The 71,213-nt window shown below is 44.8% G+C and overlaps 2 protein-coding genes across 3 annotated transcripts; one reads left to right on the top strand and one right to left on the bottom strand.

The window, feature by feature from the left end:
• Positions 1-2,788: 2,788 nt before the first annotated feature.
• Positions 2,789-17,331, top strand: COL9A2 (collagen type IX alpha 2 chain). Its single transcript, XM_065879873.1, has 32 exons — positions 2,789-2,860; positions 4,105-4,188; positions 5,387-5,422; positions 5,507-5,569; positions 6,675-6,728; positions 6,853-6,888; positions 6,981-7,004; positions 7,313-7,366; positions 7,719-7,772; positions 7,893-7,940; positions 8,199-8,255; positions 8,352-8,405; positions 8,744-8,797; positions 9,192-9,245; positions 9,343-9,396; positions 9,518-9,571; positions 10,710-10,763; positions 11,128-11,181; positions 11,392-11,445; positions 12,396-12,440; positions 12,817-12,870; positions 13,486-13,539; positions 13,823-13,876; positions 13,962-14,033; positions 14,305-14,340; positions 14,488-14,532; positions 14,609-14,641; positions 14,832-14,978; positions 15,260-15,314; positions 15,642-15,830; positions 16,609-16,686; positions 17,132-17,331. Exons 1-32 carry the CDS (start codon positions 2,789-2,791, stop codon positions 17,329-17,331), a joined length of 2,076 nt encoding a protein of 691 aa, XP_065735945.1.
• An 8,126-nt stretch (positions 17,332-25,457) lies between these two features.
• ZMPSTE24 (zinc metallopeptidase STE24) lies at positions 25,458-70,848 on the bottom strand. 2 transcript variants are annotated; one of them, XM_065888311.1, is made up of 11 exons: positions 70,726-70,848; positions 68,598-68,744; positions 61,358-61,444; positions 51,296-51,412; positions 50,767-50,919; positions 49,269-49,410; positions 44,181-44,363; positions 41,314-41,315; positions 30,805-30,909; positions 28,785-28,928; positions 25,458-26,061 (listed from the first exon to the last, which is right to left on the bottom strand). In XM_065888311.1, the coding sequence occupies exons 1-11, from the start codon at positions 70,846-70,848 to the stop codon at positions 25,837-25,839; spliced, it is 1,428 nt and encodes a 475-aa protein (XP_065744383.1). In that variant the 3' UTR covers positions 25,458-25,836. The 2 variants fall into 2 exon arrangements, with proteins under 2 accessions (XP_065744383.1, XP_065744373.1); XM_065888301.1 differs by lacking the exon at positions 41,314-41,315 and adding an exon at positions 42,408-42,409 and having other exon boundaries at positions 25,837-26,061.
• Between the last annotated feature and the right edge of the window lie 365 nt (positions 70,849-71,213).

Here is a 71,213-nt window from a genome sequence, read left to right as displayed (position 1 = left end):
TTAACAGCTATATGAGATTGGCTGGGACCTCTGATCCATGTCTTGTGTCTAAGATTTCTCCTGATCAGCTCCTGCTTTGAGCTTAAGCTTCCACTGGACTGGTTCAGTTTATAAGCCCGAGTGTGCTAGGTTGTACTTTCCAAAGATGGCTGCACCAATATATGTCCCGTCCTCCATGCTCTTCTTCTTCTTTTTTCTTTATTTTTTTGTGTGGGGGGGTTGTTTTGTTTTGTTTTTTTGGTTGTTGTTGGCTTAAACAACAGAAGTTTATTTTCTCACAATTCTGGAGGCTGGTAGTTCAAGATCAAGGTGCTGGCAGGGTTGGTTTCTCCTGAGACCTCTCTCCCTGTCTTACAGGTGGCTGCCTTGTCGCTGTGATTTCACACGGTCTTTCTTTTATGCATGTGCATTCCTCATGTCTCTGCTTCTTCCTACTGGTCTTGGAGGGTCTCCTGGGGAGGTGGGAGGTGGGAGGGGGGCCCTCTCTTGGGACATAAAAGCTGGTGGCGAACATACCTGGGAGTACTCGCCCGAAGGCTGACATCTTGTTTGGGCCCCCATGCTCTTCTTGAAATGTGACATTGACACTCATCCATCAAGAGTTGAGGGTCTCTGTTCCTTCCCCTTGAAACTGGGCAAACCTTTGTAATTGCCCGCACCAAAAGAATGTGGTGAAGTTGACACTGTGTGATTTCCGAGCCTGGGTCCTGGGAGGCAATTCTGCTTTAGTCTGGGGTTGTCCTGCTCTCACTGAGCTGCTGTGTAAGAAGTTCAGCTACCTAGAAGCTGCCATGTGGGAGATACTTGTGGCAAGCTCACAAAGGGATCAAGGAGAGAGCTGCCCAAGAAATTCCATTTGTTCCAGCCTATTGGAGGCTTCCCGGTACGGACACCAGACACATGAGAGAAGAAGCCTCCTGCTGGACCCCAACTCCAGTCACCATCTGACTGCAAACTTATAATAGACCTCAAGTCAGAACCAATCAGCAGAGCCATTCTTGAATTCCCAATCCGAGAAATGGTTGTTTGAAGCCACTCAGTTTTCAGATGGTTTGTCATGCTGCAAGAAACAATGAATACACTCGTGTGTCCAAAGGTGAAGCTCATCCCCTTTTCACAAACACACAAAAAAACAACACTTACTCCTCGGAGGCTTTCGTGTGTTTAGTCTACAAAGAGAGGAAGAAATAAACAACATAAAACCAACAACTTTGGACATCCCATTTCTTAGACGTCCTTTACAAATAGTTCCGCACACCCAGGCAGTGCCCATCAGCCCTCTCTCACCTCCTCCTCCTCTCATCTTACTTCCTACAAACTCCAAATCCTTCTTCACTCTGTTAGGCAGTGCAGTTAAGTTCTCTCAAGCCCCTTCTCCCAAACTCAGCTCCAGGAACCCCTTTCAAAGCCCAAGGCCCTTTGCCGACATACCCAATGGAGCTGAAATTTCCCAGGTTCCAGAGAGTGTTCTTCACTATTTTAGCTGACCTGCTTGTGGTTGTTTTCCCCACATTGGGTGCAGGACTGGTACACAGAGAGTCCTCAGTAAGTCATAATGAAAGCAGAAATGTATCAAGCACCTACTATGTGCGGCTTGCTAGGGTAAGGACATCATATGCATCGTGCCGTTCAGTCTTCACAGAAACCCTGTAAGATGGGGGCTATTATTACTTCTTTTTACAGATGAGCAAACTGAGACTTCATATGGTTTTAGGTCCCGTGGTCATACTCAGTGACAGTCAGATTCCAAAGCGCTCTACCAACATTGCTTAAGTGAATGAAAGGGAAGGTAAGAAACTCTGGAGAGAGGCTATACTTGACAGGTTGGTTTTGGAAACTCTGGTATATAAGGTGATGGTTGTTTCCATGATCATGGAGGAGATCACTTGGAGGGAGAGAGCTGGCCAATCCCACAGACTCTGGTGCTTAAGGGAGCTGCAGAGAAGAAAAAGCAATAGAAGAAGGGCTGGATGGTGGACAGCTGGACAGGGAAGACTTCAAGAATGGAATGGCCAAGGCAGACCCAGGTGCCAATAGCTTCATGACCGGAGGACTGAAGAGGGGTTAAGCCTCACCCGTGACCTCCAGCAGGGGCAGAAGCAGGGAGATGAGAGGAAGATGAGGAAGTTTAGAAGTGCTAGTGAAGCCAGAGGGAGGAGGCGGAGTGGGTATTCACAGGATGGCTGATCCAGGAAGGGTATGTTTTAATACGGAAGAGGCCTGATTGATTGTATGTGGAGAGGGACGAGGTGGGTGGGGAGGGGCAGAGCCTGCTCCAAGGTCTGCAGAACCTGAGGCACCCTGAGCCTGGGCCCTGGCGTAGAGCACCCAGGCCGGGGCTCGCAGGCAGAAGTGGCCGAAGAAATGGCTCAGGGGATGGGACGCCGACTGTGGGTCGGGGGAAGGGGCTGGGTCCTGGAGATCAGGCTAGACAGGGACCTGGGAAGGCCCTCTTCCTCCTCAGAGAGAAACGGAGGCTTGGTCCCCGTCCCGCACCCTGGCGGCTCTTTGGATTACCCGGCCGATGCCTCGGGGAAGCCCGAGGCGAGGATGGAGGGTGGGCGCTGGCGGCTAGACGGAGCGGGGCGGAGCTGGGCCGACGGCGCCGGCCTCCCTCCCCGGGTCCTCTCAGGTGACAGACCCCCGCGGGTCCCCCGCCCCGCCCCGCCGCATATTCAGGAGGCCGGACCCGCCCCGTCCGAGAGCAGCTAGCGCGGCCGCGCCGGAGCCTCAGCGGTCGGTGCGTGCGTGGAGCCGGCACCCATCCTCCTCGAGTCCGCCGCCCGCCATGGCCCCTGCGGCCGCCCGCCGCAGCCTCCTTGTTCTCCTGCAGGTGCTCGGGCTCGCCGTGGCGCAGATCGTAAGTCCCGCGCCGGGGTCCGGAGTGCGGGGTCTGGGTCCGGGGTTCAAGATCCCGCGGTGTAGTCAAGGGCTCCCTCTGCCTGACCTCCACCCTCTGCTGACACTCCCTAGCGCGAGGGGCAGCTTCAGACAGTCCCGCGGCGCACGTCCCCTTAGGAGGGGCACAAACGGGGGGCGTCTCGGCACAGTGAAAGGAGGTGGATGAGCCGGGGAGCCAGAGGGACCCTGTCCCGAGATGCTCGGCCCTGCCTGGGACGGGCAGCGTGCGGCGAGAGCTGGCGCCGGGTCCTGGCAGCCCGGAGAGCCCAGGTGGCGGGGGACACAATGGTGCCCATTCACGGGACTCCGGATTCTCCGCCCCCGCCGCCTCCCAGGGGGCGCCGGCTCCAGCCAGACGCCGCTCTCGCTGGCTGCTGCCTCTCTGCCGGGCTCGCGCGCTCGCGTCTCACTTTCGAGGGCTGGCTGGGGGGAGGGGGGCCTAACGGGACGCGGGCGCGGAGGGGCAGGCCCGGGCGCCAGCTTGGCACTTCTCGGCCTGGGGAGGGCGCGGGCACCTGGCAGGCGGGGGGCCCCCACCCGAGTCGGGGGTGGCCCCGTAAGAGAGCCACCTCAGGGAGGATGGAGGAGCGGTGCTGCGAGAGGGGTGCTCTGAGTTAGGAGGAGAGAACAGGCTTCCCTTCCCTGGGTTCCCTCACGCCCCGTCTCTCTGCGCCTCCCCAGCTGTCCCGTCGGACTTTATCCGCACCGGGGGGAGAGGAAGGGGTACCTACTCACCTTCAGTATCTGTTTTCACCTAAAAATAATGCGAGCAGCCGTCCATTGAGGACCAAGCATCTCTAGGCACCATCTTCCTTACCATCGGTTATTTATTTGAGCCATCAGCATCTCCATCTGTTCCCACCCACGACAGCGCAAGGGCAACATGGTACAGTGGAAGGAGGTGGGCAGACCTAGGACGGAATTCTGGCTCCACCGCTTACTTCCGGTGATCACGGACCCCTTCATCTTTCTGAGCCTGTTTCCTCAACTGCAAACTGGGGCTTGTTCGTTTCGGCCTCACAGTTCTAAGCATTCAAGAAGATAATATATGTAATGGTACACAGTATCTGGTACACAGTGGGTTCTCAATAAACGGGGAGCTCGCGGCTCCCTGAGGAGCTCCCTTTCCTTAGGGAGGGGCGCACTCCTGGATGCCCAGTTCCCTGCACTATCTGAGGGCTGCACCCCTGTATGTGTTTTCAGAGAGGTCCACCAGGAGAGCGGGGGCCCCCGGGGCCCCCGGGGCCACCGGGGCCACCGGGAGTGCCTGGATCCGACGGAATCGACGTGAGTCTCTAACCTGGGAAGGGAGGGAGAGAGGCGGCGGACAAAGAGGAACTTTGTGAGCCCTGGGAGCGGGGCGGTGAGGTTGACGCCTGGAGATGCAGTGCCCCCTGTTGCCAGTAGGCGGCGCCAGCCTGCACCACAAGGAGACCGTTTGTTCTACAAAAACCTCAAACCAGTCCCGAGAGGCAGAGCCCCTTATAGCCGCCGGCGGACAAGGAGCTGCTGTTCGGTCTGCCCGCCACAGCTCACAGCGATTCCTTATCCCTCGCCCCCTCCTCCCTTCTTTTCTCGGGTGGGAGACGCCCTCCCTCCTCTCCCTGCCCCCTGGCACGTCTGGATGCTTCTTCAGGGTAGCTTGGGAGCCTTGGCCAGACCGCTGACCAGCTAGGGCCAGACTCTGGTCTCTTCCCTTTGCATTTTTCTCCCCGATTTTAGCTGGTCTCATTCCCTGCTCTCCCTACCACAGTGAGGGTTAAATAGCTCATTCTGGATGCTCCCCCAGGAGGTCAGCCCCATGTTTACCCATCTCAACAGCCTTCTATTCAACCTGGTGCCCCACCCTCCAAACACAGGGTGAAGGGTCCCTGCCAGGCTCTCTGGCCGCCGCAGGCTCTGAAACGCCTGGAAGCCTCTCTGGGGCTGGATGTGATTCCACAGCCCATATCTGTCCTCCACCAAGGATCCTTTGTCATAGGGGAAGGAGGTCCTTCTTGCCCGGGTGACAGATTGAATCTGTCCCCTTGGTCCTTGCCCCTGCCCCATCTCGTTTTCCTGATCCTAACCCAGAAGGCCACCACTGCCCTCTTCACTTACCTCCCCTTCACGTTTTCCTAAAAACCCCACGTTTCTCCCCACACTTGCTCAAATCCAAGAGGCACCTGCTCTCCGAGGTAACTTGGAGCCAACAGCCCTGTTCGCAGGTCTCCTAACTGGCCCCTTACCAACACTGGCATGACTAGAACCCACTCGCTTGCTGTTATCACCCTCTCCAGACTGCCTGGGATTGGTGTCAATCCACCTATGGTTTTCTTGAGGGAAAGGGAGCTATTTTCCTAAAAAGCACAAGGCTTGAGAGGACCCAGGACAGAAGAGAGGAGAGTGAGGAGAGGAGCACGTGGGATGGGCCAGCCAGGGCTTGTGTGCCCATCTGGGGGAGCACGAGCTGTAGTGTGCTGTCTCAACAACTTGTATCTTGCAGGGTGACAAGGGGCCCCCTGGGAAAGCTGGCCCTCCGGTGAGTACTTTTTCCTCCTTGACCTCTGACCCTTCCAGGTCTTGCCCTCCTGTGTCTAATGTTTGCTCCACTTCTGTTTTCAAGGGACCTAAGGGAGAGCCTGGCAAAGCGGGGCCAGATGGGCCAGCCGGCAAGCCCGGGATTGATGTGAGTACCTACCTGAGCGTCAGGTAGAGCAGGTTAGGGTTCCACCCACTGACTTCCAGAACCCAATTCTGGCATCTTCCCTGACCTGCTATTCAGAGCAAGATGGAGACTCTACAGCTGTGAGCCCCCCTCACCTTCATATGAGATTGTGACCTCACACCCACCTCAGAAGCATTGAATCACAAGCAAATGGGGGTCCAGAGAGGGGTTCTGCTCATCGGCAGCAGCCAGAATTTAGTCTCACATTTCTGGCCCCCAAGTATCAAACTGAATACTCTGGGCAGAGCTGTCCTTATGCTCCCTCTCCCTTCCTCTCCTTTTCCCTTCCCCACTCCACCCGTCACAGCCCCAGGCACCACTCAGGAGAGGAACGGTATTTGGCTGATAGCACAGAGTTCCCGGGGACCCCAAGGTCACAGGCTCCTGGACACAGCCAGGGGCAATGGGAAGTCTTCTTGTTGGGGCATACATTTGAGTCAGTCACTGAAAGATGGGAGGAAGAGGAGGCCCCCATGAGTTGCCTTTGCCCTGCTGGTGCAAGAGGTGCCCATTAGGGCTGTGACCAGCCACCAGGGCCGTTCCAACTCGTCCACACCCTGCAACGATTACAAAATATATTGCCTTCCACATCGGTTTTCATAGCCACCCAGAGAAGCAAGCTTTAAAGGACCCTTTGTGGGGAGGGCTTTAAAGGACCCTTTGTGGGGAGGGGGACTTGTAAAAGGAGCCATGAACCAAGCATGATTATTAATCCATTTTGCAGATGAGAAAACTAAGGCTCAGAAAAAGTTGCCAAGGGCACACATCAAGAAAATGGCTAATCCAGACCTATGTCTATCTAGGTTTTCTAGACTCCTAGACTGGAGGCATGAGGTCTGGGCTGACAAATCTTTGGACGTTGGTTTCTCATCTTTCAAAAGACAATAATCGTCAAGGACTATGGTGGGAACTGGGGGAAGGGAAAGTGAGGTGTAGTCACCCTTAGGCCTTCATGGAGTGTGGTGAAAGGCAGCCTGGGCCCACCCAGGAGAGACCTCTGGACCCGCCCTGCCCCGCGGGTCAGGGAGCAGGTTCGCCCCTCACGGATGTACCTTCTCTTCGCCAGGGTCTAACTGGAGCCAAGGGGGAGCCTGGTCCCATGGGGATCCCTGGAGTCAAGGTAAGTAGCCTGCTGGGGGCCTCAGCACGGGCAATCTAGCGCCAGAGTTTGGGAGGGGCTTCGGCGGACAGGAGCAGGGACCCAGGAGACCCCAGCCTCTGAGCCTCTCCCATTGCTCTTGCAGGGCCAGCCTGGGCTCCCAGGTCCCCCCGGCCTGCCGGTGAGTATAACTGGCAAGGGCTTTAAAGGACCCTTTGTGGGGAGGGGGACTTGTAAAAGGAGCCATGAACCTAATCTTTTCTTCTGTTCCAGGGCCCTGGCTTCGCCGGACCTCCCGTAAGTCTGCAGGGATGGGGCAGAGTCCCTGGGACTCTCCGGGAAGGAGGGTACAGAGGGCTTCCAGGGGACCGACCAGCATGGGGAGGGGCCAGCGTTCTGTGATGGTGTTGGAAATGGGCAGACTTGTCAGAGAACTCTGGGCGTATCCACTGGCTCTGAGATTCTCTGGCCCTTAAAGCCCTAATCTGTCAGTTTCTCTGGTGTTGGTTGCAAAGTGAAAGTGGGGAAGAGGGCTCTGGGTCCCTCTGTGTCAGGACTGGGCTGACCCTCTGAGGCATCCCAGCCACTGATGTCTCTGTCCCTAGGGACCAGCCGGACCTGTTGGCCTCCCTGGTGAGATGGGACTCACGGGCCCCAAGGTGAGCCCCAGCTAGCCCTCTGCTCACCCTGCCTCCTGCCCTCTGCCTTCAAGCTAGCAAGCTGAGTATCTCCCCAGGATTTCCTGAGTCTGCCTCTGGCCACCAGGGAGCTCCTGCAGTTCTGGGGCAGAAACCCCTCCTGCTGAGCCCACCCTGTGGTAGGTCTTCCAGGGAGGCCAAGGGCTGGGGCCATCCCCCCGAAGATCAGGCCTTGATCTCCCCAAGAGCCCAGATCTCAGGAGGTGACCTGGAGGGCAGGGTGGACAGTGCAGTAGCAGGAACTGGAGGAGGGGGCAGGGGTGACCTAGGCAGGACTGGACAAGGGTATGATTTGGGCCCTTCTTGCTTCCAGGGGGATCCTGGACCAGAGGGACCAGCAGGGCCCCCAGGGCCCCCTGGGAAACCGGTAAGGGTCCTCAGACCTCCCACATGGCAGTGTGTGGCTGGGGAAGGACAAGAGTCCTTGGCGCAAGCCTGGGGTGGGGACAGTTTGCTTCAGGGTCCGTCTCCATACATCTTTTCTCAGGGCCGCCCAGGAACCATTCAGGGTCTGGAAGGCAGCGCGGACTTCCTGGTGAGAGGCCGCGGGGGTTGGGGGGGGGGCCTGGGGCGGGGCTAATCCGGGGAAGGGGCGGGTCATCTTGAGAGGGGCGGGCAAGGAGATAGGTTCCTTCAGGAGGTAGGGTCAGAGGGAGATGGGGAGGGGCTGCAGCTGAGAGGTGCAGCCAGGTGCGGTGGGAGGGGGGATCGGAGCTGGCAAGATGGGGAAGCACGGCCCAGTTGGCCTGGGGCTGGCCAGTGACCACAGAACCCTGCGGGATTTCCTTTACAGTGTCCAACCAACTGTCCAGCGGGCGTGAAAGGGCCCCCGGGGCTGCAGGGAGTGAAGGTGAGCTCCTGGCCCAAGTCTTGGGGGCCGGGGGGGGGGGTGGGGGGACGTGTGTGTGGGGGAGGGACCTACTCTGAGCTCTCTCCTTCCCTTCAGGGGCATCCTGGCAAGCGCGGGCATCTGGGAGATACCGGCCGCCAGGGGAAGCCGGTGAGTGTGAGGGCTGAGGGCCCCGGGAGGGTGTGTGTGGAGAGGGGCCTACAGGAGCCTGCCCCCCATCCTTCTCCCTTCCCCTTCCCCTGTGGGTCTCTGGGGATAAAGCCTTGAGCTGCGAGGCAAGAGGCCTAGATTCTAGGTCAATGTGTCCCTGGGCAAGTCCGTTCTCCTTGCTGTGCTTCCATTTCCCCATCCGTCCGTCACATGGGACCGTATGGTTTCTAGGAGGGCTTCCTGTCTGCTTTTGCTGGGAAGAGGATGGTGTCTTTGGTTGTCTGTATGTTTGTCTCTCGATCTGCCTGCCTATCTGACTGCTCTTTCCTGCCCCTTAGGGTCCCAAGGGAGATGTGGGTGCCTCTGGAGAGCAAGGCATCCCTGGACCACCGGTAAGGAACACTTTCCAAGGGCCCTCCTCACCTCTCCTGGGAGACCTTAGTGGAGTCATTCTCGTGCTCTGGGCTCTAACTTGTGAAAGAGACATCTGTGTCCAGCTGGTGTGTCTCTGGGTGGGGGGGGAGGGAGGCTGAGGCTGACTGTGAGAGGCTGGGGGACAGGAACAAAGGCTGTCAGCCCGAAGACTCACCTGAGGCCCAGGTTCTTCCACTGTCCCTTTTGAGTGACCCTGGCGAGTCTCTCCCATCTCCGAGCATCAGTGACCATCTGTGATAGGGACTCCGTGCCTGCCTCAGAGAGGCACTGAGAAAATTGGGTGGGGGTCAGGGAAGGCGTCACGAAGTGGGCCTTCTAGTTGCCATCGCTGTCATTCTTCTGTCTTGACAGGGTCCCCAGGGCGTCAGGGGCTACCCGGGCATGGCGGGACCCAAAGGAGAGACGGTGAGTGGGCCTGGGGTGTCCTGCAAGAGCTGCTGGAACCAGCCCCCTGGCCTCTGGGGTCCAGCCAGGACTGACCCGCGACTTCTGCTCTCCCCAGGGTCCTCAAGGGTACAAAGGCATGGTGGGCTCCATCGGCGCCGCCGGGTCACCAGTGAGTCTTCTCCTGCTTCCGCCCACACCCACCTCCTCCAGACACAGCTCCTAGGGCTGCGGAGGGCTGCGGCTCCCCCTGAGCCCACATAACTTGCATTTCTGTTTGTCCTTCTTGCCAGGGTGAGGAAGGTCCTCAGGGGCCACCAGGCCGAGCTGGGGAGAAGGGTGACGTGGTGAGTCCTCAGGCACCCCTGTCCAGTCACGGCCCCTGGGGAGAACTGGGTGGACTCAGCTCCACCCAAGGCTCACGTGTGTGCACAAACGTGTGTGTGTGTGTGCATACGTTATTCTGCGTGTCTGTGCGTGTGGGTGACCGATGTGAGGGAGGAACGTCTGTGCCCAGAGCCCAGCCAGCCCCAGAAGCCCCCTCCTCCAAGCCCAGCCTGTTGCTGACCAAATTCAGACTTTGGGAGAACCGTGTAATGCAGTCCCATGGTCACTGGGGCCAGACAATGAAATTCCAGGGAATCAGTCATGGGGCTAATGGGATTTGGTCCAGATCCCAGTTCTCTTAACTCTCTCTCTCTTTTTTTAAAGTAAAAGACTATCTCTTTTGAGCAGTTCTGAGTTTACAGAAAAATTGAGCAGAAAGTAAAGTTAGGGTTGTTTTTCTTTTTGTTAGTTTTTTTATTGTGCAAGTTTTTTAACAAAGGCAAAAGTAGGGAGAATACTATAGTGATCCCTTATGTACCTACCTCCCCAAATTAACCTTTCACCGCTCTCACTTCATCCATCCTCTTCTTCCTTTCTCTCCTTCACTTCATTGCTTTGCTCTGATATTTTCAAGCAAATTCTTAACATTACGTCATGTTACTCACTTCTGAATGTATCTCTTACAAATAAGGCTCTTTCCTCACAGAACCACGATATCATTATCCCTCCAACAAAATTATCAATTCTTCCTGAACATCAGCTAATCATGAGCTTGTAGTCAATTTTTCCCAGTGATCTCAAAAATGTCTTTTCAGGGTTCTTGTTCAAAGCAAGACCCAAACCAAGTCCACACATTGTCTTTACTTGTTGTGTTTCTTCACATCAGTGTCACTCAGGGCCTTGGTGGGTCTCAGGAGTGCTGGCTCCTCCCCTGTCCTGCTCCAGCCCAGCCTGCTTGGTGCTGACCTCTACTCCCTCCCACTAGGTCCAGGGCAAACTCATACAACTAGGCCCCTCTCCTCCAGCCCCTGCACAGCATGGCCTGTGCCACAGGGACCCTGGGACCCGGAGGCCACTGTTCTTAGCTGTTCCCTTCTCTGAACAGCCAGACAGAAGTTCAGCCTCCTGAAGCTGATCTGATCTCTGTCTACTTTGCAGGGCAGCCAAGGTATCCGAGGACTCCAGGGAATAACAGGCCCGAAGGGAGCAACCGTAAGTGGACAGAGGGCGGGGTCCAGGTAGCTCTCCAAGCCCCCAGAGGAGGAGGAGCCTGGGATTCTAGACTGAACTCTGTTGCCGGTGGGCTGTCACCTCGGGAAATGCCCTCTTTCTGCGCCTTAGTTTTTTCACCTGTAAATAGGGTGGTGATGTAGGAGAGGTCCTGGGACACTCATCACCCACACAAGGGAAGGACTGTGGTCCATTCCACGAAATCCCTTCCCACTTCCACTCTCCCACCCCCAATTGGCTAGTGGGGCTTCCCAAGGTGACCTGACCCACACAGGGACACGGGTAGGTGGCCTGACCCTAGGCATCTCCCCATTGTGAGTGTCCCTTCAACTTTCCTCCTGAGCAGGGCCCACCAGGCATTGACGGCAAGGACGGGACCCCAGGCACACCTGGCACGAAGGTAGGAGGGGGGATGGCTGGTGGGATTGGGGCAAGGGTCAGGGCCCTTTCCAGCTGAGGCTCTGAGTCCCATCACACTGAGCCTGGAGGCCTAGGAGCCTGGAATCCTCACACATGTCACGGACACATTCCTGGTTGCCTCGGGGCCTCAGTTTCCCTGCCTGCACTCGGGTGGGAGACTCATCTGTGTCTCTGGTTCTGTCTCTTGCAGGGCAGTGCAGGACAGGTGGGGCGGCCAGGAAACCCGGGCCACCAGGGCCTAGTGGTGAGTATGGGGCGGAGCCACGGGGGCTGCCACACAGCAAGTTGCTTATCCTCCTCCAGGAGGCCAGGCACTCTGTGGCCCACCTCCCCAAGGTGGCGTGAGTGACTGATGAGATGGAAGTCACACAGCCAGGGCTGTGCTCTAGTCCTTGTCCCCACCCAGCTCAGGCCTCCTCACCAAGTCTGGCCTGGCTTAGGCTTCGTCATTTGGACAGTTTCTCTGGCCTTCTCTTTGACCATTCCAACCGTCCATGTTGGCTAAGTGGAATCTGACCATTTCCCCGCTAAACACCTTCCGTGCTCCCCCTCCCCTGCTGCCTCCAGGAAAGTCACTCTGTCCAGTCACTCAGTAGAGTTACTGAGGTACAGTAAGTGGCAGGGAAAGTTACGAACAGGACAGCTACACTCCTCGTCGTCACAGCTCATCTTAGCATCTCAGGACCACCATAATCTGACCCCAGCCTATCCCTCTGCCTCGTCAGCCACTGCCCCTCTTCATCCTCTCCCTTCTCAACATGGCCTTGGCTTTTCTGCCTCCACACATTCAAGCCTTTACTGGTCCCTCTGCTTGGAATGCCCTTCCCATCTCTCTGTGCCTTCTCACCGTCAGGCCCACCTCCAGCCCACACCTTCTGGGAACCCCTGTCCCTCCCTGCCAGGGGTACTGAGGCCAAGGCCTGCTAACATGTCCACGTGCAGACTGCACGTGCGTTCCTGTGTGCACTCACATGTGGCCCTCTGCTCCCTATGGACCACAGGCACTTGTAGGCAGGCCCTTCTGTACCCACCTCCTCTCTCACCAGGGATTCGCGACAAGGCACAGTCAAGTTCACGGCTGGGCCTTCTGCTGTTCAGCTCCCATAAGGCAGGGGAGGAATCCGGGAGGCAAAGCAGTAGGTGCACAGGGCTCCCCCTGCCAGGGGAGAAACTGACATCAGCTTCCTTCTACAGGGTGTGCCCGGCCAGCCTGGGACAAAAGGAGGCCCTGGAGACAAGGTAAGAGGGCAGAGTCGGCTTCATCTGAGCAAGCGAGCCTGGGGGCAGGGACCAGGGACGCGGCTTAAAGACTGCAAGGCCCCGTCCTCAGCCCAAGCTCAGAGACTTGGCCCGGACATGAGTCTCTTGGGCCTAACCACCTCCCTCCTGTCACCTCCCTCCCACCCTCATCCTGGCTAGAGGAGACAGGATGGCATGGCTGCATATCTAGATGAGAAACAGGAAGATCAACGGAGTCCAGAGGACCTCACCAAGAACCCTCTCCTCTCCCCAGCTCATTTGGTTCCAGAGTCTTTTTAAGGTTCCCTGGGCTTCTCCAAGGCCAAGGGCCTGACTGGGCTACACAGACTGACCTCAGAGCTCTGTTTTCCTGCAGGGTGAGCCAGGCCGGCAAGGCTTCCCAGGAGTCTCTGGTTCCCCCGGGAAGGAGGTGAGTGTCCCCTCTTCTGACACAAGGCCTCTTGCTTTGCTCCCTTCCCCCGCTCCCCCAGGCCTGAGGACCCTGCACGCATTGTATGGGGCCTGAGTGAGACTGTGAGGTGGAGCCCTAGCCTAGGGGTGCCCTCGGTGCCAGTCGAGGCTCTGCCACTGACGCAGGGAAGCTCTCTTCTCTCTCTGGGCCCCGGTTTCCCTGTGTACGATGCAGAAAGGGTGGGAGCTGCTTCTGTCCTGGGGTAGGACCTCTCCAGGTGGCCCAGCTGACTGGGGCTGAGAATCCAGCAGGAAGTCATTCATTCATTCATTCCATAAACATTCACCAAATATCTGCAACCCGCTAGACGCTGAGATAGACAGTCTCCTACTCACATGGAGCTTACGGTTTCGTGGGAGAGACAGACATTAAATTAAATAAATGATCGCATGATGACTACAGCTGTATTGGGTCCTATGAAGGAAAAGTACAGGGACCAGAAGATGAGGAGGTGAAGGAAGTCTTCCTGATGAAGCAAATTAGCTGAGCCCCAAGGGTGGGTAGGGGCCGGCCAGGTGCGGAAAGGAGGGATCCTCCAGGCTATTGCTCACCTCTGATTTCTCTGTCCCCCAGGGAGAGCCAGGGCCTCGAGGAGAAATCGGTCCCCCGGGCATCATGGGGCAGAAGGTAAGCGCCTGGCACAGTGGCCCCTCCCTGGGGGCCTCTGCAGCAGCTGGCACTGCTGGACCCAGGATCTGGGTCCTCTCAAGGCTCCAGTGCCTGCCCATCCTGCCCAGCCTGCATGAGGCCTCCCAGTCAGGGCCTCAGTTTGCAGCTCTGAAGTGGAGCCCAGGACCTCCACGGCGGTGACAGCAGGAATGGAGGGCACCCTGACCACAGGGTCGGGGATCTGGCAGGGCGAGGCTGCCCCTGCTGAGAGCCCGGATGTGACCTTCACTTTCCATTTCAGGGTGACCACGGTGAGAGGGGGCCAGTGGGGCAGCCAGGCCCTCAAGGCCGACAAGTAAGTGCAGGGTGGCTGGGATGGGCATGGGGAGCACGTCTGGGCACCTCATCTGACTTATTCCTCTGGTTTCTTTTCTCCTCAGGGCCCCAAGGGGGAACAGGGTCCCCCCGGAATTCCAGGGCCCCAAGGCTTGCCAGGCATCAAGGGAGACAAGGTACCAAATGGGGCTGGAAAATACCAGGGAAAGACGCCTTAAGACTCTGCGGGAGGAGTCGGTGGAGGGCAGTGAGATCCTTGAGCACCGCAAATCTTCGTGGGAAAAGTTCTCCCTGCGGGTCCCAAGGGACCCCGGGGTAGGGGGGCGGGCGGTGAGAGGCAGAGCTGCAGAGGGGCGTGTGGCCAGGAGCCGGGGTTGGGGGGACCCTGTGGACCCAGCCTCCCCTGGATCCGAGCTCACCAAGCCCCGGACTCCCCGCTTTCTCTAGGGTTTCCCAGGGAAGACCGGGCCCCGCGGCGGAGTGGTGAGTGCCAGCATGTCCCCTTCCCCCGCCGTCTGGGCATCCCTCGTCGGGGCGGGGGACGCGGGTGTCACAGGCCAGCACAGCCGCCCCGCCCCTGCTCCCACGCCACGCGGGGCCACAGCGGTCTGACTCGGTCTCAATCTGCAGGGTGATCCGGGGGTGGCTGGCCTCCCAGGAGAGAAAGGCGAGAAGGTGAGCCGGCTGCGGGGGGCAGCGGGCGGGCCCTGGGACCCCACAGCCTCGTGACCGCGCTTCCTTGTGCTTGCAGGGCGAGTCTGGCGAGCCGGGGCCCAAGGGACAGGTGAGTTCTGCAGCCGCGACACCACCTTCCCCCTCTCCCGCCACCCCCCTTCCCTCGGCGCCGCTGGGGACCAGGACCGCGGCTCCCCAGGCTTCCCTCCCCTCCATCCCATCCTTCCCCGACCCCGAACCCCGCTGCCCCCAGCGCGTGCGTCCTCTGACCCTGGCTCTGCCCCGACCCCACTCGGCAGCAAGGAGTCCGCGGAGAAGCCGGCTATCCGGGCCCCAGCGGGGATGCAGGCGCCCCGGGGGTGCAGGGCTACCCCGGGCCCCCGGGCCCTCGAGGACTGGCTGGAAACCGAGGGTTGCCCGGACAGCCCGGGAGGCAGGGCGTGGCGGTAAGTTGGCCTCCAGGGCAGGAGGAGTCTCTTTGGAAGGACATCTCTTTGGGTTGCTGCTTATCGCCCCAAAGGCTGGGAATTCCCAGAGGAAGCTGGCTTCCCTGAGGCTGGTTCCAAACCTCAGGGTCAGAGAGGATGGGTGTGGGTGCAGGAGGGATTTCAGTCAGATGCTGAAAATACTTCTGGTGAGAAAATGGGAACAGGAGGGGGTCATCGCGCTGCAGCGGTCAGCCCTGGCAGCCAGGGGCTTCTTCCTGAACGACCTCCTCTGCTTTCAGGGCCGAGACGCCAGTGACCAGCACATTGAGGATGTGGTGCTGAAGATGCTGCAGGGTGAGGGGCGAGGGGGCAACAACTCCTCCTCACAAGCCAGGGCATCGTCATCCTTCAGGAGCCTCTTCAAGTGGCCTTGAGAGTCTGGAGTCAGGGGCGGCCATTCCAGCTCTGCCTCCAAGGGGCTGGGGACCTTACCTACATCCCTGCCCTCTCAGGACCTTTGACATCCGTACAATAGCCTGAGGAAGGTGGAGGTTAACCCCCAGGCTGTTCTGCGTGCACACGTAGGGACCAGGGGCCAGGGGCCAGGATGCTCTGCCTTCCCCAGTTTTACTGAGCTGACACCCAGCTTACAGACTTCTCTGTCTCCCTCCCTCTCTCCAGAGCAACTGGCAGAGATAGCTGTGAGTGCCAAGCGGGAGGCTCTGGGTGCGACTGGGATGATGGGTCTCCCAGGACCCCCTGGGCCTCCTGGGTACCCAGGCAAACAGGGACCCATTGGGCACCCTGGCCCTCGGGGCATTCCTGGCATCGTGGGAGCCGTGGGTCAGATTGGCAACACCGGGCCCAAGGGTGAGTGCTATTCTGTCTGTGGTGGCCAGGGGATGGGGGTTTGGCCAAGACCAGCCCCTGGGGGGGGGGGGTCCTCAGTTACTGAGTTGATTGCCCTGCCTCCTGTTTTATCTTTCATCATTCCCCTTCCCAGGATGAGGTATAGACACTTGTACCCATTTCTCCCACATGTGACTCCTGGGCTTGCTTTTTCAGTAGCAAATTGATAGAAATGAATGTACTGTTTTACAGATTGGGTTTTTGGGGGGTTTTTGCTTGTTTTAAATTTACTTAGTGGTACTCCATAAACCTCCTTCCACGTCTCTAAAAGTGGGGAGGCAGATTAACAAAATACTCAAGAAGGCAAGCTCGAGTCACAAGACAGGTGTGAGTCCGGACTCTGCCACTTTCTCACTGTGGCTCCGGAACAAGTTACCTGTTTATCTTGCTGGGCCTTAGGTTTATCATCTGTAAAATGGGGATTTTAATAGCAACAACCTCCTAGTTGTCATGAAGATTACATTTAGAGGTAACTTACATAGCGTTGGCATATAGTAAATGCCAACTATTGTGATTATTAGACACTGTCCTGTAAAGAACTCTACCAGCTGTATAGCCTTCCATCCTTTGGACTTGCCTTTATTTAATCAGGTCTGCAGTCATTTCCAACTTTCCCCTATTATAAACTAGCACAAAACAAATAACTGTTGTGTGTGAAATAGAAATTAAGTAGCAAGCCAAGTAGAAAAAAAGCATTTTCCTATTCTGAAAAACTTAAGGCTTGATTCTTTCTCTGCAGGAAAACGTGGAGAGAAGGGTGATAGGGGAGAAGTTGGACGAGGGCATCCCGGGATGCCTGGGCCCCCAGGGATCCCAGGTAAGATCTTGGCACTGCCCAGTGGCAGTTGTGTCTCTCAGCTCTGGGATTAATGATCCGGAGACAACTGGGTCTCTTCCATGGAGGCCTCATGCTCAGCCAACTCAGTCCCACACAGCCGATTTTTGATACTTTTGGAGCACCCAGGAGCCTCTGGGCGGGGTCTGGCTGAGAACTGGGCAGCTGGGATTCTGAGGAGTTCCTGGGTTGCACAAAAATCTGCTTCGTGGAGGGAAAGGAAGGGGCATGTGCTCCCCAGCGACACTGATTGGGAGTTGGGAGGAAAGGACAATCAGACACGACTCTCAGAACCTCTGTGTCTGGGGCAGAGTCCCTTCTCTCTGTGGTGTCCTTCGCTTCATTTTCCCCACCTGAAAAGTGAGACAGGAAATCTAAAGCTGAGACAGGAGGAGGCCTTGATGTCTTGACCTTCTCCCTCTCACAGGACTGCCTGGCCGGTCTGGCCAGGCGATCAATGGCAAAGATGGAGATCGAGGGGTCGCAGGGGCCCCAGGAGAGGCAGGCCGACCTGGCCTGCCAGGCCCCATGGGGCTGCCAGGATTCTGTGAGCCTGCGGCCTGCCTTGGAGCCTCAGCCTACACGTCTGCACGCCTCACAGAGCCTGGATCCATCAAGGGGCCATGAGCATCAGGCCAAGATGGAGCCCAGTGGGCATCCTGGGGGAAAAGGACTAGGTGCCCTCTGGGTGGACATGCATCCCATTCCTCTGCCCAGGAAACTAGCTTTCCCGGGACCTCTGTCTGGGACCCAGGAGTCCCGAGGAAAAGGAAATTCTAAAACATGGGGGAAGGGAAGGGAGGACATCAGAGTGAAAAGGTGAGGCTAACAGACAGGGCAAGTGGCACTGGAGAGTGCGAAGTCCAGAGGATGGGGTGGCTTTCCTTCCTGGAGCACCGCTCAGATGTCACCAAAACAAATGTCTCCTTAATTTACACCATCCTCCACTGGCCATCTTGTCCTTGGGGCAAGTGGACTGACACCTTTGCTGGTTCCTGATTCCATTTTCACCTCCTGGGCTTACTGGGTGACTGCCCAGAGGTGGCCATCCTTAAGCCAGTCCACTACTTCCTCCCTACCTTCCTCCCATCTGAGTATTTAAACACCCATCTCCCTTCCCTTTCTGGCATCACCTTCTCCCACCAAACCGCTAGATCCGCCCAGGCCTTTCTGTAAATAAAAGCCCCTGACTTGGGTACAAACCAGGATGCGAGCGTTGGGCTTAATTTCTTGTGGATTAGGGGTGGGGCCTCCACGACCTGAGCAGGATGGTCAAGGGCTCCAGAAGGGGAGGGGGGAGGGTGGGGTACCTGCCTCTGGGCACATCCTGAATTATGAGGACGGTACAGCGTATTTGAGGAACACCTGTGGGATGAACCTGCAGGTAGAGTTAGGATGGTGACCCTCTGTCTAACTTTGGGCAGATCCTTCCCAGCCTTTGTACAGCTGGGCAAGGACTTGGCCTTGCCTCATTTATTCAGTAGAGCGCACCCAATGTCTTGCCAGGGCCTGACACACAGGAGGTCCTCTGTGAGCTTTGGCACCCACCGTGTGCTGGCCCTGGGGCAGGAGCTGGCAGCCAAGACTGGAAGACCTGGCTCTTGCCTTCCAGGGGCTTCTAGGCCCATGAGAAAAACAGACCCGGACCTGGATGATGAGGGCAGAAGTGACATTCACTCATGCCACTTTCACTGAGGGAACATCTAGGGGAGACTGACTCAGATCTGATGTGTCGGCCAGAGGGCTCCCAGCCTCATAGCCGTGTAGGCCAGCAAGGCCACTCCAAGCAGCAGCAGCAGGAAAGGGCGTGGCAGGTACCTCTGACCCATGCAATGATGGGAGCTTTTGAAATTCAGGGAGTGACCAATCCCTTTGCGCCATTATTGATTGGGGCATTTATTCCCCCAAATGAAGCATTCTGCCAGCTTCCTCCTGGAGACACAGGACTCCGGCCTGAGGTCCCAGCATTTGTGAAGCTTGGTCTCTCTTACACCTCACCCTAAACTTGCCTGCAAGTCTCCACTTACGCTGGAGCAGGCTTCTCTTCCTCTGACCAGCAGATGCTGAGAACTGCCCTCAGTAGCCTCCCCTGCCCCAATACCCACACACACATATACCCCATGGGTGACCTCTCAGCCCCCTTACCTCAATCCAGGGACAGACAGGAAGGAGAAGGCAGGGTAGCCCTAAGGGCCACAGAGGTGGCTTGACCCTCAGAGCTTTGGCAAATCTGAAGTCACAGCATCCCAGGTCCCTCCGAAGGCCCCGCTGCTGCTGTGGCTGCCAGGGGAGCTGTTGGAATGCAGCATCTAGAGCTCAGTGGAGGGGAGAGGGTGAGGGCTACAGGAGGCAGCTGAACCCAGGCCCTGAGCAGCAGGCTCTCAGGCATCTCCTACCTGCTGGGGGAGGGCGCTCCTTCCCCAGGCCATGTCACTTTACTTGTCCCGGTGCCTGAAACTTTGGGCTTAGAGAGCCAGTCTATTCCGTGAGGTTTCCTCATGCACTGGCCCTGGCCTCTTTCCTTCTCCTTCTCTGTGACTTTCCCTGAGAGTAGTTCCACTGGAGGATTTGAATTACATGATTCACAGATCTTATGCAGAGTTACACCTCATTCCTTATGACTCAGGCATTTGAAGGAGCCAAAAGGGGGCTGATTCCTAGGAACTAGTGGCTGGTACCCTTTCTGATACTTCCTGGAGGGTGATTCACTCAGGAAAAACACACGTCCTTATTTTGACCTTACAATTCTCCCAGAAGCCTCTCTGACCTCAGGTCCACGCTTGGACCCTGGTACGTTCCATTCCAGCCACTCCAGCCCCTGTGCTGCTCCTCAAACATGCTGCGCCAACACACATGCTATTTATGCTCTCTACCTGGAATGTTCTTTTTCAAAATATCACGGTCAGCAACCTCACGTCAGGTCTCTACTCAAAAGTGACCTTCTCACCCCTACCCCAATATTGATACCCACCTTGGGTTTTACTATTTCTCCTTAGCACTTATCACTGTTCAACATACAAGCTCCATAACGGCAGAAACTTTGGTCTTGTTTGCCACTCCATTCCCCAGCACGTAAAACAGTGCCTGGTAAAACATAAGTGACTCTGGTTGATAAGACTATATAATTGAAATTTGCTAAGAGGGTAGAACTTAAATGTTTCACCAGAGATATATACATACATACCTCTGTACATAAGAAAAAAGTCATTTGAAAAGAGAAGAGAAAACAAAAGAAAGTTTCAAAAACAAAACCTCAAAACGGTGCCTGGCACATAGCAGGTGCTCAGTAAAATAGTTGTTAAGTGAATGAATAATATGTTCAGGGTGCTCAAAGAAGACCCCACCAATCGTCAAACCAGGAAGGAAGGGATTTGGTCTCAGCTTGTGTGTGGCTGAGGCATTTTCCAAGATGACCCAGAGCATCCGGGTTATTCCCTCCACCGCCAGGAATGGGTATCATATGATGGCACCAGGTGGGCTCAGAAGCTGACAAACCCTCGTCCAGGTAAGCACTGGCAAGAGCAGTGGAGCAGTGGTAGACAGGCTAATCCAGAAGATCCTGGTAGGGGCAGAAATTTCCCCAGGATAAATGGTAGGCTTGTATCTTACCTGTAGAGGAAGGCTTCCATTGGTGACAGGACCCATAGCCAGTTGTCCTGGTTAATGGGCCTCTGTCATGCTGTTCATGAGGTTACAACGAACTAAAGTCAAGTGGATGAGAAGAAATGTGTCCTTTGCCCCTTTGCACACCCTCTCTGATAAGCACCTCAAACTCAACTCATCCCAAACTGGTCACTCCCTGCCCCTAACCTGTTCCTTCAGGGTCCCCTATCTCAGTAACTAATCTACCATCTACCCAGTACCCAGGCCTGAAACTTGCATCACCTTTAACTCCTGCCTTCACCCCTTCTTGCTAATTCATCTCCAACCCTGTCAACCACCTTTTCACTCATTTGTTTAGCAAATATTCATTCATTCTGTGAGCACTGTTGTCTCAAGTAGAATGTTGTGGGATGCATGTGGGATCTAGTTCCCTGACCAGGGATCAAACCTGGGCCTCCTGCCCTTGGGAGTGCAGAATCTTATCTGCTGTGTCACCAGGGAAGTCCCTTGTGGAAGTATTGCAAGAGCCTCCCAACTAGTCCCCTGCTTGTCCCTTGCTCCTCAACATAGCAGCCAGTGCTCCTGCTAAAACGTAGACCATGTCACTCCTTGGCCCAAAACCCTCCAATGACGTCCACTGTAGTCTAATAAAAGCCTAAGTTCCTCCAGTGGCCTACAAGACCCTGTAAATCTGCTGCATCCCTACCCATCAGACTTTATCTCCCACCATTTCTTCCTAGAACACCCCACCCCAGCCTCTCTGGCCTTCTGGTGTTCCTCAAACAGCAGGCCTGCTCCCACATCAAGGCCTTTACACTTGCTGCTCGCTCTTCCCGGAATGCTCTTTCCCCAAACACCTGCAGAGATCACCCACTCACTTTCTCCAGGTCTTTGTTCAAACATTATCTTCAGTGACACCTTTTATCAACTCCCCTCCTCCCCCCAACCCACAAACACCTCAGGTCCTCCTTTTTCTCTAAGACATGTGTCACCATTTGATACCTGTTTTGTGTATTCTGACCGTCTATTTCCCACATTAGAATGTAAACTCCACGAGGCGGGGATTTTCTATCGTTTACTTACTAACGTGTTCCCTAGCACCTGGAGCAGAGCTTGGTACAGCGCGTGGGCACGGTATTTGCTGACTGAATGACAGATGGAGAAATAAAGGCTCAGTCAAGTTCCTTACCCGAGGTCTTCATAGTAAGTGGTGTGCTGCATTCTAGAGCCCTGCCCTGGATCTCAACCCTAAGTTATGCTCCCCTGTTTGTCAATCATCAGGCAGAGAGCCAGAGGGGAGCTCTGACCTGAAGGTACAGGTTATTTGTTAACTGAGATGCCAGCTTCATCCTGCTCGCTGGGTAAGAACAGTCCTGGTTTCACAGGTTTTTAGAACACATGGAGGTATCCTCCTATCTGTCTCTGGTCATATTGTTTGGGAAACCCTCCTCCCTGGAAACTATCCTGAATAATAAGAGAAGAGCCAGAGGTTTCCCTATCCATATTGTCTGAATAGGGCCATACCATCCCACTATGGATTATTCCTGCTTTTCCACCAAACTGTACATAGCCTGACACAAGAGTTACTTGCTCACATCATCATGATCTTGAATCAGGAGTTTCTGGAAAGAAGTTCTCTGTACTTTTCTTTGTATAGCATCTATGACAGAACTGAAGGCCCTCGAGGTAAGCTTTCTGCTAAGGTAAAGCTTTTCTGCAAATGACGATAGAAAACTCAAAACAGTCAAAACTACATAAAGTATATATGTACAAACGAATCCAAAAGATTGATGACAAAGACCAAGTGGAAGAACGAGTCCTCAGGGAGGGGAAATACCACATAAAGGATTAGGGGTGAGCGTGAGAATATACAGGTCAAGGGCAAGCTGGAACCACCATTGATACTAAAGTCGTTGATTTAATCCCAGCTCCTATCCTAAACAGAGGTAGGATTTACTAGCAGCTCTCAGACTTCAGCAAAAAGCCAAGTCAGATAAAGGCAGTATGTACACACAAGGACTCTGCCTTAGATTCAGAGATAAACCCTGCTGTGGTCATGCCATTTTATCTGCGGCTTTGATCAACTTCACTCTGCCCCCTGCACACCCACCAAATATTAGGGTGCAGACTGCCACCTCTTTCCCTCCTTGGTTGGCCTCTTTACTCCTTCCCCTGATTGGTCAATACCTCAGGAACCTTCCAGTATCCTCTGGCCATCCCTACACCTCCCATAAACTGTAGGTGACCAGGTCAAAACAATCACATATTAAAAAGCTAGTTACTGGGACTTCCCTGGTGATCCAGTGGTTAAGACTCTGCGCTTCCACTGCAAGGGCCGCGGGTTCGATCCCTGGTCAGGGAACTAAGATCCTGCATGGCACGGGGTATGCCCCCCCCACCAAAAAAGCTAGTTACTGCTGCCACATGAAAGGAAGTCTAAAGAGGCAGCTGGAGCAGACCAAACAGGCCTAAGACAATGAGAGGTTATGGGAATGGAGAAGGAATGGTTCTGAATGACACTTCTGAGAAAACACCAGCAAGTGGCACTCTGGAGTGGAGCACTGAAGAGGACTCCGGGTGAGGTGCAGTGATGGTCCTGCTGCCACTCGGCACTCAGGCCACTGCTTCACACTACTTTTCACGTAGTGGGTTGGCCAAAAGTTTCGTTCTGTTGCTTCCGTCAGATGGCTCTAGTAGCACTTAGTTGTCTTTAACTTCATTCAAAACAATTTTGTTAGACTGTGCGTGACAGCTGTCATATCAGTGTGCATTTAAAAAAAGACTTATCAAAGTTGGTGAATTTTTATGTAGCCATTTTAATATTGAAGATGGAAGAAAAGAGCAACATTTTCAGCATATTATGCTTTATTATTTCAAGATAGGTAAAAATGCAACCGAAATGCAAAAAAAAAAAATTTGTGCAGTGGATGGAGAAGGTGCCGTGACTGATCGAAGGTGTCAAAAGTGGTTTGCGAGGTTTCGTGCTGGAGATTTCTCGGTGGACGAGGCTCCACAGTCGTGTAGACCAGTTGAAGTTGACAGCGATCAAATCGAGACATTAACTGAGAACAATCAACGTTATACCACGTGGGAGACAGCGGACATACTCAAAATATCCAAATCAAGTGCTGAAAATCATCTGCGCCAGCTTGGTTATGTTCATCGCTTTGATGTTGGGGCTCCATATAAGTTAAGCAAAATAAACCTTCTTGATCATATTTCCACATGCGATTCTCTACTTAAATGTAATGAAAAGTTCCATTTTTAAAACAAATTGTGACGGGCGATGAAAAGTGGATACTGTACAAGAACGTGGAATGGAAGAGATCGTGGGGCAAGTGAAATGAACCACCACCAACCACACCAAAGGCCGGTCTTCAGCCAAAGAAGGTGATGTTGTGTATATGGTGGGATTGGAGAGGAGTCCTCTATTAAGAGCTCCTTTCAGAAAACCAAACGATTAATTCCAACAAGTACTGCTCCCAATTAGACCAACTGAAAGCAGCACTCGATGAGAAAAGTGTACAGAATTAGTCAACAGAAAACGCATAACCTTCCATCAGGATGACACAAGGCCGCGTGTTTCCTTGATGACCAGGCAAAACTGTTATAGCTTGGATAGGAAGTTCTGATTCATTCACCGTATTCACCAGACATTGCACCTTCAGATTTCCATTATTTTGGTCTTTACAAAATTCTCTTAATGGAAAAAATTTCAATTCCCTGGAAGACTGTAAAAGGCACCTGGAACAGTTCTTTGCTCAAAAAGATAAAATGTTTTGGGAAGATGGAATTATGAAGTTGCCTGAAAAATGGCAGAAGGTAGTGGAACAAAAGGGCGAATACATTTTTCAATAAAACGTTCTTGGTGAAAATGAAAAATGTGTCTTTTATTTTTACTTAAAAACTGAAGGCACTTTTTGGCCAACCCAGTACTAGCACTTGGTTCCTCTAGGGTAATAAACATATATCTACTAGGTAACAAATGACAGACAAATTTTGTCAAATTAAAGACAAAGTACATCAATATGCATTGGCAATTTTTAATGTTTCACTTGTGCAGAGCTGAAATTTGTATTTAAAGGCACGGAAGGAAGGAAAGGCAGTTATCACAGCATGAATTCACAGATGAAAGATGCTGGATCAAATCATAGCACTGTTCCTCTTTAGCCTTAGGAAAATAAATAATACGGTACTAAACTAGATGTTTATTTTTATTACATTTCCATGTAAAGACATCACCCAAATATCAGCTGAGCAAAAGACTTTCTGGCCAGATACCAAGCACGCACAGTTGATCCCACTTTGGAATAAATGCCCAGAAGGTACACATCACCAGTGGGTGGGAGCTCTAGGCACAAAGTTGGGTCTCATTCGGAAAGTGGACAGAGATTTGAATCAGTCAAACATGCAGCTTCAAAAAATGGAAATCTTTCATGACATTTGTTTTGAAAATAAAACTTGTCTGCATATCAAGAACTATAATTTTCTAAAATGGAATCAGGCCTGATTAAATAGCACTTAAGACTTACTGATAAAAATTAGAAAAATAAAAATGAAAACTCTTCTGTCCTTGAAAGAGATAGAAAATTATATTTTTTCCCTGTAACATCATAAGAGAATCATCAGTATTTCAATCTTACATCTCTTAAAATGTCATTTCTTCTTCTTTCCACATTCTCCCACTTTTAAAATAGCAAAGCCTGTTCAACATGGCAATTTTTGCTAAGTAAAAGGATGCACTATTTATTGAATACAAGAGTATGAGTGAGAAAAAGCTGAATGTTTAGAAAAATACTCGTTTACCCCTAATGGGATCATACCCACCAGGTGGAAAGAAAAAGACTTTCTTAAAAACAAAAACAAAACCCAGTGATTTAAAACATTCTGTACATAATTCCTAATTTCAAAGCATTATTAGAAACTCCTGATCAGTGTATTATAGCAAGAGAGGGAACAGAGAAATTTGATAGAACAGGAGAGAGCATATTTCTAACTACTTCCATTTACAAAACATCAGCCTTACCAATTATTAGCTTTCTTCCTTATTTAAAACATTGATTGGCCAGCTTAAATCATAACAGCATGAAAGTAAAAATAAGTCTCAACTTAGGTATGAGCACAGTGACTCAGGACCACTGTTTCTGCCTTACAGAGAGGATTCAGAGGTGTGTTCCCTTTTAAACATATGCCCCCAAATGCCTTATATGCAGGTTCCATATAAGCATGTAAATAAAACAAGTTGTGTATTTTCTCAAGTAATTTTACAAGGTGACGGTAAACTAGATTTTAAAGATAAAACTAAGCCTTTAAAAACATGAAGCCTCAAAATTTCATCCAGTGTTTTCTTTAAGAAATGGATTATTAAAATCATTTTTGAAATGAGATATTAAATGTATTTAAATCTTGGCTTTTCCATACTTAATAATTTTTCTTAAAAAAAAAAAAAGTTTAAAAACATCAAGAGCCAGAACATGCTGCCAGGACAAGAATAATCAGAAACGTCTTCAGCTGCAGACCCTGGGCAACTCAGTCTTGTTTTGAATTTTTCAAAGCCTGGAGTCTCTCTAGTAGTGGAGGATGAGAATAATGCCACATAGAGAACAACCAGTCAGAAACAGGGAAACCCAAGTTATCTTTGTTTAGTTTGATTAAAGCAGAATATAAGTCTTTAGCCTTCCCAAGTTTCTTGGCAAATGCATCAGCTTGAAATTCAAATCTGCGGCTTAGGACTGTTAGGCAAAAAGAAAGAACCTGAAAAAGTAAATAAAAGTGTTTAAACCACTGCTCCCCTCTTTGTTGTCACTAAAGGTTTCATGAGCCAAAACTGTAGAGGAAGTTTGGCTCAGGATAAGAGAAACAGCAGGCCAAAAGAAAGATCACTCATATTTAGGGGACCTAGGGTGGGGGAATTATTAAAAATTGAGCCTTTTCCCCCCAAGCCAACAGACCAGAAACAGATATATGTCCAAAGGAATGTCAGTCTTAACAAAGAAATACTAACATTTGAGAACCTGCCATGTGCTGGGCACTGAATTGACACTTTACATATTCTCCAACAATCCTACAAGGTAATTACTCTTACTCCTGTTTTACGGATGAGGAAGGTGTATCTCAGAGAGGTGAGATAACTTTCTTGTAGTCACACTGCTAGAAGGTGGCAGTGCTGAAATTCTTGATGATTCCAAAGCCCATGGACACTACCTTCCTCAGATACAGGTAAGATGGGGTGATTTATATTCAGACTCTTTCTTTTTTAAAAAAATTCTTGCTCACTTATCCACCTTTAAATGAGAACATTCTAATATATATATGTGTGTGTACACACACACACACACACATATATATATTATAGCCACTAATGACAATCTCAAAATAGAATTTTCTAAAGTGTTCTGAGCTATGGTAGCTTCATCAGAATAAATGTTCAGTCCCTGAAGGTGACAACTATGAAGAGGACAAATTTCATCCGAAAATATAAATTTTGAGGGAAAAGTAATTTATTTGCATATTGAAGTATTACAGGTTGAATGACATGATGTCTATTTCTTACCTTAAAATATGTCAGCAATAAAAAAAAAAAAAGTTTAAAAAGTCTCTCCTCTGTACCTCTTATTGCCACTAGTAGATATAGAGTTTCAACATAAAGTCTGGGAGTTCCTGATACCTTCTTAGATATGTTCAAAGTTAATATCTGAATTCTACCTGAAATTTCTTTCCACATCTTGAATGTACTTTTTGGGACAGAATCATTAACTAGTATCTATCTATCTATCTCCTGATTTCAAGTGTCCCAGGCTAACTGTTCCTTGAATCTCACTGTAAGACATAAATAGAAACATAAGCAGATACTAACCTATATCTACCTACTCTGCTGTAGGTTTCCAAGCTCTTCTTGATGGGGCAATTTCCCCATTTTCTGGGAAAATATGTCTTTCCTATAATGACCTCTTAAATGCTGACATTAAACATAAGATTTTCTGTTTAAATATTTAGTCTTTTTGAAATGAATCTCCTGGGCTCACCAACGTTTTTAAAACAGTTGCTAATATCTCACATTTCAAATTACTCTAATACCCCACATTTACTTAGACATTTTTTGAAGTGAACTCAACTACTCAATATAAGGAGACAAAGACAAAAACTGATAGGCCAAATTAGATGCCCAAAGGAGAACCACTAATGTTACTGGTGCCTTCCTTATAAGAGAACACTTATATTCAGTCAGAATCTAGTAACTTTTACTTAATGAGTTTATCTGATTTCCCAGTCTATGATTGGTTGAAGAAGAAAATTATAAACAGATAATGACCATAACAGAAAGTTACACTGATATTAGCAAGGATTATCAGCATGATAGTGAGCAAAGAGATAAGAAAATTAGTTAAACAAATAAATAAACAAACAAACAGCATAACTGCTTAAAGAGCAAAGCAGTCTGGGGCATTTCATATACATAGCTCAGTGTCCTTAAGGCATTCCTGAATTGTGACTGAAGACAGAAATGACAATTACCACTATAAGGTGTTCTATGACCTCTTTAAGAAGTAACAGTCTGTATACAGCATTTTATATTCTCAGCAAAATGTAAAATAAAAAATTAAAACATTTAGAGTTTAAAGATAATAAATCTCAGTTCTCTGGAAAATGAATGTAGATTCTGAGGACAACGCTATACAAACATGATCTATTCCTCTCCATTTTTCTTTGCTGGTGCCTTACACCCCAGCCCACCCCCACCTTTTATGGAGAAAGTTAAAACCTTAACTCTACAAGTTGTCCCAAGAAAGAATTCTTCTGAATGGAGACATCTCGAGATCCCCGATACTATTTCTTGGCTTAATGTGGAAGTCTAATCAATTAGTATCAGGACATGTTGCCATCACTGGATTTATTCATATACAGTCTCATTAATCTATGTCTTATCACATATACGGAGTCCCCCTACTGAGTGGTTCTTAAACTACACCTATCATAAAACACCCAATTCTGATTCAGAGGGTCTGGGGTGGGATGCTAAGGCTATTATGAATCAGGTGGTCAGGGAATACAATCAGAGGAACACTGTCATACAGCCTCCCTTATCCAGTCATACTTATACTCAATTATTATTTGCTTTGTCCCTTCACACACAGAAGGTTTTCACCCAAGCACTGGTGAATATGTGGTCTAGGACATAGCATTCCAATAGTTAATCTCCATCTACCAAGTCTCTAGGTACCTGTTATATCAAGGTTTTCACCACTAAAGTCTAATTCTCCACTTTTTTTTTTCCCCTAACAGTATGCAAGCACTTATTATTTGGGATTGGGTTTTTCTGCTACTTTCTTATACTAGCTAGTAAATCAAGGGACTAAAACTTTGTTTCATCTGCTTGTTAAAACTATAGCTTTGTTTTGTTTTTTCACTACCCTAAAGGTTCTAGATTTGAAATAGACAAGGGCATATGTGAGATAATTTTAAAGAGTATACGTTACCTCATTGTAAGGTGAAAAAATAAACTGGAAGATGATCAATAGTCCAATTAGAGTGGGTTGGCTGTCATAAAAACCAAATGCAACAAAAAGCTCCTTTCGACCAATTAATACAGCAAACAAGAAAAAACAAAGGAAAGAATTCATCTAGAAAGAAGGATACAAAATTTCTAAGTTATTTCTAAGCTGATTTCACTGTGGGATCAGTAGAACAAGACATCATAATGTGATTTTAAGAATGATGTTAGTGTAATCACAGAAAATGTTATTTAGGTAGTTTTATAGTTTTACTTTTATTCTAGAAGGAGAGAGGGCCTGAGTTGAGGATATATATACTAATTCATTGTTAGTGGACAAATAATGATTTAGCTGGATGATTAGGGCCTTGGAACAAACTAGTGGATGGCTAACAAGAAGATCTGGAAAGGGGTATGTGGTAAAACTTCCAAAATTAGCCCAGAGTATGATAATACTTAGGTCTAACGTGAATGTTCACCAAAAGCGTTCCATGGTAGAGGGGGCCCTCTCAATGATCAGGTGGAGAAGATACCTGCTCTGTGGATGTTAGCCAGGTTCTTTCCTTATCCACTGTAGGACTTGGTCAAGGGCTCATGAACAGAGTGGCCATGGTGATAGGGATGGAGTCAATGCATTAATCAACAACACAGACATCCCCCCACTGGCCCTTGCTGAGTGTCCAATTTTTCAGAAGAGGCAATCAACCCTGGCCCTGATGAGGTACCTCAGGGACCAGCCCACCACCCTCATGGTAGGCTGATTCTATTGGACCCTTTCCTTCATGAAAGCAGCAGTGATTTTCCTTATTAAACTGAATAACTTACATTAAACTTGGATTTGGACTTATTTAATGTCTTACTCACTGCCATGTATCTGTACAACATAGCTTCCAGCCAAGGAATTCATTTTTATACCTATAGATGTAAGGCAACAGGAAGGTACGTACAGGGGTACACAAGTCTTCCCATATAATCCATCACCCAGAACCCGCTGGCCTTTTAGAAAGGTACAAAGACCCATTTAAGTCTCACTTGAGGCCATATATGCTCAGAACCAGTCAACAAAACACAGTGCTACTTCACTTAGAGCCTTAAAACTGTGGTCACTCTGTTGGTTTAGTGGTATTAATACCCAGAAAAGGAATATTACAGAAATTATTATCTTCTTTATATTTACTACCTCTTCCAATTTTTTTTTCTATGGGTATATAATGACTTTTTTTTTTTTCAGTACGCGGGCCTCTCACTATTGTGGCTTCTCCCGTTGCGGAGCACAGGCTCCAGACGCGCAGGCTCAGCAGCCATGGCTCACGGGCCCAGCCACTCCAGGGAAGCCCCTATAATGACTTTTTTAAAAGAGAAAAAATGTTCTTTAAAAAGTATTTTAGGGCTTCCCTGGTGGCGCAGTGGTTGAGAGTTCGCCTGCCAATGCAGGGGACACGGGCTCGTGCCCCGGTCCGGGAAGATCCCACATGCCGCGGAGCGGCTGGGCCTGTGAGCCATGGCCGCTGAGCCTGCGCGTCCGCGTCCGGAGCCTGTGCCCCGCAACGGGAGAGGCCACAACAGTGAGAGGTCCGCGTACCGCAAAAAAAAAAAATAATAATAAAGTGTTTTAATACCCAAGTTATCTGGGCTCACTCCTTTTGATCTTCACAGCTCCTTAGCTGAGCGACTCAGGAGGTGGTGACGATGACAATGATGATAACAACAATAAATACTTCTATAGTACTTACCATATTCCAGGTGCTACTCCAAAGTCTTTACGTATATTAACTCATTTAGTTCTTACATCAGTCCTATGAGATATCATCACTCAATAAGGGAATGGAGGCAGAGAGAGGCTCAGGAACTTGCCTGAGGTCACACAGGTAGTAAGTCAGGGAGCCGTGATGTGAAGCCTGGCTACGGAGTCTGTATTAACCTCTCTACTATATGAACTCTCATGCCTGCTATATTTATAATTTGACTATCCTGTCATAAAAAGAGAATTGTCACTCCAAACTTACCTGGCTAATAATGATATTTTTGACTGTGTGTCCCAACTTCCAGTGCCCCAGTTCATGGCCTAGCACAGCAAGTACTTCCTCATTTTTACATCCTTGTTTCTTATTCTGAATCGAAGAACAAATTGAAAATAAATTATCAACAAACTTCAAAAAGTTTATACCTTTTAACCCAGAAAGAGCCCTTCTTAGATTCTAACTTAAGAAAACAATCGGACTTTTGTGCAGAACTGTTCATTCACTTAACAAAACATTCCCTGAACCACTCCACATTAAACACCGGGTTAAGCTTGAACACAGAATCATGAACAAGACAGACGTATTCTGACTTCACGAGTCTACTTTAGATTAGAAAAAATATAAATCTTTATCAATAGGACAATAGTTAAATAAATCACGACAGTCATGTGACAGCAATATTATAAACCCATTAGAAATTTTGCTTTCAAAGATTACGTTGCAACATGGGAAACTGCTCATGATGGTGCCAAATAACATTTATGTTATACATCCACTAGGTGAATATCCACTAGATGTTTTCAAAGATTGTGTTCTGACATGGGAAAATGGTTCATTAGATGAAGAAAGCAGGAAACAAAACTAAAAATATATAGTATGATTCCAATTATGAAAAAACGCAAATGTGTATGTAAAAATACACAAATATAGAAAACAGACTGAAAGTATATCGAAATGTCAACAATAGTTTTTCTATATGGCAGAATTACAGTGATGTTTATTTCATATCTTTCCTATTTTCCAAATTATCTGCTAATAAGGACATGTCACTTATGACCTCCAAAAACACCAGGAAATGCTATTTAAAAAACTGAGACTTCCAAGCTAAGATGGCAGAGGGAACATTCACATCTAATTTTATTCCTTCTAAAAACTCCAGTAAAACTACAATCAAGAGTTGTTTTTTTAAAGATATAAACCCACAAGGATAGGGAAAACAGGTGAGGTGGCAAGAGCAACAACATTTTGGAAGCAGGAAAGCAGACAGACAAATGATAATAGACTAGGCAGGCCAAAGGAAGTTACATCATAAGCTAGCAGTGGAGAAAAGAGAACCAGCCTGATTTACACTGGCTGAGAACACTGATTAACACTGAGAGTCTTTAAAGGGCTCGAGAACTAACAGTACCAGGTAATTCTGGAACTGGGGAACAGGAGGTGGTGGCTGAAATAAGAATTGAGAGCTGTGTGAGAAATGGTTAAAGCTCCAGATTTCTTCTCCAACTCCACACCAAAAGGCAAGTGCTCCTCCTCGCTCTGGCAAAAGCCTGAAAGCTCATTCTCCCTGGATAGGGCAAAAGAATAGGACACTTCAACTGGGAGTTCGACATAGTTGAGGGCCTGCATACACTAGCAACAGACCATGTATTTGCTTACCTAATGGTATGGCAAACTGAACACTGAGAATTCCCTCTCCCAAACTAGTCCTCTCCCCATACCTGGCTCCCAGATAACTACCCACCAGGCAAAAGATTAGAAGAGTACTCCCTGGGAACTGACCATTCTACCAGGAAAGACCTGAAGATACTAACAGCAGGTATTTCTCAACTACAAGCACATCCAAGCCAAGCTACAGTGAAGCTCAAAGTTGATAAGCCTTATCTACAGGCTCAGAGATTCCAATCAGGTTTTCAGTCCCATTCCTTTACTAAGGAGTACACGAACAAGGATTATTATCAGGTATACAAGGTAAGTAAGCTGTTAAGATGGAAGACCAGATACAGAAAAAAATGCAGTATGGAAGAAACAGAAATTATAGAAGGAGAAAATTCAGAGATAAGATATTATATTTGCGGAAAAACAGAGGATACTGTAAAAATGGGAAATTCAGAGAAAAGTAAATCTTGGAAATTAAAGCTTAATAGAATGATTGGAAGGACTACCCTGGCGGCACAGTGGTTAAGAATCCGCCTGCCAATGCAAGGGACACGGATTCGAGCCCTAGTCTGGGAAGATTTCACATGCTGTGGAGCAACTAAGCCTGTGCGCCACAACTAATGAACCTACACTCTAGAGCCCGCGAGCCACAACTACTGAAGCCCACACGCCTAGAGCCCGTGCTCCGCAGCAAGAGAAGCCACCACAATGAGAAGCCCACGCACAGCAAGGAAGACCCAATGCAGCCAAAAATAAATAAATAAATTTATTTTAAAAAGAAAAAGGTTGGGAGATGATGGAATCTCCCAGAAAATAGAATAAAGAAATGGAAAAGCAGGAGAGAAAAGCTAAGAAAGTTCAATATAAGGAAGCCAACATTCAAATAATAGGAACTCTGAAGAGAGAAAAAAAATGGAGAGGAGAAAATCATCAACAAAACAATTCCAGAAAGTTTCCTAGTACCAAAGAACCTCAACTTCCAAATTAAAAGGACCCAATGCATACCCAGCACAATGGGTAAAAACAGACCCACTATGTTGTCCATTTGAAACTAATATAATATTGCAAATCAACTATACTTCAATTTAAAAAAATGGCTCACACCAAGGCATGTGAAATCTCAGAACACAGAGAAAGGATCCAACAATTTTCTAGAAGCGTAAAAATTAAGGTAACATACTAAGGATAAGTAAACTGAATGATTTCAGACACCTCACCAGCAATGTTGAATTCAAGAAGATGATGGAGAGAGTTCCCTGGTGGCCTAATGGTTAGGATTCCGGGCTTTCACTGTTGCAGCCCAAGTTCTATCCCTGGTAGGGGAACTGAGATCCCACAAGCTGTGTGGCATGGCCAAAAAATTAATTAATTTTTAAAAATAAAAATAAAGCAATTAAAAAAAAAAGACGATGGAAAAATGCCTTCACAATCTTGAAGAAAAAGTATTTCCAATCTAGAAATCTAAACCCCAAAGTGACAGAAAAGAATGTGACAGAAAAGTGAAGGCATTTTGATGCCAGGACTCAAAAACTTTACTATGCAGTCTTTCTCAGGAAGGTACTGGATTGAGGATGTTCTTTACCAAAATGAAGGAGTAAATTAAGGAACAAAAAGTCATAGAATACAGAACACAGGAGACCCAATGTAGGAGAGAAGTGAAGGAAATCTCTAATGGTAAAGGGCAACCCCAGAATGACATCTATACACCAGCTAGAGAGGGTAACCCATCCAGATTTGAACAGTGTGACTCGAAAGAAAATCTGTTAAGGGCTGCCATGATCACACTCTCAGTCACTATACCATCTTTTTAACCTGATGAAACTAGTAGAAGATGTACACTATCAAGAGAACACAGCAAATCAACATGGAATCAAGGATGAGCACAAGGGAAGTCCAGTATGAGAGCTGAAGAGCAGGGCTTCAGAGAAACCACCCCAAAGAAAGAAAATAGAGATCTTTTTTGGGGTGTGACAGGGATGAGGGGGACTAAAACTAATAAGGTTAATGATGCAATTAAACTTGTAGGAAATTATACTGAAAGACAGCAGAAGTTGTGAGAAGAATTAGCAAAAAGATAAAAGGAAAACTAAGCACACTTAAAAAAAAAACAATTATTAAGCAAGAGGGAAAAAAGGTAAGGCATGCTCAGCAGTGAATAGGTACAACACTGTTTTACAATAATGTTTACAAAAATGTTTTGATACTGATTAAACCAAGAACTGTAACAGGACTATATTGGAAGAATTGAGGGAAGGGAGGAGCAGAGCGGATGTTAGGACAAGAGCTAAATCCTCATCTACCATAAGTGAAAGTCAAGAGATAATAGTGTCAGGGACTTCGCTGGTGGCCCAGTGGTTAAGACTCTGCGCTTCCACTGCAGGGGGCGTGGGGTGGATCCCTGGCTGGGGAAACTAAGATGTCACATGCAGTGCGGTGCAGAAAAAAAAAAAAAAAAAGAGATAGGGTCAATAAATAATAGTACACATACAATATAGAAAAATGATATGTGTAAATGTCAGAAGAAGCTAAAAGAGTTGCAGTCTGTGGGGAAAGGGCCCTGGCAGCACGTGAGCAGCACAGAGAAGCGAGAAACATGAAACTGCTATATTTTATTATATGCTTTTTTTGTACTCTGAACTTCTAAACAGTATGTTTGTGTTACTTTAATAAAGTAAAAGTTAATGTTAAAATTTATTGGAGTTCTGCTTCCCTAACTTTATGATAGCCTCTCAAACCAACATTACAAATATATATGTAAATACACACACACACACATACACACAAAAATATATACATACACATGCATACATTTTGTTTTTCCTTCAACACATATGAAGAATAGGCCAGGAAAGATTAAAAAAGTAACAACAAAGTTGCTAACATTTATTAAACAGTGACTATGTACCAGGTCCTCTGTGCTAAATACTGTATTATAACTCATTTATACATCATAATCACCATATTAGATAAGTACACTTTTAAAGATGAGAAAATCCTTAAATAAGTACACTTTTAAAGATGAGAAAATCTAGACAACTGATGGGAACATACTGTATAGCATAGGGAACTCTATCTAATGCACTGTGGTAACCTAAATGGGGGGGAGGTCCAAAAGGGAGGGGATATCTGTATGTGTATGGCTGATTCATTTTCTTGTGCAGTGGCGGCTAACACAACATTGTAAAGCAATTAATCAATAAAAATTAATTAAAAAAATAAAGATGAGAAAATCTAGGTAGAGAGAAATTAACTAATTTTCCTATGGCCACACAGCCAATAAATAGAAAACCTGGGATGTGAAGCCAAGTAGTCTGATGCCAGAGACCTGTGCTTTCAACTTTCACACAGCTATAAATATAAAAGTAAATTATTCAACATTTATCAAATAAACAATTTTTTAGTCAACAGATATGTAATCATTTGCATATTATTATAGTACTGGTTTTAAAATAACTAAACATAGGGAATTCCCTGGTGGTCCAGTGGTTAGGACTCCATGCTTCCACTGCAGGGGGCACAGGTTCGATCCCTGGTCTGGGAACTAAGTTCCTGCACGCCGCATAAAAATAAATAAATTAAATAAAATAACTAAACCTAAATGGTAGGTGGTCATATGAATGATAAAATATAATGTTTACAAAGCCAAATAAAATTCTCACTGTTTATAAACTTTGCAGATTAAATTTAAATAGTGCCAAGACACAATGAACAATTTAATCTTATACACACACTCTCACATGTGCATACCCACATTCACTCACCAACACACACATACTCTGAAAAACATCTAAAAATGCTTAATAACAGCGATGAAGAGTGGCTCCCGCTTGCCACAACTAGAGAAAGCCCTTGCACAGAAACGAAGACGCAACACAGCAAACATAAATTAATTAATTAATAAACTCCTATCCCCAACATCTTTAAAAAAAAACTGCTTAATAAGGTAAAACAAATATCTTTAAACATACAGTTTAGTTTATTTTAAAGTAAGAAAAAGCCAGAGGTGAGGAGTTGAAATTAACATCCCTTGCATAATCCCATGAAGGGGTATACCCTGAGTCAAAGAGTGAGCCAGAAAAAAAAAAAAAAATGCTGGTGAAGTAGTCCAACTGTGTCAAGCTCATCTAAAGTGGAAAAAGAAGAAAAGTCTCCATTCAAATTCAAAACCATTATCTGCATGGTCCAGAAACCCCAAGATGAGACATTAAGGTGCTTCTGGCTTGGTAGCACTGGGGCCAACTGATAGACGCAAATACAAATCCTCTATTGAGGAATGTACCCTAAACTCGGACGCTTCAAGATTCCTGAAGATTAAGATCATTGACCTATTATGAACTCCCAATAAAAATTACCAAATACTTCAGAAAACAAGCCACAATGAGTAAGAGTTAGTAGAAACAATATGGAGCTAGCTACATTAGCTCCTTAAGACTTCAGATACTGGAATTATCAGATACAGAATAAAAAGAAGCATGTTTTATACAAACAAGGGAACTAAAAACATGAGGAAGGAATAAGAGACTACCAGAAATGACTGATTTGAAAAAGAACCAATTAGAACTTTAAAACACAATGGACTGGTTAAAGAACAGATTAAATATAGCTAAAGGAAGAATCCATGAACTGGAGTGTAGAGCTGAAAAATTACAGAATGAAGCTCCAAGAGACAAATATAGAAGAGTGGTTAGCACCCATGGGAGACAGAATGAGACGGTATAACATTCATCTAATTGGAATTCCAGAAAGACAGACTAGGGAGAACGGGAAAGAAGGAATACTTTAGATAATGGCAAAGAATTTTTTAAACTTCAGGAAAGACATGAGTCCTTAGATTTAGGAACCACAGTATATCCCAAACAGGACTGGGATAAAGAAGTCCATACTTTCACAACACGAAAATCAAAGAGAAATCTTAAGAATAACCAGAAAGAACTAAAAAAAAAAAAAAGACAGTAAGCTCAGAGAAGAATTTTTTTTTTTTTTTTTTTGGGCCATGCTGCAGGCAGGATCTTAGTTCCCTGACCAGGGATCGAACCCATGGCCCCTGCAGGGGAAGCACAGAGTCCTAAGCACTGGACCACCAGGGAATTCTCACAGAGCTGACTTTTTCAACAGGAACAAAGGAAATCAGAACAGAATAGAAAAAAATAGATAAACAAATATTAGGATGCTAGGATAAATAGCTGTCAATCTTGAATTGATATCTAGAATGAGAGTGATATAAAAACAAAAACAGGGACAACTTCCCTGGTGGCACAGTGGTTAAGAATCTGCCCTTCAATGCAGGGGACATGGGTTCAAGCCCTGGTCGGGGAAGATCCCACATGCCGCGGAGCAACTAAGCCAGTGCGTCACAACTACTGAGCCCGCGCTCTAGGACCTGTGAGCCACAACTACTGAAGCCCAAGTACCTAGAGCCTGTGCTCCACAACAAGAGAAGCCACTGCAATGAGAAGGCCACACACCACAATGGAGAGCAGCCCCCGCTCGCCGCAGCTAGAGAAAGCCCGCGCGCAGCAACGAAGACCTAACGCAGCCAATAAGTAAGTAAGTAAATAAATAAATAAATAAATAAATAAAACAAAAACAACTTTCCAAAGAAATTTCTAAAGCATATACTCTGGAAGAAGCAAACTAATTTCTAAAAGGAAGGTGTGAGATGAATATGGAATGGTAAGCAAAGACACAGGTAAGCACATAGGTAAACTTAAATAATGACTGTATAAAATAATAATAATGCTAATTTTAGGGGTAAAAAATAGACAAGATAAAACTAAAATATAATATGAAGGGGGTATAATTAGATCAAAGTGTTTATTTAAGGTTCCTGGATTGTTCAGGAAGCAGTGAAGATACTGTATATGTTAAGATTTTAGGTTATATGGGCATGATTTATTTTTAACAGCAACCATTAAAAGAATAGTCATATATGAACCTTGAAACCTTAATGACAACCCAAATATCATTTTTTAAAAACCTTCAATAAGTTCTAAAAATAAAGCAAGAGGAGGATGTGTGTGTATATGTTTGGGGTGGAGGTGGGGGTGATATGAAAAGGAGAGAGGGGAAAAAAGGCATAAAATAATATGGTAAAAATAATTCCAAATATATCAGTAATCACAATATACATGAATAAATAAAGCTTGTCAAAAAAAAAGATAGTGAGTGTTAGATTGGATTTAAAAGCAACCATAACAACAAAGTCTATCTATGCATGAGACATCTAAAATATAAAAACTGTAAGGTTAAAAGTAAAAGGATGAATGTGATATGGTGATGGTTGCACATTATATACTAAAACCCACTGAACTGTACACTTAACCAAAACATAAAACAGAAGCAATATTGTAACAAATTCAATAAAGATTTTTAAAAAATGGTCCACATCAGGGACTTCCCTGGTAGTGCAGTGGATAAGACTCCATGCTCCCAGTGCAGCAGGCCCAGGTTCAGTCCTTGGTCAGGGAACTGGATGCCACACGCATGCCACAACTAAGAGTTTGCAGGCCGCAACTAAGAAGCCCGCATGACGCAACTAAGACCTGGAGCAGCCAAAATAAAAAAATTAAAAAGTAAATATTTTTCGGGACTTCCCTGGTGGCTCAGTGGTTAAGAATCCGCCTATCAATGCAGGGACACGGGTTCGAGCCCTGGTCTGGGAAGATCCCACATGCCGCAGAGCAACTAAGCCCCTGCGCCACAACTACTGAGCCTGTGCCCTAGAGCCCGCAAGCCACAACTACTGAAGCCCACGCGCCTAGAGCCGGTGCTCCCAACGAGAGAAGCCACCTCAATGAGAGGCCCACACACTGCAATGAAGAGTAGCCACTGCTGACTGCAACTACAGAAAGCCCGCACACAGCAACTAAGACCCAGTGCAGCCAAAAATTAATTAATTAATTAAAAATAAAGTATGTTGTTATTTAAAAATAAATATTTAAAAAATATTCTTGTTTTAAAAAAAATAAACAAAATAATAAAAAAGCTTCATCTATGGGACACATATCTATCCCGCAACAATTACACAATATATACCCTAGAAAGTGAAGGCTAACGGTCTTGAAATAAACTCCAGCTACTTAAAAGAGTGAAGTACAAAAAAAAATAAACAAAAAGGGAATTTATTTTGTTTTATAGACCTTAGAAAAATGCAACCTAATGGAAACACAGGCAGCAAGATACTGGAATCTAGATATTCTACCACTTTTCCACTCCTTCACCAATTCCTCATTTTTAAGGAAAATGACCACTTCAAAATGAGGCTGGGTAGAGGGATAGATTAAAATGACTAGCAAGATAGCATTTACATTTATTATCTCTTTTCCTTTTAAACATCAGTATTTACGTCAGAATACATTTGGTAGAGAAAGTAAAGAATGAGATAACTAGCCTAGTTTCTTAAATGGCTAAGAGACACGTGTACCTGTACCTTCAGGGAATGGCCATCAAGAGGGAATAACGAACAAAGCACCAATTAATAGACATGTATTCTAAGGGGGAAATAAAGAGGTGCAACTGAAGATTTATATACAAAAATATTCATTGCAAGAATAGTTTTAACAGCAAAAAACTGGAAACAACCCATACACCCAATAAGAGGAGAATGATTTTATTTTATTAATTAACTAATTTATTTATTTTTGGCTGCTTTGGGTCTTCGTTGCTGTGTGCAGGCTTTCTCTAGTTGCCGCGAGCGGGGGCTACTCTTCGTTGCAGCATGCGGGCTTCTCATTGCAGTGGTTTCTCTTTTTGCGGAGCACAGGCTCTAGGTGCGCAGGCTTCAGTAGTTGTGGTACGTGGGCTCTAGAGCACAGGCTCGGTAGTTGTGGTACATGGGCTTAGCTGCTCCATGGCATGTGGGACCTTCCCATGGGACCTTCCCGGACCAGGGCTCAAACCCGTGTCCCCTGCATTGGTAGGCAGATTCTAACCACTGTGCCATCAGGGAAGTCCCGAGGAGAATGATTTTAAAAAATGATGATTTAAAAAGACTAGAAATATATATAGTAAGATGTTTACAGTTAGTTGGATTATTCATGTTTTCTAATTTGTCTATTAGTTTAATAATAAGCAAAAGAGGCTGCTTTGTTTAATAATAATGATAACAGCTCCCACTCATTAAAGGGTCTATGTACTAGACACTGTATTATTAGATATTTTACTTAGTTTGTTAATCTCCACTACTACAAGGCAGCTATCATTATCATCATTTTATATAAAGTACACAGTCTTTAGGCTTCTAGTTTCACTAGTTACCTGCTTCCCAGTATGAACTATGAATTAATTCTTTTATAAAACAAGCAGGTCTCTATTAGATAACATAGGCTCTTGTCTCTTGGTTTGATGTCTGGGTTTAGGAAGCTATTCAGAACTGCATGGAGTCACATTTCCTGCAGAAAGGAGACTTGTTTATTGGTGGTAGATTCTTAGACAAAACTGGATTTTCTTTTCTTCCCATGCAAATTTCACATACAATAACAAAAAAAATAAGTACCACATATCTTTCACTTTTCTATAGCACTTTTCATAAAATTCATATGCTGATTCGTTTGATCCTCACAACACCAAGCTGCACAAGATGGGAAGTAACACCTTCATTTTAGAGATAAAGGACACCGAGAAGTTAAAATGTCTTAAGATCATCTTGCTAATAAGTAGTGGGTAAAAGCCAAACCCACATCTCTGGATCTTGTCCTCTACTATACTTATCAACTGGGAATACTTTGACATGACCCTAGCACTTGCTGGGGAAATACTTGTTTTCTTCTATAAAAGTACAGCTTTTATATATTAAAAGTTTTCCTTTTACTTAAACTGCTTTTGAGACAGGTTGTTCCAATGATCGAATTTGTCTTCTGAAGGATAAAACTGCGGAGAGTAAGTTTCCTAGTCATCTTATAAAATGTGAATAGCCAGTATGGAGATATTCATAAAAATGTTAATAGTAGTTATCTCTAAGAGGAGGGATTTCAGATAACTTTAGTTTTCTTCTGTTCAAAATGAAACACTTCATCCTTTCTATGTGATCCAGACTTAAAACCATTTTTGCATCCCCCACTGTGTTGTACATAGTAGGCGTTCAGTAGCAGGTGCTGAATAAACCACTATTTCCTAAACTTCTGCCACACCTGTGTATTCTCTGTGTGATTATTTAATATCTTTTAAAAAATCAATTCACTTTTTAAAACTTAACCTTATCCTAAATGACAATTTTCATGAAATCATGATAAGCTAGTTTTATCTTTTTCCTAATATACATTAATACACATATAGCCATTCAAATTTCAAATACTGATATACTACCTAAAATCACCTCACCTGTGGTACATGCACTGGCGTTCTGTGTCAATCTTTGATTTCCTCCTTTACTCCCCATAATAGCAATCACCCAAGTACTTTAAATCCATCTTTTATTATGACTCCACACTTATTCTCACCTCTCACTCTAGTGTAGGCCCTTATTTCACGCTTATCTTGGTTATCTTGATGCAATAGGCCCCTAGAAGTCCCCCTTGCCTCTAATCTTTGCTCTATCATATATGTTGCCACCAAATTTTAAACTTCCTAAAACAAGCTTTGGCCTCTACCCAAATCAATCTAAACTTTCCAGGCCACTGAAAACAACCACTCAATGTCTTCAGGAAGAAGTACTTTACAAACTGGTCCTGGCCTACCTTTCTATCCCCTTCTACAAGAATCTGTTTATTCATTAGTCTCAGAATAGCCATTGTGTAGTTGTCTTTATAGCTTTATTCATTCCATATATTCAACCTGAAAAGCTCCATCCCCAAGTCAAAATTTTGCCTAGTTCAAATATCCTCTCTTTTAAGAAACCTGTCTGACCATTAGCATCTGCATTAATTTCTTAATTTCTAAAAGCCACACTATTTCAGCCACTCGCTTACCACTCTCTGCCTTAAACTATGAGCTATTTGTATACATATCTACTCTCCTCTCCTACAGGTTCTTTAGGGTAGGACTATGTAACTTATACATAGATGCTAAAATATTTGCAGCTACTCTTCAAGAAGCCAACAAAATAACTCAAACTCCATTCAACATGGTTCAAAAGACTAATCTTTTCTAAGATTTAAGCCAAAGAACACTGTTCTCACAGATACTAAAGGTCAGTTATTTCATTACTGAAATCAGCAGACCACTATCTAACACCCAGGTTTGGCTATAAAGTAATCCACCCTGTATGTGGATACCTCTTCAGCAGGTTGACTTGCTGAACTTGCATGATTCCTCACTGTTGTCACCTGGTTACTTTTTGGACTTCAGTTTTCCTGTCTATAATATGACCTTAAGAGCTCTTCCTAGCTTAAAATCCTATGACTCTTGGTCAGACCAAAATGACTTTTATTACAATATCCGGACAGGATAAACCCACTTGTTTCCCTTTTTTTTTTTTTTGGCCCCACCATGCGGCATGTGGGGTCTTAGCTCCCCAACCAGGGATCGAACCCGTGCCCCCTGCATTTGGAGCGTGGAGTCTTAACCACCGGACCGCCGGGGAAATCTGATAAACCCACTTAAAAATAAATATAATCAAAGGAGTTAACCTTCACCCAATACTGTTTAACCCTTCACAGAATTTTGTTCCATCTACATATTTATAACAGGCTAGGCACTCTATTAGACCATCTCTTTAGAGTCAAAACAGATGCTCAGTGATAAAACTTATTTTCTGGTACTTAAAGTACATAGAGTACAAGGTTATTCACATATATTATTTCATTTAATCTTAACAACCCTAAAAGGTAGGCATCTTTATCCCGGTGTTCTTCAACTAGGAGTGATCTTGCCCCCTCCTTCCAGCACCCCCCAACCCCGCAGACATCTGGCAATGTCTAGTGACATTTTTCATTGTCACAGTTGTTGGGAAAGGAGGGATTGATACTGGCATCTAAAGGGAGAGGCCAGAGATGCTGCTCAACATCTTATGATGTACAAGGTAGCCTCCCATGATGAAAAATTGTCCGGTCCAAGATGTCAATAGTGCCAAGATGAGAAACCCTGATGGCATTGTCTTTCCGTTAAGAAATCAAAGATTTAGAGAGCTTAAGTTACTTGCCCAGAGTTACACAGATCCCAAATCATCTCTGAATGACACCAAAGCCAATGGCACATTCCATCACACACACAACTACTGGAGACTGTTTCTGATGAAACATGTACTGTTTTCTTAACAGTGTTTCCCCTCCCCATTTAGTCTTGCTATACTTTAGATTTTGCTAATCAGCATTAGCTGACCTCATCCAGGAGAAGATTCAGAAAAAGCTTTCTCAGACTAAAAGGTCAGATTTAACAAACGTCTTCTCTTGTGCTCTCACTGCATCCAGTATTTACAGCTTCAATGCAGCAATTACCATATTGTACTGTGCTTGTATGACTTTCTCCCCTTTAGACTATAAACTCCTTAAGAGCAAGGTTTGCCTCTTTATTTTTGTATTCCTAGTGCCAAGGAAAGTATCTCAGCACAGAGTTTACATTTCATAAGTATTTGTTAAACAGACAAAAGAAAACTGACCAAGTTACATAGTATACCCAAGAATGCACAGCTACTAAATGACAGAACCAGGATTCAAATTCAAGTCTCTCCATTACCAAAGCCTATAGTTACTATATCTCAATGAAGCTAAAAATGAGATGTTTATCACCTTTTTATCTTGCCTGTGGGAATTCTTCAATCATAAACATGTCAGGAATTGTATATAAAGTCCCTGTTTTAAAGACAGCTTAAAATCATAAGAATTTTCCTACCTTATACTTGTGTACATTCTGTGAAAGCTTGCAAGGTAGTTAGCATGTAACGATAGTGATAATCTCTCCCAAATACCACAGTTATAAAGGGGCCACTGTGTTTTTATTTGATAGTCTCCCTGAATTCAACACTCACTACATAGAAATTAATGTTATTTTGAGTTGTCACAGGAACTGTTCATAAAAACTAAGCCAGGGTCTCTTAGGAAGAGAAGAACTCACTTTAGCTTTTATTTCTTCACAGTCCCCTTCTCCGTCATTGCAGGGTTCCATGCCAGACTCCTCCTGGATGTCTTTGTTTAGTACAGAATACTCTTCTAGTAGAGTGTCAAACAAAACTATTCGCTTGTTCTTGAAGAAGCCATAAAAATAAGCATTGCTGTGGGAAGAGCGTTTAGATCCTAAGGAAAAGACAGTTCAAAGCATGGAAAATAATTAAAAAGTATGGGGTTTTTTGGAGAGACGCCTAGAAACTGAATTACTGGAAAGGACATTAACATTTTCAAATTGTTTAGCACCTGAAGAATATTTATGTTGATATACAACATAAATATTTATGTTGATATACAACATAAATCACCACCAGCAGTGGAAAGCGCCTGTTTCTTTGCAGTCTTGACAACAAATATTTATGCTCATTGCAGCTTTAGAGCAATAAGTAAATAAATAAAGCCTAAATATCCAACAGTCATGGAATGATTAAATTATGGTAAAGCTATGAAATGGAATTTTAAGCAGCCAGAAAAAAAGTATACTTTTGAAATATTTTAACAAGATAGGAAAAAGCTCACCAACATAACTGAAAAGGATGTAAAACTTCATGTATATAAAATTCCATTATTGTCATGAAAAAATGTACATGTAAATAGAAAAGCAGAAACACAAACCTATTAAGAATATTAAAATATTGAAGTGTTTATCACTGGCTTCTAGAAATATGGATTTTTGTTCCCTCCCTTATACTTTTCTCTGTTGCAAGGCTTTTAAAGTCAGTATACTTATTTAATCAGAAAAAATTAAAACTATCTTAAAAAGACTGGAAAAAAAAACCCCTGAATTTTTAACAGTGGCTAACAGTAGCTGAACTATGGTTGACTTTTACCTTCTTCTTTATAATTTTCTTTATTTTCTATACTTTATTTTCTTTAGATTTTATGTTCTAGCATGTGCAGTGAATTTAGTGGTTAAGAATGACTTTAGGTTCAAATCTTGGCTCTGCCATGTATTAGTTGTGTAAATGTAAGAAACTTTCTTAATTTCTTTAAGCTTTATTTTCCTGTTTATGATATGAGGAGAGGACTTTTTTGGTTTGGTTGCCTGGAAGTTAAGAGCCAAATATGTGGTCCAATTTTATCAATAATATAGGACCTTAGGATCTGGAAAGCTGGGTATCTAGATCTTATACTTCTATCTCATTTCTATCTTCTCTGATTCTAATTTTTAAATTAATTTAAAAATATTTCTTAGAAGCTACCTGAAGTTACCTATGGAAGTAGGCAGATAAATAAAACAAAATGAATGTCTTAGTATCTCCCACTGGTCTAAGTATCTCAAAGTGTGGCCCAAAGAATGCCTACACCAAAATCACCTACGGGTACTTGTTAGACATAAATACTAGAAACACCCAATATCTGAGAATGGAGCCGAGGAATCTTTAAACAAACTCCAGGGAATTCTTATATTCACTAAAGTTTTAAGAGTCCCTGCACTAGACCATAAGCTTTTTGTATCACTATGCCTTGCATGTAGTATTTATTCAATAATGCTTGTTTACTGAATGGATTTATCGTACCACTTGAGGTATGAAGTAATGTATTTGGGAACTCTGAAAAACAAAACCTTCTATGAGATTGTAAGGCATGGCCAGCTGTCTCTTCATCTTTCGTTTACGATGTCTTATCTTAATCAGCTTCTTGGCAGCATTTGATACCGTTGACCACTCCCTCCTTGAAACACTTTCTTCTCCTAGCTCAAGAGAAACACCATCTTCTCCTGGTTTTCTTCCTACCTCAGTGGTCTCTCCTCTTCAGCCTCCTTTGCTGGCTCTTCCTCCTCTGCTGACTCTGACCTGAGCCCCCTTCTCTTCTCTAAGTGCCCTCATCCAAGGAGGTATCTACATGCCAGATACAGATACTTCCATATCACTATTTCTAGCCCTGACCTCTCCCTAGAACTCTGGATTTATATATCTAACTGCTTATTTGACAGGCCTACATCTCCACATGGATGGCTAAAGTGCCTATCTGTTGTTTATATTCTCAAGCATAGTTTTTCCCTGACCAGTATTAGAATTCCCTTGCAGAGTTTAGGGAATTTTGCATCATGCAAGTCTTGTGAGAGACTGCTTCTCATTTGAGAAATCTAAAAAGCTAGCTATCTGCTTCCCCAAGCACTCCTGGCAGCTAGCCCAGTGCCCTGGCTCAGTCAATCAGATGCACCCACTGGGGACTCTGAAACAGTTAGCTAATTACATAAAGAAGCAGGGCAGTGAGGAATGAATTCTGCAGGTGCTAGTGGAAGGGATGTTAGGGATACACACTGCTGACTCCAACATCAGGAGCCACTAGCAGTGTCCTCCCCAGACTGGTTCTGCAGGATGATTCTGTGTTCCTGGTCTCCCGATGGAGAGTCCACTTCCCAAGTTTGGTAAACTTAACTTTCCTGGTGACTTTGTGAGTTATCAAATATTGTTTCAATAAGGAATTTCTCTGTTAAATCAGCTATAGTTGGTTTCTATGGCTGGCATGCAACTAACTACTGCTTGTAGAACTCTAGTACAATGTTCAATAGGTATATAACACACCCATCAGAACTTAAACCCTCACAGACCTGCTCTTCTCCCAGTTTTTTCCCATCTCAGTAACCTACCATTTATCCAACTGCTTAGTCCAAAAATCTAGGTCATTATCTTTGATGTCTCTTTCTCTCTTATTCCTTTACATGTCATCTACCGGCAAATTCCATCAACTCTACCTCTAAAACACATCCCCAGTATATCCACTTCTCTCCATCAATTACTACTATTCTAGTCTAAGCCACATTATCTCCTCCTGAACAGCACTGGCCTCCTAACTGCTCTCGCTGCTTCTACTCTTGCCTCTCCTACCGTCTATTCTCTATATAGCAACGTAAAATAGGTAAAAAGTACAAACTAGGCCATGTCACTTTCCTGCCTAAAACCTTCAATAGCTTTAACCCTAGACTTAAAATAAAATCCAAGCTCCTTACTCTGATTTACAAAGGCCTATGTGGTCTGACTCTTGCTTATGTCTCAGATTTCATGTCATAACACTTTCCTGCCATGTGGTAGCCACACTGGACTTTTTTCTGTTTCTTGAAGATACAAAGCTCTGGAGGGTCTCTCCATTGATCTTGGCACGGATGGCTCCTTCCTTCAGATCTCAGCTTAAATTCATTTGCTCAGAGATGTCCTGTCTGATGACCTAATCGAAAGTATCTACTCAGCCATTCTTTATCACTTCACATCAGTTGAATTCTCTGCACAGTACTTACTATCTGATATTTTCTGAGAGCAAGACTCTTGGTTTTTCACTCGGTTTTTCCTTTCAATTTACAAATCCATCATGTGTGTTGTTACTGTTATTAACAACATTCATTTACTCAAAATATTTTTGACAACATTATTAACAACAACAGAAACATGCATTGCAGATGAGTAACTTCTGTTTAGCAGAGGTAAGTTGTCCAAAGTCACACGGGGAATCTGTGCTAGAACTAGAATTTAAACGCAAACCTATTGGCTCCACAGCCTGACCTCTGAAATGCTACCCTCCACCTACTCAAATCTTGATTTTTCACAAAGTCCCAGCTTATGTTATAACCCTCCATAAAGCCTTCCCTGACTACTTCAGCTAAAATCATATAGCACTGATGGTATATATCACATATCTTCTCGACTACCTCTACTGTCATAGCATTAGCATTCACGTTATCTGATTATAAGTGATGGGCAACTTAGGTTGCCCCTTCAGTAAAAGCGCCTCAGAGATTGTTCTACTATACTGATCATTGTGCTACTAGTTTATTATTATTAAAAGACTAGTAATCTCAGAGGCCAAAGCAGTAGTATGAATTGGCTTCTTTTTCTACTATTTCCCCATAGACATGTTCTAATTGTGCCTTTAGTTGGCTGCCAAATGCCTGAGATTTCTATACTCTTCTCGTTGCTGTTAATTCATTCTTTCCAGTTGTGACCATCTCTGTCCTCCTGGACCCTGCAATTACTTCCCAGTTTCTACTCATTCATCTGCCATAGCTACTTCTCAATGGTGATTTTTACTTTAGAGGAGGAATGGGCAAACTACGGCTTGCAGGTCAAATCAAACCTGCCACTTATTTTTATAAATAAAGTTTTATTAGAAAACAGCCATGCTTGTTTCTTTATGTATTACTATGGCTGCTTTTGTACTATCATGGTAGAGTTGAATAGTTGCAACAGAGACCATGTGACCTGCAAAGCCTAAAATAATTACCGTCTAGCCCTTTACAGAAAGCATTTGCCAGACCACAGTTCAGAGGAAGCAAAACTGAAACCCAGAGATGCAAAGTGACTTGTCCAAGATCCCACAGCTGGTAAGTGGCAGAGGCAGAACTACACTCATTCATTTACGTGGATTTTAACTTACAGATTCTGAAAGTCATGGTACCACACAGTTTTTCTTTGCATCTTTGTAGGTTTCCTTGAGACTTTAGTAGTCTTACACAAGCTAACAGATAGATAGCTTAATTTTCAAAAGCAATCATCAGAAAAGCAGAGTATAACTAATCCAAAATACCAAGTGGCACCAATCTTGGGTAATCTGCAGGTGAAATCAGAGTCCTGCAGAACACTGGAAGTTTTCTTGGTGGAGACAAAGCTAATAACATTGGTTTTGTTTTTGAGCCCCCAAACCACTGCCAAATGGAATCTAAGCAAGAGTCCAACTCAGTTACATATAGGAGCCAGGCAGGTAATAGAAGTGAAAAAATCAGTCTAATATTATGACATAGCAGGGAGTGATAAAGGCCTTGGTGCAGAATTAAAAACAATAAAACCAACCAAACATAGCTGCAGGCAAGAGCAGGACTTGGCATCAGGCCACCAGTTTCTATCCCTGGACTATGTCATCAATTCTTATAAATCTTCAAAAGCCAAAATGTAAAATCCTAATCTTTAAATAACAAAAACAAACAAACAAAAAAAACCCCAAACCAACTGATTTGTTCTTTTATTAAAGTTTTAAGAATAAACTAATCAAATAAAAGAAATGACTCAAATAAAATCTTCTTACCCCAGGGAGCCTTACCTTGAACAACATACACCTTAGTCAAAGGGAAGTCAATACTCTTTGCCATGACTTCAATTTCTTGCTTAAGCTTTCCCTCAGGAAGAGGTGTGAATTTGTCAAATAAAGGGGCAATGTAATCAGCATAGATGGTGACAAGCACCTGAAACGCAAATATGAGAACAACCTATGAATATGTCCTTAAAGGGAAACTACTCACTATACAGATTCAATATTAAAACTATGTGATCCCAGCCCTGAGAACAGGGACCTTATCTTATTTGCTCTGGTACTCCCAGCCCGAAATAGTACCAGTACAGCATTCAATATCTGTTTGATGAATTAAATCAAAATGAATAGTCTCTATATGGTAATAACTGAAAAGCCAAATGGTCCATTCAGAACTATCTTGGGGATTTCTGACACTTCATGAGCCCATCGTAACTTGGAATTCTGTCTTTCAAGGTAATCATAATAGACTTGAAGTGTTTGCTAAAAAAAGAACTACTAGAGCTTGACTGTGTGCTATTATTTGGTTTGCCTGCTAATATTACTGACCTGCAGTTCATAACTATACACACTGGTTGAAACAGTACTTCCTTAAGCATTTTAGGAGCATTTCCTCTGCTCTCTCTCCTGTCACTTCAATTTGCCATACAACATATATATTTGTAAGTCCAATTAGCACCCATTTTCCAGTCATGATCCCACCAGCAGGAGGTGAAGCAATGAGCATCATGGTAATTCAGACTAAAAGAAACCTCACCATCAGTGCAGCTGAAGAGCTGATAGGACGTATTTTCTGGGGGCTGTTAACAGGCCATTTTGATTGTGTTGTAGTGTTTGTGCTGTGAAGCAGTTTGGAATATCGGAAAGAGAAGAGGAAAAGAAGATGTGAAGAAGGGACAATGGGGAAGCGGAGAGAGGAAAAAGGAGGGAGAAGGGAGAGAGGGAAGAAGGGAGGGCTGTGGGGGGAAAAGGGAAGAGGCAGGGGGAGGGGGAGGGGCAGGAGGAGGGGGCAAGGGACAGAGAAGAAGGGGTAAAGGGCAAAGGGGAGAGGAGGAAGGGAAAGGCAGGGGAAGGAGGGCAGGAGAAAGCAGACACGTTTATGCTTTCTTTTTCTTATCCCGCTTACATCTATTCTCTCTCCAAAATATCCATGGTTTTTAGACACTGAAGCTCAGTCAAGAGTCATCAAATTGTCAAACTTAGTCATCACTCTGGTGGCAACTCACAAATGCACAGCCCCAAACTGCTTGACAACTGCATCATTAAAGGTAACTAACAACTAGCTTCTAGAATCTGTAAGAGCCAGTATAAGGAGAAGAAAATCTATGGTCAGAGTCAACTCTCCCATTTCTATAGCTAAAAGCAGAAAACAGAAGGGGAATTTATATGAGCACCTATTTATATTTCTTCTGCTTCTTAAGAACCATTTAGATGCTAATCAAGATTAAATGACAGTTATCTCACCAAGGAACATTTTGTAAAAGAAAATCGAAACAAAGATTTCACTTACCAGAGACACAACTAGTGTGAACAGCCAGGCATAAATAAAAAAATAGTCTCCCCCAATTTTAATAATGTAAAGTAGAAGTGAAGACACAGGTAATAAAATGCACTGAGTCACAATAAATTTCTTGATTGCATCTTTCATGAAGAACCCCAAAGTCTGAAAAAATAAAAGGTCATAATGAGAAACTAAGAAACTGCTTTTAAAATAACAAATAAGTGAATAGAAAGGATACATTATTAAAGCAATTTTAAAAATTAAAAGGCAGTGAGACTACATGACAACAGGTAGCCTAAGACAATAAGTCAATGTCTTGCATTTTATAGTTTAAAATAAACTCATTTAAATGTTATTAGCTGAAAAAACACTAGACATTAGTGCTAGAAGAGTTTATGGCAAGACCTTAAACTATGATCTTTACCATATCTTCAGTTCCTTTTCGATTAATTCATGCTCTAAAATAGCAAATTATGTTTTAATTATTCCCAGCAGAGGACAAAAGCACAAAAGAGAACATTTGCATTCTCTATTTTACCTGCTGATTGAAACCATGTTTTTCTTCTATCACAAAAGTATTATAAAGACTCCACGGCAAACCAGTCAATGCACTGAAAAGTGTAGCCAACAGCAGAAACACCAAGGACTGAGTGATCTAAACACAAGAAAAAAAGAGGCAGTTTTTTAATATTAATTCATTCTTCAAATGAAATATTAGGGAACCAATCAACGAGTATTTGCTGAGTACTTACTGTAACTCAAGCAATGTGCTTGATTCTACGGGCCTGAAACATCACTGCTACCCTCAGAGTTTATTTGCAAGACAGGGAGGCACTAAAACACTTCCTTTTATTACACGGGCACCATATGAAAGTTAATTGAAGTCATAGAGACAAAATGGTTAAAAGAACTTAAATTCAGCCACATATGCTGGTGAATTCAAGAAAGGCTTACAACACTGATGAGAAATGGAATGCTACTCTGAAGAAAGAGATAAATTAGTGGGACAGAAGAGGCAAGGAGAAATTCCACACAATTTGCAAAAGCAAGGAGAAAGAAAAGAGCACCTTAAAAGTGAAAGATGACAAGATGATGGGTCTAGTTGGGACCAGGCAGAGACACATAATGGAGCATCAGGAAAGCTGGGCCAGGGCAGGTGGGGCAGAGTGTGCTAAAGTTTTAACAGAGCCAAAACTCAAGAGAGAAAATAACCCTCTAGAACTCCTTTAATTGCCTTAACAACAGGTCCTTAGGAGATCAAAAGCCAAGAACTGCCTCATTTTTCTTCACAAATACCTTTTCCTGTGACAGTGGAGGATGAGGGCTAATTGGTATGAAGGGACTTGGAGGGAGGGGAAGGCAATGAAGCAAATAAAACCCTCGCTCTCCCTCCCACCACACCATCACTCTCCTTCTTACTCCTCAGTGTAAAACTGAATTCTTTTAAGTGTGAGTACACCACCAAAGCATATTTGACTTGGTAGTAAAGATGCAGCCACTATGTTTCTAAACATAGGAAGAGGGAGAAGGGAAGAGGAAAAAAGGAGATTTGTCTGGCTACAACATGCAGGGTGGTTTATGCCAGCATTTGTCCCCAAATGGGAAATGAGAAATTTTTTAAAAGTAGATTCCAGGACCTTCCTCAAAATTACTGAATCGGAATCCCATCTTCAAAAAATACAACCATATTGTATAGATTGTTTGAATACCTGCTTTACTCATTTAACATATCACGAACATCTTTCTATATCAATAAATATAGATCTACTTCATTGCTAATGGCTCCATTACATATATTTCCATTATGTATGTAGCATTCATTCCAATGCTACAATGAACCTGTTTCATTCATTCCCCATAAATTCGTAAAAGTGAAATGTCTGATGTCAAACTTTTTTTTTTTTTTTGCGGTACGCGGGCCTCTCACTGCCATGGCCTCTCCCGTTGCGGAGCACAGGGTCCGGACGCGCAGGCCCAGTGGCCATGGCTCACGGGCCCAGCCGCTCCGCAGCATGTGGGATCGTCCCGGACCGGGGCACGAACCCGTGTTCCCTGCATCGGCAGGTGGACTCCCAACCACCGCACCACCAGGGAAGCCCTGGTGTCAAACTTAAATTTTAAAAGATTTTTGATACAAACTGCCAAGGTGTCCTCTAGAAAAACTATACTAGTTTTCAGTCTGACAGCACCATGAGACTAGTTCCCTATCCCTCAACAATTCTGTCCTATGATTCTTTTAACTGTTTTTTACCCAATATGATATGATAGGCCAAAACAAAGAAAGAAGCACAACTCCTCGATTCTTCATTGTTGTATTAAAACACATTTCTTTGATTGTCAGCATGGATTTATATTTTTCATGTATTGTATGATCATACGAATTTCTGCCTTTGCCCATTTTGGTGTTGAGGTACTCAATTTTTTCTAAAGTGTTCTTTCGGGACTTCCCTGTTGGCATAATGGTTAAGAATCCGCCTGCCCATGCAGGGGACATGGGGTCGAGCCCTGGTCCGGGAGGATCCCACATGCCGTGGAGCAACTAAGCCCCTGCGCCACAACTACTGAGCCTGCGCTCTAAAGCCCGCGAGCCACAACTACTGAAGCCTGCGTGCCTAGAGCCTGTGCTCCACAGCAAAAGAAGCTGCCACAATGAGAAGCCCGTGCACTGTGATGAAGAGTAGCCCCCGCTCACCGCAACTAGAGAAAGCCCGTGCGCAGCAACGAAGACCCAACACAGCCTAACTAATTAATTAATTAATTAAAAACTCTAGATATTAAAATTTATAGTTTCTTCAGACTCACAGACTTAGAGAACGAACTTATGGTTACTAGGGGGAATGAAGTGGGAAAGGGATAGTCAGGGAGTTTGGGATTGACATGTACACACTGCTATATTTAAAATGGATAACCGGGACCTACTGTACAGCACAGGGAACTCTGCTCAGTGTTATGTGGCAGGCTGGATGGGAGCAGAATTTAGAGGAGAATGGATGCATGCATATGTATGGCTGAGTCCCTTTTCTGTGCACCTGAAACTATCCCAACATTGTTAATCGGCTATATTCCAATATCAAATAAAAAGTTTAAAAAAAGTATAGTTTTTTTTTGTTTAAGTATTGTCAGTGTATCTTTGTTTATATTTAAATACTCAATTCATCTAAGTCTTTCTTTTTCTTGGAGGATATAAAATTGGAATTTATTTTTTTCTCAGTTGTCCTAAGAAAATTTATAACCTATATATTCCTCACCAATCTGAAATGCCACCTTTATCAGATACCAAGATTACATATACTTAGTTAGGCCTGTTTCTGGTACCAATACACTATTTAAAATTTATGATACATTTTAATATTTAAAAGTTACCACTCATTATTTTACTTATTCAGAATCTTTCTGGCTCTTTCTCTGTCTTTAGTCTTTCAGATTAACTATAAAATGTTTTATCATGTGCCCTTCACAAGCTGCTCTGGGATTATACCTGGGCTCTATTCTTTTTTTTTTGGCTGCATCGGGTCTTAGTTGTGGCACGCAGGCTCTTCGTTGAGGCATGAGGGCTTCTTTCTAGTTGCGGTGTGCAGGCTTCTCTGTAGTGGTGTGTGGGTTTTCTCTCTCTAGCTGTGGCACAGACTCCAGAGCACATGGGCTCTGTAGTTTATGGCACGCAGGCTCTCTAGTTGAGGTGCGTGGGCTCAGTAGTTGTGGCGCCCGGGCTTAGTTGCCCTGCAGGATGTGGGATCTTAGTTCCCCAACCAGGGATTGAACTTGCATCACCTGCATTGGAAGGTGGATTCTCTACCACTGGACCACCAGGGAAGTCCCTCTACTCTTTTTTTTTAAAGTTCATACATCTCTTCTTTAATAATTCACTGAAGAATTGTGATAAGGCATTGATTATCAAGTTTAGCATTCTGCACAGAATGTACCATTCTCTCCTTTTGAAAGTCTAGATTTTGCTCACCTGTAGTCTTCTGAAACATTCTCCATTCTCCCTAGTTTATCAACGTATGCCATAAATTCAAGTTCCTTCTGCACTAACATATAAATTGTCTACGTATGGAGCCTTGAATTAATTTAAGATAACTTGAGTTCTTCTTAATCTCACTTGTCTTATGCATAAATACCATTTTAAATGAATAATTCTATCAATAAACCATTTTTCTTCTTAAAGAAGATGAACAGGAAGTCTAATTCCCCAATCAGTAGGCTTATTCCCTCCTTAAAACACTAAGATTCCGGGGCTTCCCTGGTGGCGCAGTGCTTGAGAGTCCGCCTGCCGATGCGGGGGACACGGGTTCGTGCCCCGGCTCGGGAGGATCCCACATGCCGCGGAGCGGCTGGATCCGTGAGCCATGGCCGCTGAGCCTGCGCGTCCGGAGCCTGTGCTCCGCAACGGGAGAGACCACAACAGTGAGAGGCCCGCATACCGCAAAAAAAAAAAAAAAAAAAACACTAAGATTCCAAGAGCATTGTAAATTGTTTTGCCTTAAACAGTAAAACAGCCTCTTAAATGGTCCCCCTGCCTAATATCAATCCCTCCCCTTTCGATCTATCCTACATACACACCAGATGAATCTAAAACTCCACTTCTCTACTTTAAAAGCTCATAATGGCTCTATAACAGGGGTCCCCAACCCCGGGGCCACAGACCAGTACTGGTCTGTGGCCTGTTAGGAACCAGGCCACACAGCAGGAGGTGAGCAGTGGGGGAGCGAGCGAAGCTTCATCTGTATTTACAGCCGCTCCCCATTGCTCGCATTACTGCCTGAGTTCTGCCTCCTGGCAGATCAGCGGCGGCATTAGATTCTCATAGGAGCGTGAACCCTACTGTGAACTGTGCATGTGAGGGCTCTAGGCTGTGCACTCCTTATGAGAATCTAATGCCTGATGATCTGAGGTGGAGCTGAGGCAGTGATGCTAGCAGTGGAGAACAACGGCAAATATAGATTATCATTAGCAGAGAGGTCTGACTGCACAGAGACCATAGTAAATCAATTGCTTGCAGACTCATGGCAAAACCCTATCAGTGAGTGGCAAGCGACAATTACGCATCTGGTGGCAGCTTTATTGTGGTAAGTGAGTTGATGTACTTCAATTGTACAGCTGCATCTAGTGGCAGGCTTTAAGTCAGAATCCGACACGTTTTAGTCTGCGCGTGGCCCGCCCATTAATTTATCTACTTCCATCCATGCCTCTTTCCCACACTGCGTACTTGTCTCAGCCACAGTTTTGGTAAGCCCACAGGCTAACCCTAGCCAGGATGAGTAAAAACACAAACGTCACTGGAGAGCTTCTTTGGAAAGGGGGAAAGACCCAGTGATGAGACAGCAGAAGACTCTAAGACTGCCAACAAAAAGAAAGCTACATTTAAAAGAAAACACCAAGAGTCCTACTTAAATTACGGGTTCATTGCAACAGAGGATTCACATTCTCCAAGCCTGCTTTATATAATATGTGGCCACCGGCTATCCAACGAAGCCATGAAACCTTCAAAACTGCTTCACCACATGGAGACCAAGCACCTGCATTGAAAGACAAGCGTTTGGAGTTTTTCAAAGGAAAAAAACCATGAACACGAAGAACAGAAGCAATTATTGAAGGCCACCGCTTCATCAAATGTGTCTGCACCGAGAGCATCACTCTTAGTGGCTAACCACATGGCTAAAGCTAGGAAGTCCTTTACTACTGGTGAAGAGTTGATCCTGCCTGCTGCTGAGGACATTTGTCATGAACTTTTAGGAGAGGCTGCAGTTCAAAAGGTGGCATGTGTTCCTCTTTCAGCTAGCACCATAACTAGACGAATTGATGAAATAGCAGAGGATATTGAGGCACAATTGTTAGAGAGCATTAATGAGTCACCACGGTACGCAATCCAGGTTGACGAGTCTACCGATGTTGACAACAAGGCAACAATGCTTGTTTTTGTGCGATATATTTTTCAGGAAGGTGTGCATGAGGATATGTTATGTGCACTTTTGTTGCCAACCAACACCACAGCTGCGGAACTATTCAAGTCTTTGAATGATTACATATCAGGAAAACTGAATTGGTCATTTTGTGTCGGTATATGCATGGACAGAGTGGCTGCCACGGCTGGACGGCTTTCTGGTTTCACTACTCGGGTCAAAAAGGTCACTTCTGAATGTGAGTCTACGCACTGTGTCATCCATAGAGAACTGCTGGCTAGCTGAAAAATGTCACCTGAACTTAACAACATTTTGCAGGATGTGATTAAAATTATCAACCACATTAAAGGACATGCCCTTAACTCACATCTGTTCGTGCAGCTCTGTGAGGAGATGGATGCAGAGCACACACGTCTTCTCCTTTTTTAAAAAAAAAAAAATATTTTTTTCTTTATTTATTTGGCTGAGTTGGGTCTTAGTTGCGGCGTGCGGGCTTCTCTCTAGTTGTGGCACATGGGATCCACAGCGCAAGGGCTCAGTTGCCCTGCAGCACGTGGGATCTTAGTTCCCTGACCGGGGAGCAAACTCGCGTCCCCTGCATTGGAAGGTGGATTCTTTTTTTTTAAAGATATGATTTATTTAAATTTATTTATTTATGGCTGTGTTGGGTCTTCGTTTCTGTGCAAGGGCTTTCTCTAGTTGTGGTAAGCGGGGGCCACTCTTCATCACAATGCGCGGGCTTCTCACTATAGCGGCCTCTCTTGTTGTGGAGCACAGGCTCCAGACGCACAGGCTCAGTAATTGTGGCTCACGGGTCCAGTTGCTCCGTGGCATGTGGGATCTTCCCAGACCAGGGCTCGAACCCATGTCCCCTGCATTGGCAGGCTGATTCTCAACCACTGCGCCACCAGGGAAGCCCTGGAAGGTGGATTCTTAACCACTAGCCTACCAAGGAAGTCCCATGTCTTCCCTTATACACAGAAGTGAGATGGCTTTCTAAAGGTAGATCACTGGCCAGAGTTTCTGAGGTAACGAGAGCCACTCCAGAAATTTCTTTTAGAAAAACAGTCCCCACTGGCAGCACATTTCACTGACACAGAATGGGTCACAAAACTTGCTTACTTGTGTGACATATTCAACCTGCTCAACGAACTCGATCTGTCACTTCAGGGGAGAACAACTGTGCTCAAGTCGACAGATGAAGTGGCTGCATTCAGAGCCAAACTGGAATCATGGGGTCGACAAGTGAACACTAGGATTTCTGACATGTTTCAAACATTAGCAGAGATTTTGAAAGAGACTGAGCGAGGGCTTTCTTTCTCCCAGCTGGTGCATGATCACTTATCTCAGCTTTCAAAAGAGTTTGAGCATTACTTCCCAACCACAAAAGACCCCCGAACTGGCAAGGAATGGATCTGCAACCCATTTGTGAATAAGCCAGGTGAACTAACTTTGTCTGTGCCAGAAGAGGATCAACTGCTTGAGATCGTAAATGACAGTGGCCTTAAAAGTGTGTTTAAGACAACTTCAAATCTCCATACATTCTGGATGAAAATCAAGGTGGAATATCCTGAGATTGACACAAATGCACTGAAAAGCTTGCTTCCATTTCCAACATCCTGTCTTTGTGAAGCAGGGTTTTCTGCAGTGACAGCAGCCAAAACGAGATCACAGAGTAGATGGACATAAGCAACACACTTCGGGTGTCAGTGTCTCCCGTCACCCCCAGATGGGATCATCTAGTTGCAGGAAAACAAGCTCAGGGCTCCCACTGTTTCTGCATTATGGTGAGTTGTGTAATTATTTCATTATATTTTACAATGTAATAACAATAGAAATAAAGTGAACAGTAAACGTAACGTGCCTCAGTGGTTAAGAATCCGCCTGCCAATGCAGGGGACATGGGTTCGAGCCCTGGTCCAGGAAGATCCCACATGCTGTGGAGCAACTAAGCCTGTGTGCCACAACTACTAAGCCCGTGTGCCACAACTACTGAAGCCCAAGCACCTAGAGCCTGTGCTCCGCAACAAGAGAAGCCACTGCAATGAGAAGACCATGCACTGCAACGAAGAGTAGCCCCCGCTCGCCACAACTAGAGAAAGCTCGCGTGCAGCAACGAAGACCCAACATAGGAAGGAAGGGAGCTGGGGGAGGCAGGCGGAGGAAGAAAGGAAGGAAGGAAGGCAGAGAGGGAGGAAGGAAGATTGAACCAATCTAAATGTTCATCACCAGGACACTAGTTATATTAAAAATCTGTATGGATATTCACACACACTTTTACTTACTTATGTTGCTTCATAAGTGACTTTTCCATTCAACAAGTTCCATTCAATAAGTTGTATGAAATAACAGCACAATAACATTTTTTCCCTGACTGGCAAAAGTTAAAAATCATGTATATAATAAGTACTGGTGAGGATCCAGGGAAAGGGCATTTTAGTGCTTCATACATTATGAAACAACAAAAACCAAAAAAGCTTGTTTCAGGTGGGAATGTGGTCAGCTGTTTCCTCTGTACCATGTACATTAGATTTGAATTTCTTTTTCTTTTTTCTGGCCGCGCCCCACGGCATGCAGGATCTTAGTACATCAGCTAGGGATTGAACCCATGCCCCCTGAGTGGAAGCGTGGAGTCTTAACCACTGGACTGCCAGGGAAGTTCCTAGATTTGAATTTAAATTCCAGTGTTATCATCTTCTATTTCTTTGCTACACTTTCATCTTTGTTGGCCAATTCCCTCTTTCAGTGATCCATCTTTGTAAAACGTCATGTGGATGTATAGCCGGGAGACCAGGAGGCAAGACGACTGCACGCTCCGAATCACTGAATAGCAGACGTGAAGCAGAATTTGAAGAGTGACACGACTGGTCACTGCATGAGCATCTGTTATTTGCACAGTGATCTGTGAACTGAAGAGCTAGCAGGGAACTTGTACTTTATGCAGTTATGCCTGTAACATACTGTGGTAACTGAAATTTGAACCTGCTGAGAGACTGGTGTTACTAACTAAACCATGGTAAGTGAAATGTGTGTATATCAGAACTGTGCAGAGTGAGGACTGCCAGTACCATGCAGCCATTAAAGAAAACAAAGATCTATATAAACAGACAGGAAGAGATCTCTAAAGCATTGTTAAATACAAAAATAATGTCTCAGAACATTATATAAAATATGTCCCATTAACATAAGGAATATTTTTATATGTATGTATATAAATTGGGTTTATTCGTTCAACAAATACTTATGGAGTACCTACACCATGACTGGCATTGTTCTAGGCACAAGTCACAGCAGTGAAGAAAATATATAAGGTCTCTGTCCCCTTGGAGCTTAAAAGTCTTGTCAGGGTGACAGATAAAAAGTAAACGAATAAACAGTAAGATAAATGCAAATAGTGGTAAGTGCCTCTATAAAGAAAATAAAATAAGGTGATATGCTTCACTAAAGAGTGACAGAGGGGGAATCCCCCGGCAGTCCAGTGGTTAGGACTGTGCGCTATCACTGCCAAGGGCCTGGGTTCAATCCCTGGTTGAGGAACTAAGATCCCACAAGCCACGTGGCTCGGCTGGGGGAGAAAAAAAAAAAGAAGAGTGACAGAGGGATGCTATTCTAGATGAGCGTGGTCAGAGAAGGCCTCTCTGAGAAAGTGACATTGAAGATGGGAACTAAAATAGGAGCCAGTCATGTTTATACAAAACCACCTTAAATTTTTTATGAAACAATACAGAGAACATGCAGTTAAACTCTAACAGCGCATATAGCAGGTCAGGACAGAGTCTATGAAGATACAGAGATATCACAGGAAGAAGAGGTCTTAAAGATGTTTGGCTCCTTTAGAAAACGGTACACAGAAAAGGGATACAGGATGAGCTGAATTAAAGCCCAAGGTACCTACATGTATAGATAAGACCCATCATTTCAAATAAACAATCAGGAAGGAGAGAACAGACTTGGCAATTTCCAAGAAAAAGTCAAAAGCAGTGTCCCAGCATCCGTTACAGGCAGAAAGTCTCAGGTCGAAGGCTTTGATTCCAATAACTGGAATTCCTGGAAGAGTGGGCAGTCAACTCAAGCAGCTCAGTGGAGATTCTAAGAGGTATACTCTCTGTCTCTGTTGAAAGTATCTGCTAAGCATGTGTGGCACAGGGTATCTGCTTAGCGTGAGTTCAACATAATTCATACTTCCCCTTTCATAGAGTTGTTCCCAAGAAGCAGCTGCCTACCAGAGACTACATCACTCAGCTCTCTTGCATCTGAGACTAAATGACTGGCTCACCAATGAAATGTGAATGCAAAGGACAGGTATCACTTCGGAGCCAAGAGAGTTAAGAAGAGGATGTTCTTTCTCCACCCTCTCATTCCATCTGCCTGTTGGATGCAGAGAACTTAGGGGCACTTAGGGAATGGCAGAGCCATATAAGAAGAGACTGGGTCTCTGACTTACCACATAAAAGATGTCACCTGCTGACACCCAAAATACTCACACTGGGTTATTATGTGATTAAGAAATAAACTACTGTAATAAGCCATTGAAATGCTGGGGTTTGCTACAGTAACTTGCATTATGCTAACACAGGTCAACAAGGACTGCAGAGACAGAGAAGCCTAATAACGGTAGGAGCCAAAAAATTAACTTTAGTAGAAAGCTGGCCAAGGAAAAAGAAAGACTGACAAATATATGCTAATGAATGACATACCTCATATTCTGGTCCAAAGCCAGCATAGCCACAGAACCGCCCAGAGAGTCTCCAGAGATAAGGGATTCCTCCAAAGAGAAGAATAAGCTATAAAACAAAGCACATGTTGGTCACATTGAAGCAGTACTAGAAACTATCATATGAAAGTACATTAAAAAAAAAGACAGATCTTATTTAGGATAAAATATGCATTTAGACAGATACAAACCAATTGAGATACTAAGTTTACACTGTTAAAAGGTTTTTGCCTGTACACTTTATATGGATGAACTGTATGATTTGTTAATTTACCTCAATAAAGCTGTTCAGAGAAAAAAAAAAACTTTTGTCAAAAGACCTTAATAATCAGGAACTAAGCTTAGAAAGGCTAAGCAACGTGTCAAAAATCCCACAGCTAACAAGTGAAAGAAATGGAATTTGAGCCAGGCTTTACGGCTCCATAGCTGGCTTTTCCTTGAAAGGAAATAGCCTCTTGGTTAGGACAAAGTATTAGTATCGGTATAAGTACAGAGCCATGCCCACCTACCATGTTGGGGGACAGAATGAGCTATCAGAGCCTTCTCTGGGTCAGGAAAAAGTGAATCCTGAGGTAGGAGTCAGGGTACAATAGGAGTAAGACACTTTCTCAGCACCACCCTTTGTCTTGGGCAGATAAAGCGAACACAGATATTCACCAAACCAATAAGACATATGAACGAGGGAGCAGCTCTTAAAATGTGAAAAGAATACATGCTTACAAAACACGGCTTCTCACAACAGATACCAAGTTCGTGGAATCATTTTGCCCAGAGGAGTCAACGCACTGTTTCTTCACTTGTGGAGCCCCGGAGTGTGATCACACTCCTTGGTTAGAAGTACAATATTCCCATCCGTTCAGGCATGGTTCCTTGTGGCTTTGAGGGGTTTGGGCACTATCATATATTTCTTAGGTGTCCTTCCAATCTACTTTCCATTTTTATATATGTATCCATAAATAATAAAGTGGTTTACATATGCTTTTTAAGAATATATACAAACACACACACACACACACACACACACACACACACACACACACACATACGGACTTCCCTGGTGGCGCAGTGGTTAAGAATCAGTCTGCCAATGCAGGGGACACGGGTTTGAGCCCTGGTCCGGGAAGATCCCACATGTCGCGGAGCAACTAAGCCCATGCGCCACAACTACTGAGCCTGCGCTCTCAGCCCACGAGCCACAACTACTGAGCCTGCATGCCACAACTACTGAAGCCCGAGCACCTAGAGCCCGTGCTCCGTAACAAGAGAAGCCACTGCAATGAGAAGCCTGTGCACCACAATAAAGAGTAGCCCCTGCTCGCCGCAACTAGAGAAAGCCCACGCGCAGCAACGAAGATCCAATGCAGCCAAAAATAAATAAATAAATAAATTTATTTAAAAAAATTTTTTTTAAAAAAGAATATATATATATACACATATAAATGACATCATATTGTATTTATCATTCTACAACTTACTTTTTACACTCTACACCTTTTTAGACCAATATATGGTGAGTTTTAACTCTATTTGGCATTATCAGCTTTTTCTTTAAAGTGTTTACATCAATTTACACTCCCATTAGCCATACTTGAGCATTCTTATTTCCCCACAATCACACTCATACTTGATGCTATTCATCTCTTAGACTTTTACCAGTATGCAGGGGATTGATACAATACCATGGGTCGCAAATATGGTCTCTGGACAGCAGCATCAGCGTCGCTGGGAACATGCTAGAAATGAAAAGTCTCAGCCTCCACTCCAGAACTACTGAATCAGAAACTGGAAGTGGGGCCTAAGAGTCAGTCTCCAGTTAAATGTGATGTACACCAAAGTTTGAAAATCACTGTTTTAATAGACTGCCTTTTTAAAGGCCCCTTAACTCTACATCCAGCTATTTCCACTTTACTTTAACTAACTCAATCTTGGATATAAACTGTTTTCCCAGAAGACATGCTTTGGCACCACTGTATGTGGTATATGCTTCACTTGTTGAACTAATTGACTTGGGATGGCATTTCCTTCATCCTATTCTCAATACTAATAAATAATGCAGAATTAAGGATTTATAATGCTTTGGGGGAAAGGCTCGAACACCTACTATTGAAAGTCCAGCTTTTTTTTTTTTTTTGGCTGCGTTGGGTCTTCTTTGCTGCGTGTGGGCTTTCTCTAGTTGCAGCGAGTGGGGGCTACTCTTCGTTGTGGTGTGCGGGCTTCTCGTTGCGGTGGCTTCTCTTGTTGCAGAGCACGGGCTCTAGGCACTCAGGCTTCAGTAGTTGTGGCTCGCGGGCTCTAGAGTGCAGGCTCAGTAGTTGTGGCGCACGGGCTTAGCTGCTCCGCGGCATGTGGGATCTTCCCGGACCAGGGCTTGAACCCATGTCCCCTGCATTGGCAGGTGGATTCTTAACCACTGCGCCACCAGGGAAGTTCCAAAAGTCCAGCTTTTAAGTAAGTATCAAGGGTACCTTTAATATGAACTTTGAATGCATTTATGAATGCATTTGGAAACTGCTATTGCAAACTTGCTTAGCATGCTTTGGGGAATAAAAAACAAAACACGGTGAACAGTAAAGTTTCTCTGTATTGATAGGATGTCCTGTAAAAAGAACTAATGATGCCTGCGAAAACAAGTCCTGTGCTTCCACATATATTATTTCACTGAAGTCTTGAGAAGCAGGCAGGGCAGGGAGCATAGTCATCTCGATTTTACAGATAAGGCAACTGAAACTCAGAAATGTTAAAGTAACTTGCCCAGAGAAACCCAGTGACTAAGTAATTGCTATGTGTTGAGTACTATACTAATTGCTTCATTACATTATCTTACTCAGTCCCTGCCACAAAACATATGAAATGTGGTTTAATATCTATCTTCTTCTCATCTTAAAGAGGAGAAAAAATGAGACTCAAAGAGGCTAAACCGCTGACTCAGAAACAAGCAGAAATTGGAGAAGCTGTAATTTGAACTTTTCTACTCTGCCCTACTCTACTCCCCGGTCATTCCATTTCTTGAGAGGGCTCTTCATTGACACCTATGAGATATCAGGAAAGTTTGTCTCAGAAAGGGGGGACATTTTACCTCTGGGTGCTCTGTCACATTTGTGTGAACAGTGGCATCTGTAATTTGTCACAAGGGCCTCTTATGTTCCCTCAGGTAGAAAGTACCATGGCAAAAAAAAAGTCTAAATTAATCTTTGCACTTGTTCTTTGTGACCAAAGCTTACAAACCAATTAATTTTAATCAACACAAAATAGGAATTAATGAAATTGTTTTCAAACAGAACAGGATTTCAAAGTAACACAAAATACTTCCTATCTAATGGAAAATGTAGTTTACTAATTCCCCAAGGATAAATTTAGCACCTTCATGTTGCAGTCCCTAGAGTTTCAAAAATGGTTTCTTCTGTGTAATTTTAAAGACTCAGAAGAGCAGAGTTTGAAATTCAGTTCTCCCATTTAGCAGTGAGTGTCACCTGGCCATTATATGGGCAAGCCATTTAATTTCTCTGAGTCTTTGCTTTAACCACACTAGTCTTAGTATTCAATATTTGTCAATGCAAATTTTGTGACTAACTAGACAATTCTGTAATCATTTAACAAAGCTACAAACAGCCAGTTTCTTCTCTTTAAGTGAGGAAGCAATTATGGTAGCCAATCTCAATTATTTTTACATGTCTGTATCTTTGCCATAAGCTTCTTTGCCTTAAATACTTTGCTGCAAACATTTTCGCTGCATAACCAAACGGCTGTAAGGAAATTTTGCTGTGAAAGATAAAATAACTGGTTGACAGTTTTGGGGTTGACAGTTTGGTTTCAACTGGTTAGTATATCCTCCAGTTAGCGATGTTATTGATGGCTTTATTGAGCTGACAGATGATTTGCCCCAAGAGTTGGTTTCTTACTTTGAAACACACTACTTTGGAGGAGAAAGAGGTCTCCAAGGTGGAAAGTTGAACCCACATTTCCCATAGAGCTTCGGAACATCTATCAGTGGATATTTGACTACATACCAAGAACGAACTATGGTATAGAGGCTTTCACAATGCAATACAGTGCTCAGTTACAAATATGCCTCCTAGTATTTGAAAACTGATACTTCTCTTAACAAAGGAAGAAGTTTTAGCAAAAAAGAAAAAGTGCAATGCTGAACGATGAGACAAATCAACAAGAAAAAAACTGTATAAAATACTATGAACAACAACAAAAAAAATACTATGAACAGAAGACTTGGAAGACAAGTGCTTAGGTACAATTCACAGAATAAAATCACTTATTTGTGCAGTATTGTCATGAATCCACACACATTTTAAATGTATTCAAATGTTTTGTATTTTGCAATAAAGTCTTTTTAATTTTGTTATTCATTTTACATGTTTATGTCCTTTTTAATGTCCCTCTGTTATTTTTCATTATTTTATCTTTTACTGCAAAGTTGCCTTACAGTCAATTGGTTATGTGGTGAAAATGCTTACAGCAAAGCTGTCTACAGCAAACATGCTTACGGTGAAAGTACCTACAACCTTATTATCAATTTAGGAATCTTTCTCTTAGTGGTACTGAGGGACCTAAAAGAGTTCTGGAGGAATTATGACAGAGCATTTTTTCAAAAAGAATATAAAGTCAAGCCATGCAAAGACATGGGAGACTCTTAAGTGCATATTACTAAGTGAAAGAAGCCAATTTGAAAAGGCTATAAACTATATGATTCCAACTATATAACATTTTGGAAAAGGCAAAACTATGGGAATGACAAAAAGATGAGTTGACGCCGAGGATTAGCAGGGAGGCAGGGATGAATAGGCAGAACACAGAGGAGTTTTAGGGCAGTGAAGCTATTCTGTATGGCACTGTAATGGTGAATACAAGTCATTATATTTTTGTCCAAACCTATAGAATGGAAAACGCCAAAGGCGATGGTAATGTAAACTATGGATTTTGAGTTATAATGATGTGTCAGTGTAGGTTCATCTATTCTAACAAATGCACCACTGTGACTCGGGACATTGACAGTGGGAGAGTTCTGCGCATATGTGGGGGCATGGGGTATATGGGAACGCTCTGTACTTTCTGCTCAAATTTGCTGTCAACCTAAAACTGCTCTAAAAAATAGTTTATTTTTTAAAAAGAATATATACCCATTTTTCATTAATATAAACTTCTGGATTCTATTCATGTTTATATCACTTTATATTGCACTATTTTGTAGCCCTTAAAAATTTCAACAAGGGATTTCCCTGGTGGCACAGTGGTTGGGAGTCCACCTGCCAAGGCAGGGGACACGGGTTCGAGCCCTGGTCCAGGAAGATCCCACGTGCCAAGGAGCAACTAAGCCCGTGCACCACAACTACTGAGCCTGCGCTCTAGAGCCCGCGAGCCACAACTACTGAAGCCTGCACGCCTAGAGCCTGTGTTCCGCGGCAAGAGGAGTCACCGCAATGAGAGGCCCGCGCACCGCAACGAAGAGTAGTCCCCGTTCGCCCCAACGAGAGAAAGCCCGCGCAGCAACGAAGACCCAATGCAGCCAAAAATAAATAAAAACACAATAGCCAATGCTTCTGGAGCACTTACTGCAGATCCAGCACTATTCTAAGCATCCTACATATATTAACTAATTTTCAGTCCTCTCGCCAACACTATGAATGAGGAACTATTATTACCATACGATTTTAACAGAAAACCGAGGCACAGAAATGTTGAGTGACTTGACTGAGGTCTCATAGCTGGTATGGTACAGCTGAGACTCAAACTCAAACCACCTGAATTCAGAGTCAGCTCTCAACATCAATGCCATGCACTTTCAGTTGTTCTTAGGGGTAGAAAACCAAGAACTGGTCTGTGGTGGCAGGGGGAATCTTACTCATTTTATGTGTAAAGCACACACACACGCACACACACACACACCAGAAACAGACATACAGTATATCTCTGGTATTAAAATTTCATGGAGGGGCAACTAGGAAAATTGGATAAAAAGGTACCAGGGTCAGGGGCCAGGGGAGATCATGAAAAGAAGACTGAGAAACATGGCTCTGTACTTTACAGCCTCTCTTCTTTTAGCATGGGGGAAGACTGGCCCTGTTTTACTAAGTAAAAATTATCTGTCACTCATTATTTCATTCAATACATATGAATTATGTGCTTATTATATGTCAGGTACTAGGTATAAAATGATGAACAAGACTTTAAAGTACCCTATCTTTAGGGAACTACCAGTCTGTCAGCTAAACAGGCAAATTCAATACAATATGCTAAGTACTCTGATAGGAATAATGATGGGATGCTACTTTATCCAGACTTGAGGGATGGGGAAGTTTCAAACGGTTTCTTAGAAGAGATGATGTCTCAGCTGGATCCTAATGGAACAGTAGGGATTTATCCGGCCCCAGTGAGAGAGTGGAGACAAAGTGGGAGAGGAAGGGCACCCCAGACGGAGATACCAGCATGTGAAAAGACTCAAGGTCATAAGAAACCAAGCTGGGTATGAGATGGACAATAAAGAAGCGGAAAGAATTTGGGGGAAGGAATAAAAAGATGAGGCTCAAGTAAGCAACTGCCAGGTCAAAAGGATCTCATAAAGCACGCCAAGAAATTTGGACTTTACTCTGAAGGAAACAGCGGGCCAGCAAAAGGTTTTACATAGGAGAATAACATCATCAGAATCGTGTTTCAGGATTCCTTGGGCTACAATGTAGAGGACAGGTTACAGAGTTGAGAGGCAGGAAGAGGAGCTGGGATTGCTACAAGAATAACTTACAACAAAAGGTTCGTTTTTGAGACTTCCCTGGTGGTCCAATGTGTAAGACTCTGCGCTCCCAATGCAGGGAGCCCAGGTACAATCCCTGGTCAGGGAACTAGATCCCACATGCCTCAACTAAGAGTTCGCATGCTGCAACTGAAAGATCTCGCGCGTTGCAAGGAAGACCCGGCACGCAGCAATGAAGATCCCACGTGCCCCAACGCAGCCAAATAAATAAATATTTTTTAAAAAGTTATTTTTCATACCTGGCCTCAGGGTGACAGTTATCATACTCTACAGCTTTCAACTGCCTAAATAGTTATGTTTCTGCCTGTTTTGCTCCACACTCATTACCATCAATAACAAAGGTTAAGAAAGCATTCCGGGATTTGTAGGTGTGTACCCTCTTTTGTGTCACAAAAATGAAAATAAACATTCCAAAGTATTAAATAAGTTGACAGACTGTCTCCCCAAGAAGTAAATTACTCACAGTGCCTTCAACCTCTGAATAGAGTCCTGACCAGAAGCTGAAAGTACTTTTATCCAGCTGATACAGTCGAGATTTCTCAAATGTTTCTGAATCCATGATCTGTCCTAACTCCAGTGGTACATGAGTTGTTGTTTTATATATCCGTCTCTGAAATATTTTGAAGAAAACACCTTAAGGAAACAGTCAAGCTAACTCATTATTTATTACAAGTCATTTACGATCAAACTTTGGTTTGTAACATTAACTTGTCACTTAAGCCTGTTGAATTTGCTTTATACATACACAAATACTGCGTTTGATGAAGTACACTGACCACTAGAACAACTTGTGCAGGAAAGTAAAAGCATGAGAGAACCTGCAACTAGTTGACTAGGTGAAATTAAAATCAAAGCTGTCACACACTTTGGTTTGCAGAGGTAAACCAAAATTGTAACATTACAAAGAGTACTACTCATTCCAGGTATAGCATACATCCTATAATATAGAAACTAAATTCATGGACAGAAGAAAGTAAATATGCTAATCGTGAGTTTTAACAGATAATGTGGCTAGTCATTAAATTTGACTCTAGAAGACAAATTAAGGGAAATTTGAGGAACGACAGAAACAGATCAGGTCTTCAAGAAAGACAAACTTTCTCGTTATACAAATTCTAGAAAGTAATTTCAGCCCATGGTACATAATACAGAGAACAGATACCAAACAATATAATGGACAGCATTTTCTACAATGGTTTTACAATAAATCTCTATTCTCTATTTATTATTGGATACCTTACCAAACACTTGATAAAGGGCATTACATGAAAGCATAACTGAAGAAAGAAGACATTATTGAAAAGTAGTTCCTGTAACTAGGCTTATTATTAAAGTAAGACAAGTAGGTAGATGTTCAATACCCCATCTCCAATTTAGACAGTACATACTGTGTGCTTACTTTCTGCAAAGGATCTTCTCTAGGCCTACAGCATTCTGTACTAATGAAGCTGTCTTAAGAGCTAGTCAGAAAACCTAGTGCTATACAGCTTAACACCTCTTTGAATATCCTGGACTAAAAAAAGAAATCTAGATATAACCCAGACAATGACAGATATAGAAAATTTTTTAATTTTCAATTTAAAGATTCATACAGAATGTAATCTGAGAGGAGAAATTTGCAGAGGAAAAAGATTGTAGTGCTCAAGGAATAGGTTCCAGCAGTTAAAAAAAGAAAGGTTTTCCTAACCATTACAGTTGACTTGATTCAGTGCCAACACAGAAGAAAACCAGCAGTGAAAGACTGCCATAAAGTGGTCAATTAAACTTCAAATCTATCTCATTTAAAAGTTCAGATCTCAGAAATTCCCTGGTGGTTCAGTGTTTAGGACTCCGAGCTTCTACTGCCCGCCAGGGTGGGAGAACTAAGATCCCGCAGGCCACATGGTGCGGCCAAAAAAATAAATAAATAAATAAAGTTCATATCTCTAATCCATCAAACTGTTAATTGTGATTATCTCCAGGGAACTGTTATTAAGTAACTTTCACTTTCTACTTTACGGTTTAATTGTTTGAATAAAAACAATACAGAAGCCTTTAAGAAAATGTTCTTTGGGCAAAAACAACAATATACACTTTTTTTTTCTTTCTTTTTTATTTTTTAAAGGGAAAAGAGTTCAGGTCTTTGGAAGGACTGAGAAATCTTCATTTTCAGAAAATGGCTTCCCAGTGCTGTGGCTGAGCATGACACAAATATCATGGGGAAGTTGTGATTATAAAATTTTAGTATCTTCTTTCTGAAGGTTTATGAGTTGCTGCCAAAAATAAAGGAAGTAAGTCTGGGCCCGAGAATCCTTAGGAAGCTGTGGGGCAGGTACAAGAGCTCAGGCCTGAAAAGGCGGCAGCCCTGCCTTCCCTTTCACCAGACCCTAAGCGGCCTGGGGCCCATGATCACGTTGCGGGAAACGTCCTGAAGCACCAGATCCCCTCAAGGCCTACCCCATCATCGGGCCAAGTTAGGAGGCTCAGTAGGGACCCATAAGGTCGAGGCCGGTGCTGGGGCCGCAGCAATCATCCAGGGACTTGGAGTCGAGACCGAGGCTGGCCTAGAGCTGGCCGGGTGTCGGGGTCAGGTGGGCCCTGTCTAGGCTCACCTGCCGCCGTGCTAGGAAGGTCTCCCAGAGATACACTGTCCAGGAGAAGAGCAACACGGCCCCGAAGATACGCTTCTCGGCCGACATCTCCCACATCGCGTCCAGCGACGCCCACATCCCCATGACCACCCCGTTCCGCCGGCTCCTTCAGCGAGCACTGGTGCCACACCGACACCCGTCCCCTCAGAGCATCCCCGCAGTGTCACAGCGATATCCGTCCCTCCCGAGAGCTCCTATACCGACACCCGTCCCATCCCACGCCCTCTGCTCAGCCCGCAGTGTTACACAGACACTCTTCCCCCGGCTGACGCTCCCTAGGGCCGCCTAGTGTCTGCAGGAACAGGATCAGCTCCGCCTTCCTCACTTCCGGCCCACAGTCCGAGTTCCGACCTCCGCCAGCCGTTGATCCCCTGAGTTGTGTTGCACCGACATTCTTTCCCCTCCCCTCCACGGCGTGTTCCTGCTGAGGGTCCGGCTTCCCTCCTGGG

This window comes from Phocoena phocoena, chromosome 1 (assembly GCF_963924675.1).
Source record: "Phocoena phocoena chromosome 1, mPhoPho1.1, whole genome shotgun sequence".
Lineage (NCBI taxonomy): Eukaryota > Metazoa > Chordata > Mammalia > Artiodactyla > Phocoenidae > Phocoena > Phocoena phocoena.
This window is presented reverse-complemented; position numbering and strand designations above follow the sequence as displayed.

What these genes read in the sequence shown, in the direction of transcription:
- COL9A2 (XM_065879873.1), top strand. Translation starts at nt 2,789, where the DNA reads ATGGCCCCTGCGGCCGCCCGCCGCAGCCTCCTTGTTCTCCTGCAGGTG. An exon ending in GGCTCGCCGTGGCGCAGATC is followed by an intron (nt 2,861 to 4,104) that starts GTAAGTCCCGCG and finishes ATGTGTTTTCAG; the next exon opens with AGAGGTCCACCAGGAGAGCG. An exon ending in AAGGAGGCCCTGGAGACAAG is followed by an intron (nt 12,441 to 12,816) that starts GTAAGAGGGCAG and finishes GTTTTCCTGCAG; the next exon opens with GGTGAGCCAGGCCGGCAAGG.
- ZMPSTE24 (XM_065888311.1), bottom strand. Translation starts at nt 70,848, where the DNA reads ATGGGGATGTGGGCGTCGCTGGACGCGATGTGGGAGATGTCGGCCGAG. An exon ending in CCTTCCTAGCACGGCGGCAG is followed by an intron (nt 68,745 to 70,725) that starts GTGAGCCTAGAC and finishes AAAATATTTCAG; the next exon opens with AGACGGATATATAAAACAAC. An exon ending in TCACACTAGTTGTGTCTCTG is followed by an intron (nt 49,411 to 50,766) that starts GTAAGTGAAATC and finishes TTTGCGTTTCAG; the next exon opens with GTGCTTGTCACCATCTATGC.